Source organism: Nelumbo lutea, chromosome 2, assembly GCF_056320005.1.
Source record: "Nelumbo lutea isolate HS-2025 chromosome 2, American lotus-T2T, whole genome shotgun sequence".
NCBI classification, from domain to species: domain Eukaryota; kingdom Viridiplantae; phylum Streptophyta; class Magnoliopsida; order Proteales; family Nelumbonaceae; genus Nelumbo; species Nelumbo lutea.
In genome coordinates, this window is record NC_142685.1 from 38,186,608 (window position 1) to 38,258,696 (window position 72,089).

Genomic DNA, 72,089 nt, shown 5'->3' on the forward strand with positions numbered 1-72,089 from the left:
GGAGGTGCTTGATTTCATTGACTCCAAAAATTATGCCACGTCCAATCCATGTCAGAAATCATGCATTTTGCAATGTTTAGAGAACGCAAAAAGACGTAAAAAATAGCATTTCCTGAATTCGTCTGCTTTTTTTAATCGATGTGTTTTCTGTTTTTTGTTTTTCAATGTGTTTTTTGAACCAAACAGCAGATTTGACGATTGAAGGCAAAACGGCAAAACCAGTCTCGTTGATTTGGCTGCTCCTCTCGATAGATGATATATTGGTGTCGTTTCCGGCAATGAAACCAAACACTTCGTAAAAAGCTCATAACCTCTTATGTTTGCAAAAGCTCGGGATTTTTGCTTTCAAAGCAAAATTCACATTATAATCAACTTTTGCTTTTGAGCTTTGCGCCATGAAAATTAAAATTGAGCCCAAAAAATGTTTGGACCATTTGGCAACAGTCCCTTTTTAATGAATCATTATAATCTCTGAAACACTTCTTCTAAGCCCCAAAATTATTGAGGCTTTATGCTTTTTGACATTGAGAGTAGGAATCTTAAAATTGTCCATATGCACCTTTATCCATCAAAAGACATAAAAAAGTTTTAGTTCAGCACCTAGCGTTTGATGACGGCTGAAGTTGCTGAACCGAAAGACTTGTTGCTTTGTCTTTTAGTTATTTATTATTATTAGGGTAAATTCTAAAGACCCCTTGTATTATGGGATCTATGACAAAGGCCCCCTGTATTTGGTTTTGCGACAAAGACCCCCTTTCGTTAGTCTTTTGTTGAAGCATGCCGTTGTAATATTTTTTAATCTCCATATTACCCTTGTATTGGAAGGAAAACACTATTCATCTTCCCCGAATTCACAATATACGAACAACAGCGATAGTAGTTGTTGTAGCGGTGGTAAATTTCCATTGAAGTCCTCCCTCTCTCTCCACCCGATCTCTCTTCTTCCCCTTCCCCTTTCTCTCCTCCCCTTTCTTCTTCCTGATTTCCTCTGTTTTCCATTCCTTGTAGATAGAGAGAGAATTGGTTTCATTAAGCTGGGATGGGGACTAGAGGTTTGTTTTAAAATTGCAGCTCTAGCCGCTCCATGGTTGTGAGAAAAGTCTCGATATTGAGGGTGAAGTCCCCTGAAAATTCTACCATTCGATCTAAATGCGAGTAACTTTCCTTTTATCGTTGCAGAACGGATGGTTCCAGTAACGAGGATCCGATCCTTCAGAGTGTTCAGACTCTTCTATATATCCTCTTTTCCAAAAGCATCACCTGGATTCGTTTGAGACCGCAAACTAGAAGAAGACTGCAAGGAAAAGGATTAGAACCCTAGTATCTGAAAGTTTTTATCTTCATCTTGAAAACCTCTCAAAGAAGAAAAGAGAAGAGATTAAAACGTCAACACATTGTGGAAAATTATCTCTTGAACCATTCAAATCGGCATTGCTTGCAAGGTGTATGTGTTGTTGTCCCAGAACAAGAGAGACTCGCTTAATCTTCCGAGTTTCGGAGATGGATGCAAACAAGACTCAAACTTGGAGAATCATTGTTTGTGCCAAGGCCAAAAGTACAATTATATTGTAAAGATCTATGCTATCTTCAAAAGCTTATGTGATGCAAGAAACGATCAAAACTTTAATAAAGTGAAACCAGACCCTATTCAAATTCTACGAAAGATTGATAGTTATTACACCATTAAGAACATTGAGCTTCAAATTTTGAATTCATTACAACTACAAATAGATTGGAACTTGCATCAAGTTCTTCTCACAAATCCTCCGATCATCTTAATGGATGGTTCATGGAGCACCTCCACACAAATTGCATCCATTGGACTCTTTATGTTCTCTCACAGGTCTCCTCTTCTCATTGTAGAAGGACAACCATGCATGGCAAGATCACCAGCAGCAGTTGAGCTCTAGGCAATAGTAAGAGGCTTACGCAAGTTTTTTTGTATGGGTGTTAAAGCAGGTTTTTTTCTATCGAATGCCAAGGAAGTTCTTCTGAAGTTGAAAGGAACCGGGAAAAACATCACATGGGATCTATAGGCTCTATATGATCAAATATCCAAATTACTTTTATTTTTTGATAAAATCAAAGTTTTATGTAAACAGGGAAATAGTAAAACCAAATCATGATCTGGCAAAGCGAGCTAGACTCAAAAACTCTTTTGTAAATAGTACTCACCTCCCTACGAACTTAGCTCAAAGTTTTTGGAAAATTGTAGAAAGGGGACCCAAATGTTCCGGTGATGTTTCTAATGGATCCTTTTTACTTAGGGAAAAAAACTCAAAGCTAGCTAAGGAAGTGGGCATTCTCTCTTACACTTTTTATCACACACCCTAGGACTTGCTACTCACCTCAACACTTCAATTCTCTAAGTCACCTTGGCTAACTTGACCACCAAAGTCTCTACCCTTGAGACCTATAACATCATTTTGTACTTGTAGGTGGGATCCATTGCCAATCTTACCTCTGAAATCCCTATTATACCCTTATTACAAAATCTGGTAGCAACAATTAGAACCATTTATGGGAACGATGACTAAAAATAATATGGCTCGTTAACATAACTCTAGTGCCAATGACTCCAGGTCAAAAAAGAAAAATCCATTCTCCTTCAAGATTTAACTCTACATTAACCCCTCAAGATCATGTGACATAGGAGAGATTCCAACTTCTCATAGATCATGCCACACTCCTCGCCACAAAGGTGTGCAACATGAGGCAAACTATGGGGGGCCAACACCCTAGAGGCTTACCGCTAATATCGATGTAAACTATAACTAACGACCTAGCAATAAGCCATTTGTGAGTCATTGCCTCGAAAGTCAAACTAGGAATGACCTTAACTCTGAGATTGGGGGTAGTATCCATCTAACACTGGCCACCCTACCAACAACCACACTAATGATCCTAGGTATAGCCATGATGGTAGTCAAGATCGTTGAACCAAAAATCACCAAGAAGGGCTAGCTAGGCAATCTATCCCTTTGGCTCTAATGTAAGATCTCCATGACCACCCCAACAATCATTGCAGATGCAAGGCAGACCTCACAATATTGGGACACTCTTAGAACAACCCAAAACCACCATGGGCCTAGGAGACACTTGTGGGAAATGCCCCTGACGAGCAACCATGACAAGAGGCTAAACAAGCTAGTTGCATGCAAAACTAAGTGCTATTTGTGTGAAAATCAAGGAAGTGGAGGGAAAGATGAACACTTCTTTGAGCCATAACACCTTAGTTGAGATGACATTTACTAATGAGATCACCTTGAAGCCACTTGCTCTAAACTTCAAGGCCACAAACCTAGAGATTATGATGGCACTATTGATTTAGTGGACCACATAAAAAGCTTCAGGTAGGGGTACAATCAAGCCAAGCCAAGCCAAGTCAAACTTGTGTATGTCTTAGCTCAATTTGACTAAAATACTACTAAGTTCAAATTTGAGTCCAAGTTCGGTTCTAACCCTATTTCTTGATTCAAGTTCGATTTATTTAAATATATAATAAGCTCAAGTTCAATTCAAAAGCTTGAAAATGTATATATTCTATATTTTTATTAATATATATCATAATATAGTATATTTGTATATTATATAGAACAATATATATATATATATATATATATGTGTGTGTGTGTGTGTGTGTGTGTGTGTGTCTGTATACGTATATGTTAATCAACCCAATCTTACAAGCTTTTGAGCCAAACTTTTTATTAGTCAAGGTTGAGTTTGAATAACTAATCAAGCTTACCTTGAAATTCAAACTTAATTGTAATCGAACTTGAACCTTGAACTTGAACCAAACCTAACCAAACTTAAGTCCAAACTATTCAATTAAAGCATGATTTGATTGCAACCCTACCTTCAAGGCCATAATGCTATTGCACGGGTTATTTAATGCCCTCATGTACCAAGCCTTCTAGGCCACTACAAAGAAGGCAGCTCAACACTAGCTTTCAGGGTTGCCTCCTCAGTCAATTAGCTCCTAGGCCCAGTTTTGTGACTTCTTACTATTGCATTTTATCAGCACTAGGTGCTACCAGAAGATCTTAGCAAACTTGATGTCCATTAGATAAAGGTAGGATGAGCCCCTTTGAGACAACATCCAATGCTTTAATGCTGAGGCATTAGAGGTAAAGGACATTGACCAAGTCGTGGCAATAGTAGTAGTCACAAATGGCTTGAGGTCTTGTCCTTTTAGCATCTCTCTTGCCAAGAGACATCCTCAAACAATGGTTGATCTCCTTTCTAGAGCCAAGAAATATATAAATGCAGAAGAGGCCCAAGACAACTAAAGATTCGAGGAGCACCAAGGAATTAGAAAAATAAAAGAAACAAATGATCCGAAACCTAATGACTCACAATCAAAGAAAGACAAACCAAGAGACTCCTCCTATGCCTCAAAGTAGGCACCATCATCATATAGGACATATACACCTCTAAATTTCTCACGAAACCATATCTTGATGCAAATTAGGGAGCAGGACAACATGTAGTGTCCTATAACAATGAAGAAGAACCATGATAAGGAAAATTAAGACAAGTACTATAATTACCATCACATTGTTGGGCATGATATATTGAATGTTGTTAAACCAATTATTGCCTAATGGCCTAACTTAAGATAGAGGGTGAATTGGGTTCTTAAAAATTCCTATGGTTTTTCTTTCTATAATGAATGCAAGTATAATTGAACGAGTGTTATAGACAAGATATATATATAGTATGAATAATTGGAAGTGCAAAGCAATAAGAAGACACATAAGATTTAGAGGGTTGTCTATTCACAACCTACATCCTCTCCTTAGACACATCACTTGAGAGTTTCCAATCCACTATATATTGTTGAACTTCTTGGTGCCAAAAAAAAAAAACCTTTACAATTTCTCCTAGATAGACTTATAAGTGTTATCTAAACCTTTTTAATGTTCAATTCCTAAACACTCTACAACACCCAACTAGAAACCATTTAGCTACTCAACCACAACAAGACCAGAGTAACAAAGAAAATAAATAGCAATCAATGGAAAGCCTAAACAAGGATGATAAGCAAATAGAACACAATTTATTCAAATGAAATTTTGCACAATAATGTTAGGTCTCAAGAACTCAAGAGATTTAGATTTCTTAGTGAGAAACCAACTAAGTCTCAAATTTCCCTTTTCTTTTTTCACCAAGTTTTCACTCTTTTAGCTTAAAAACTCTCTCAAAAACTTTTTATTTTCTTTCTCATTTGTTTCTTTTTCTTCTTTTCTTCTTGTTAGGCTTTCATCTAAAAACCATGCTTATATACTCTTAGATTCAAAGATGTTTTAATTTTAATGTTTTAATCTACTAGAGACAAATCAAAATCCTATTGAAAAGTTTCAGAGATCATTTCCAAAAGGTTTCAAAACTTTCGTGAAAAGAAAAGAGTCATTACACTTCAAACAGATGAAAAATGTCTTGTGTTAGAGAACAATCTATGAAATGTAGTTGACTACTAAATTTATCAAAGTTAAAGAACTCACACAAGATTAACTACGAGTTGGTTCTCAGATGAAGATCAATTTTTCCAAACTTTAGTAGTTAACTAGTCAACTCTAATAGCTGATTACTTGGTTCTACCAAAATCTCACTGTCTCAAATATTTACTACTCACTCTAAGTACTTGACTACTTATTGCCTTCTGGAGCTATCTACCACAACTAGTCAACTATAAGAGATTGGTAGTCAACTAATTGCTATAGTTCTCTCTAAAATGCTCAAGTAGTTGACTCCTAAGGCTAGGGAGTTGATGCCTTAGGCTCCCAAAGGTTGAAACTTAATTGTTTAGACAATTTACTTAGTTTTTCACTTGAGTTGGTATTTGTAAAATTGCCTAAGATTACTCTTAGGCTTACCATTGATCTTTTAAGGGATGAGGAAAACCAAGGTAGGTCTATATTGATCCCTTTCATGCACGTTTATATTAATTACATCAAGTTCTATACATATGTAATTCTTAACAAGACTTGAGTTTCATCTTCCAAGAGAGGATTTTTGCGTTTCTTGTTCAATTTTTAGCTTAAGTATCAGAGAACTATTGAAATATTTGCATACTTTGATTCAAAATTCATTAGTACTCTCAATGAGTTTGTTATCATCACAACACATAGGGTCAACATCAAGGGTGCTTAAAGGACTTCACTTGTAAAGATTAAGAGGTCAAATCGTCCTTGGAACAAGATGATACCCCAGTCAATAGACCCAAAACACGGGTCATAAATGTTATATTTGATGGCTCAAAAGTGGAGGAGAAATCTCCTTTGCATTAAAGGTTTATCCTTAATAACTATAGATGAGACACAAGTGTCAAAATAAGTAATAGTCGAACAAAGTTATCGCCTTCTTCGATGAGTATTTCTAAGGGGTCATCACCCCCCCATGATGCCTTGGAAGTCTCTTTCATGATTTCCAATTATGAAGTGAAGAGAATAGTGATCAACAATGATTCCTTGATGGACATCTTCTTTTATGATGCCTTTGAGAAACTGAATCTAACCCTAAATTGATTCCAACATAATGATGTTCCTTTAGCCTAATTCTCTAGGGCAACAGTCAAGCCAAGTGAAAGATCACCTTCCCAGCCATAATAGGTGTCAAGCCTCAATAAAATACCCAAATGACCAAGTTCCTATTTGTAAAGTTTTCAATCATCTGGTCCACATTATACATGATGAGAGCAATAGTTTCTTCTTACCACCTCATCATAAACTTTTCAATCAACCATAGTATCAAAATAGTTAGAGATGATCAATATATCACCCGCCAGTGTCATGTGGGAACTATCAAGATAAAGACAAGAGAAACCTTATCGATTGAAGAGCTTGATCTTATAGATGTGGTGAAGACTAGCCAAGGTCAACTTGTTGAAGACCTTGTCATTGTGCCATTGAAAAATCTTGAGCTCAAGAAGACTATATAGAGTGGGTCCTTACTTTTATATGGCATTTACTCTATCTTGATAAGTTTCCTTAGTGCCAATGACAATTTCTTTGCTTAGTTTATCTTTGACATGTTAGGGATTGACCTTTTAGTCATCATTCACAAGATAATTGTGGACTTAAGCCATAAATTAGTTTGGTAAAAAAAGAGAAAATTTGCATTGAAGTGATGGGTGGTGATTAATAAAAAAGTGGAGAATCTACTCAAAGTAAACTTCATCCGAAAGGTACATTACCATGGCTATCCAACTAATGTGATAATCGTAAAAAAGGTTAATGGAAAATGATGGATCCTACTCTAGAGATAGCTTTCCTTTCCTAGGATTGGTTGCTTCATCGGTGCCACTATAGGATATGATATATTGAGTTTCATTGATGCCTTTTTCATCTATAATCAAATTCAAAGACACAATAATGACAAGGAGAAGAATGCTTTCATCACTAAGACCATCCTCTATTGCTACAAGGTGATATTATTCAGGTTGAAGAACGCTGGAGTTACATACATATCAAAGATTGGTTAATAAGGTCTTTAAGGATTATATCGATTGCAATGTCAAAGTGTACATGAATCAAATTGATTACAATGCCATTTAGGTTAATGAAGTGGGATAGTGAGCTCAAAAAATTGATATCAAGTATTGACTGAGGCCATTCAAAAAATCTCAAGCATTAACAAGTTTCATCGTCGAGTGTACCTTTGGCAACAATAGTGTAGCACAATTAAAAGAACTACGACCTACCCGTACCATACATGTATGTGGGTTTTCTAACTTGAAAGTGAGTGGGGCAAGTTTCATACTTCTAAAGTGAAACAACACAACATTGGAGTATACACTTAAGTTCAACTTCCCAGCCTTCAAAAATGATGCTAAATATGAGGCTAATTTGATCAGCCTCTCTTTGGCCAACGAGCTATGAGTGGATCGGAAAAAAGCCTTCAGTGATTCACAGTTGGTTGTAAATTAGGTAAATAAGAAATATAAGGATAGGGAACTAACCATGTCCAATTACCTTAGCAATATTCAAGAGTTAACTTCTTATTTCTAGCACTTCACTCTTTAATGGATTCTATGATTGGAGAATGTTGGAGTTAATGCCCTTTCCAAACTAACAGATAGAGTTAAACATTAGTAGGTCAGAATTTGTAGTAGAATTGGCCTATTCCAACATAGAAGTTTCATATCAAACTGTATATTTGGACTGAATTGACACGAGCTTGATGGATCATGTACTAGACTATCTACACCATGACCGCTTTCTTGAAAACAAGGTCATAGATTAGAATATCATACATAGACCGACTCAGTATGCGCTTATTGAAGACAAGATATATAGATCATTCACCTTACCATAAGGTGTATGAGACCTGAAAATGGGAATATTGTCCTTAAGGAAATATACGAAGGCCTCTACGATAACCACTTAGGGGGAAGGTCCTTAGCCGATGAAGCTCTAAGGTGGGGATTTTTTTGGCCTACTATGAAGGAAGATATAGTTTGATACACCCAAAAGTGCAATTAATGTGAAACACATGCCAACATACCACATTAGCATGCAACTTTCGTTGGCAGTGTAGAAGAACTCATAAGCGTACTTTAGGCCTATAAAGACAACAACTCAAAGTGCCATAAGTGAAACACCCTTCAACTTTGCCTCTTGTACTAAATCCATCATACAACTAAGACCGGTCAGTTGACCTTGAAGGCCAAGTTCTACAACAAAGAAGGGAATAATAAGGAACCTAGAGCCAATTTGGACCTACTGGAAGAAGCCTAAGAATAGGCCCAAATTAGAGTTGTATCATACCAATAAAAGGTTGCTTATTACTAAAACTCCTAGGTCCAAGGTCAATAATTTTAAGTTGACATCCTCATTCTAAGAAAAATAATTATAGCTGAGCTTGGGTTAGGAAAGCTTGCACCCAATTGGAAAATATTTATTGACTTGAACACCTCAATGGGAAACCTATACCTTGTACTAGGAACTCAAAAAAACTTTAGAAGTATTATCAGTGATGTAATCACCTTTTATTAATGAAAATTTCCTCTTTTTCTCCCATTTTTTGTTGTGTGTTGAAATTTCTCTAAGTGTAACACATTGGCTTTTGAAGAGATAATGTATTTTAAATAGTTCGACCACTCACTACTTGAGACCTCAGACTCTAAAGCCCTAGAAGGGGCAGGGTGTATCCAAAGTTTATGATGTACAACTTTGTCGAATTACACACCAAACATGTCAACTTGGATAGGCAAGGAAAATTGGCACAACACTAGTGACTCCCTTACGATCAAAGGCCCATACACTTATGCCTATGCAACCCCAGGCACCTTTGGATGGACACCCAAGCCTAACGAGAGGATCAACATTATAAATTGATAAATGCCTTGTCTAATTAAGGCTTAAAAATCCTTACGAATCACTAGGTCTAAATGCCTCGTACTCTAGGCTCACTATTGTCTAAGTAACAAACTAAAACAGATAATTGAATAAAAACTAAAATTGATTTTCATTACTTAAGTTTTTTTACATAAAAAATTGAGTACTTCAACCTTAGACACAAAAAAGAGAAGAAAAGTACAAGTATAAAAGGGCCCGCCCTTGGCAAGTCAATCATTAGAAAAAACTTCAAGCGTACATAGGCTTAGGGAAAAACCATTGTTGGTTTCCTTCACCACAATCATCACCTCCTATCTCCTAGTATCCAACTCTACCACCCCGACCTCATTTATGTCATTCTTGCCCTTAGTTGGGGCAGCCTCATTGCCCCTTAACTCAATGTTCCTAACAATTACAAAAGGGTCGAGGAAGCCAAAATTCATCTTAAGCATGTTTTGGGTTAGTTACCTCTTGCACTTGTTGAAGCCAACCATGTAAGGTTTACTCCTATATCTAGCTAGGTCTTCTTGGTACTAATCCACGACTTTGTAATCTTTCGCACACAAGACTTTGGCCTTGATTCACAACTTCTCTAGCTCATTACGTTCCCTACTAAGTTTATGATAATTTTTCTTTGGAGGTTAGCGAGATATCTCTCATCTTCATTGGCCCAGATCTTAACTAGGTTAGTCCACTCGATGATTGTAATCAAAGTATTCTTGTGGAAAGCCACTTCCTCATATGTCTTTTATTTTAGTTTTCCCTCGATCTCAGAGATCCTCTTTTCATGCTTAAAGGTGATAGTGACGATATTATTCTTCTCTTGCCAAAGTTGGTCTCATTTTACCCTCAACTCAGTGCAGTTGGTTGCTCCTTAATCCTCTGATCTAATGCTTCCACCCGATCACACACAATGGTCATCATGGTGAAACATTTCACAAAAGTTAAGTTAATACATAAACAATTCTCTAACCTAAGGAAAATTTGAGAGCTTTACACACCTTAGTGACCTTCCTTAGGAGAATACTTATCAGGACTGGAGCGGTCTTGGTGGTTAGGGACTCCCTGTTTATAGAAATGACACACCCTTGAGCCAATTAAACAAGCTATCTTGCTAGTCCTGATGGTATCATCAAAGCGGATGGACCAATAGGGCTGATAGATTGGAGCTAGAGCTGGAGTCTGCTTAGTATCTATTATTGGGATCACATATCAGTTATTGACTCCTCATTCCTAAAGACAATAGGTGAAGCCTTAGTTTATGAACCCTAAATGACCTTGGCTCCACATGCAACAACATGCTCATTTGTGTTGTCCTCCAGGTTGATGACTTTAGTGGTGAGCCTCTCTTCTCTCACTCTCTTTTAAGGCCTCTATACTGATGATTCCTGAAAAGCCTTTTTAGAAAATTGTCTCTTCATAATTGGCATATTCTTCTCAAACGTTGGTGGTGCGTTCTTCTTGGATTGTAGTAAGACCTTTTCACCCTACCTTGTATCGTTGTAGTTGCATCTTTCTTGGCATAGTTGACCAACAACCTCTATTATTTTAGGTCCATTCCTATATGTATCAAGTAGATTTGATGTTAGTAACACATTGGTTAAGCAAGTATAATGGAAAAATAAGGGTTCTACCTATCCAAGCCGAGCTCAACTTGAATAACTCCAATGCTTTCTCAGTTTGGAACAACCCAACATTCAACTTTTCTTGATGAAGCTTGCTTACCCCAATCTTCTCCTCATTGCTCAATGATGGACCAATGCACTTAAGCACAGGTCAGCCCCAATTTTGATAGACTAACCTCCAGGACATAAAATGAAGAAAAAATTTACTCTTAAACTCATATATGGACAAAGAAAACCTATCCAAAACCTTTATCCTTGAGCAACCATAAAATAGAGCTCGAATGCCCATGAGATTTATCTCAGCACTAACTTGATGAGTAGTTGAAATCGTGCTATCACTTGGATGACATTGAAGGCTAATTTAGAGTGAGGCCATGATTTTGACCCTAACTTGAATGAGCATGAGATTTATCTCAATAATGACTTGATGAGTAGACATAATCATGCCTACTATCACTCGGATGGCTTTGGAAACTAAGTTAGGGCGAGGCCATGGAAGTTGATGATCTTTACAATAAGATAATAGAGTGGGAACCTCAACTATCTTGGAGGTGGTGTTTATATATGTACAACCCTCCCTCCTACATGTTCTAAGGCTTTTCCTTGTCCTTAGGGATCGTAATCACACATGAATATGGGATGAAGTACTATTGATACAACCTCTCCACATTATTGGATCTAAGGGTCCCCGCTACATCAACCACCTCTATCTCTATATCATAGGCCTCCTCTAGTTCCTTGTCCTCAGCCTCTCTCTGTATACCTCGGAGACATTGGTGGCCAATGTCCTCCCATTGCCTCGTAAGAACCTGAAGGGTTCTTATGAGCACTTTAGATAATGAACCTAGAACTAACCTCAAGATTGAGGAGAAGTGTCAACCTTCTAATCCAACAAATTAAACTACTAATGGTTGGAAGAGTCAAATGACATCAAGTCATGAAAGACTTACCATAGTAAGTGGGAAGAAACTATGAGGCAAAAGATAAAACGAGAACCGAGGTGAGTAACATGAATACCAACCCAAGTGTAACGAATGAAGAAACAAATGGTGAAAGATTTGCTTTCCCGACTCTCCCCTTTAATAGGAAAATTAATTGTTCATATTAATTTGATATGGACAACCAATATTGCATTACTTCATATTATTGCTTCCAGCAAGCACCGTGTATAGTGTGTCTTTTAAACCAAAATGATGCCTTGTTTGACATGCTAACTCCAGACCTAGCACTTCAACCAATGGATACTTGAACAAAAATGGGGCCGCTGATCCATGTCATCATTTGAACCATAGGGAATCTTTTGGAACATCAGGGAACCCTACACCAAAGCATGAAAGGCCTAAGGAAACCTTTACACCATACTTCCTTCAATAGAGCTAACCAAAGGAAGGATGACCCAAGAATTGCTACCTTGGTTTGGAAGTAAGAGGCATGCAATACAACCAAATATTCCGATCCAATTAGGTATTGACATGTAGTGGCTATGAAGGGAAGCCTCATCTTTTGGGACTTAATGGTGATCTCACCTTTGACCGTTATGACTTCGACTGAGCATTCCACTCATTTATTGCTTAGGTAATGCTTATACACGTGGTACTAATTTAATGAAGTGCACACTCAACGTTGGTCAATGTGAAAGAGACATTACAGACCCCCTTCAATGCTTCATTTAATGAGTACTTCACATATAAATAGGCCAAGAGGCAACATGTATTCTCTTATATGTTTTGTCACTCACTTTAGCACTTGCTACTCACCTTGAAACTTATACACTCTAAGTCACCTTAGCTAATTTGACCATTGGAGTCTCTGTCCTTGGAGCCTCTAACGTCATACTGTGCTTGTAGGTGAGACATGCAACTAGTCCTAACTCCAAAATCCCTATTCTGATTCTTTTACAGCCTTGTGTAAAGTAGCCACTTTCTAGCTCCAACCAACATTCTTACCTTTATTAGGCCTCCCCAACAAGTTGTCTATTGTGCTAGATTGGGATCCTTAGGGCTTCCCGTGTTGAATAAATATTAGTTTAAGCTTTTACCTTAATATATGTTATGCAAGTGGATATTTGGTGAAGGTGAAAGTTTCTTTAACTTTTGAGAAATTTAAAAATGATATTAGGCCACTACCCAATGTAGTCATAGGCTCCCAACCAAAGGGGTAGATTGGACATGGCTCTATCTTTGGCATTTTTTGCACAACCACTCTCAAACTTAAACCCACATTCTCACACTAATCACTAACCCAAGATTTTCTCACTACACCAAACAACTTTAAAGATGATGCATAAATCAAATGATCTAATGGCATGTTATCATGGTGAGGTTTTCCGTAAGCCCTGTCTTAGGTTGGAACCTATCCAATTTATAAGTCTTAATCTTCTGAATTATTGCTGCTTGGAAAGTTACCAGATATGGAGATTGTGCCACCAAATGCTTGTCAATTCGATGACAAGGGAATACATAGGCCTTCTTTAGGTGCCAATCATTTTGTTGTGGATGAACTACTAAATAATACCCTTCTTCCTTGTTTGATTTCCAGAAAAACAAAATGCATGTATATATGTATATTTATTTACTTTACAAGGAAAATGGGTTACACAATAGGGGTAGGCCTTGCTGATTACCCAAGAGTTTAATTGGTCACATGGTGTCACTTTGTTTTATGAGGTTCATGTCAAAACCCATAGAAGAGTAGGCTCTACTTATAGGGGATTAAAGGTGGAGACAAAGTAGGGTGCATGTGAGGTCCATTTACCTTATTACGAAGAGACTACAGCTAGTGGGTTTGATTCTACCCTTCCCTCCTACCCTTCCATATTTGGAGAGATGGTGATACCATCTTGGCCATGAATTGGTCTCTAAGTATAAAGATCATGTTGGAATGTTTTCTTTTGTTTGGAGCAAATACATAATCTTCAGCTATTATTAGGTGATTGACATTAAAATGGTTCTAGTATATAACACCTCACTCCTAGCTATTATGGGGGCATCACATGTACCAAAAATTTAAAAACAAAAGTTAGTCCTTTGCAAAACCCAAACTCCCTCAACTTGCAAGGTTTCTAGTTGGCTAGTTAGTCACCTACATACACTAGGGTTAGGGGTTGGACTACCCCCGTTGCATAACCCCATGAGAAAACGGGTAAAAGACTTAAACCTCCCTTCATATTTCACCTAATTACTGAAAAATCCCCTCCTTTTTTAAATTGGATTTAGACATGCCTCTTAGATGACATCAACAAACAAAAACCTCCCATATGTTAATTCTTTGTCCATCTTTGTTAGGACGTGACACCATATGCTGTTTAAATTCTTTGAAAATTTCAAAATTTCCCTTTGCTTAGTTGGTTGTCTTGCATGGACAAAAACCTCCCCTTACCATAAAAAGGCAATCTTAAACAGATTCCATTCATCGGCATCCAACCCACCACTACAGTTGGTGTTTCATCATGTAATGAAAAAAAAAAAAACACCAACCAAATTAACCTACAACCTACAACAAGTGATACATTTGAATGTTTGATTCATCTGTTACAACTGTAATGCCTAAGCACATTAGGCTGCGCTTGGAAATAATGCAAATAAGCGTGAATGCAAATATGTAGAGTGTAAAACAGTCCATATAAATTGCAAAGTTAGGTTAGCTTTGCATTGACAATTTTATCTTCTTACCAAACAAACTATTAGCTGTAATGGATGCAAACACAAATTCCAATAAAGCATTTGTTTTTTTTTAGGGAGAATGACTTATCAGTTCAGGTCAGAATTTTTTTAGCCCCACCGTACAGGGGGATGAATCTTGACCATGAATTGATGCCAAATTCACGAACAGGATGTGGTTTATAGGGGGGCTGTCATTCAGAATTACGCATTGGGTTGTAGTGTACTTAACCCTTTTTCTTATCAAAACCCACTTGAATGCAAATTTACTCATTTTTTATTGATGTACTTTTACATCTTATTATATGTAAATATGCATTGGAAAATGTGTTTTCTGTCATTTGTCAATGCATAATGTAATGTTGCCAAAAACAAGCAAAAGTGAACCAGAGTGCAAATTTACCCTAAATCAGGATTTACACTCCATTTGCATCGTTTCCAAATGCAGCTTTGGGGAATTGATGAGAGTAGATGGAATTATAAACAACGGAGTCAAAAGCCATATACAAGTCTGTATCATACATATGCATGAATTCTGGATTAAACATGAAAGGTATCTTCTAATGGACATTTTTATTAGAAACAAATTGTGGAGAATCGAAAATATTTTGAAACTATAACTTCTAAGGGAAAGATCTGCATAGAATTTTTGCCAATTGGTGTTTGATAAAAATTTTATACTTGAGATTTATTTTATTAAATAGTAAGAAGGTTAGTTGATAACCATTCATGGTTTAGGTAAACCTTTAGGGGGCATTCTTTTTTTGGATTTTGAGAGGGAGGGAAAGTTGGTTAATGGGATTTTGATCCCCATTGACAAAAAATCACATTGTTTTTTCAGATTTATGTGGGGACCAGAGAAATTTTATTTTCTTTGGTATCATTTACCTGCGTAAGTGATACCCATCTCATAGGTGGGTAAATAACTTTCCCACCTTGGGGGAAAATTGCCAACACTTGAAAGGGACAAAAATGCCCCTTGTAATAATGGATTTTTATGGATAAAATGGCCATTGCCTTCTTTATATGGGAGATATAAGAACATGGGTAAATGCATTTACCTGGGTAAATCTTTTCTGGGAAACAATTACCTAGGTAAGTGCATTTACCCGGGTAAATAACTTATCGAAATGCAAACAAGGCCTTAGAGTGGAAGAGATTCCAAAGCTTGGGGTTAGGAGGGAATCAAATTGAATCATTGGGATTATCCAATTGGTGGATTTGGACCTAAGACTGTATTTGGTTGCAGTGCAAATGGATTATTCATTTGCACCAGTACAAATGCTTGAGAGTGCAAATGAAAATAATTCAAATTCCGGTTTAATTTTGTTTTCGATTTTACTTTATTCTGTTTAGAGGGAAAGTCTAACTCCAATTTGAAAATGAGGGGATGTTTCAGTATTTAGGTGATCATGACAGGTTTAAGTCTTTGTCCAAGGTTTAAACAAATGATCCATTTTAATAAAAAAGTAAAATAATTAAAATAAAAAAATTACCAAAACCATTGAACGGATCGACAACTTGACCGTTTGATTCAAACAAATGACCTATTTTAATAAAATAAAATAAAATAAAAATGGCCAAAAGTATTAAATAGGCCGAATGAATCAACGGTTCGACCACCCAAATCAACAAATCACTGACCAATTTAACCGCTTTTGACCAGAGACCAAATTTAGAGTAAAACAAATCCGATTGCCGAGCCGAACATTCCAACCGGCCGAATCAACGGCGGTTCGAAAACATAATTTTAGCGTGGTTGGGATTAAATCCAAGTCTCGCTAATCGCTAGAACAAGCTAGAAAATTGAAGAAGCCGGCTAACCATGTAAAGAAAGTCTCCATTATTATGATATTGGGGAGAGAGAGAGGTCTCCATCGTGCTTGTCCCCACATCAGTACATCACATTAATTTTCAAAAAATAGTAACCACTTTTTTGTGGTAGACACACACGCCAAGATACCTTTTATGATATTCTTTTGTAATGGACTATCATACCACTTTTGGTCTATGCTGAATCAGTGGCATCCAAAATAAATGCATTTGCCACTTTGATAAGACATGAGAACACCTATGAAATGTATTTTCATGAGTTTGGATATTAAATTAAATTTCAAAGGAAATAAATTTCATTAATTTACCATGCATATTGTTGTAAAACAACTCCTACAATAATAACAATTAAACAAACATTGATTTTCTCTGTATTTCTTGATGGGTTTTTTGTCTTTTAATTTCTAAATAGGGGTTGAAAAAGTTGTAGTTCTCAGTTACAAAGTGGTTTGTCCTTTTTGAAACTCTACGATTATACTTGAATCCATCGGGGCATCTTTGAAGCACAAATTCTAATTCTATCAAATATTCCCATAGATGCTTCATCAAGTTTACCATCTAAACTGCCAATAGCATCCAAGTGGTTTTCCTGCTTAAAAGCAAAGTAAAGCATTGATTTGGCAACTCAGAAAAGCACATTCTTATACATGCCAATTTGTTTTAAGCTGTTGGATTAGAATTTAAGGGAATCCAATTTCCAATAGTCAAAATTCTGGGACGCCAGTTGATACCATGTTCACACAAAAAAACAATTTTTTCTGGGTCGTTTTCATTATAATACTACTAGGTTGGCAACTGAGATATTAATCTGGGTTCATGACATCAATACATTAATAAAATAGATTTGTAGTTGAACAAAACTCTTCTGCCATGTTATTGTCTAGACTCTAGAGAAGTAGACATATTTTATATGCCATTAAACATGGAAAACTACCAAGTCTACATCATTTAACTGGTCCAATTTGGAACTCTCAATTATAAAGTTCCACTTAGAAATCTCTTACACCAGAAATGAAACTTTCATTTCTTATGAAGCCGTAGCTCAATTTTTTTTCTTCAATTTTTTATTTTTAATTTTTTGAAAAATTAAGCTTGCTTTATTAGATTGAATTCTATTAATTAAGAGTATTACATATTTTTATCCTCAGTGTTGCATATGCATGGGTTGCATCAGCTCGGCCGCTGGCACTAAAACTTTTGCCCAACTCTAATGCCATTGGATTCTGATTTGATGAGCTCATATAGTAGGAACAAGGCTTAAATGATGATGATAATATACCTGTCATCGACATGCATGATTTGTACAATATAGGTCCCGCTATCATTTTAGTAGCAATTGACTATTTAATGCAAAATAAAAACAGAGCAATAATCCTAAAAAAATGAGATTTAATGTGATTTCTTAGGGCTAATTTGGCTTACAGGAATAGAGGTCTAGAATTGGGATTCGTATCGGTCGTATTTGATTCCAACTGTTTGGTTGGGTCGAATTAGAATCCCATTCCAACATATTCTAATTTCCATTCCTATTCCTGTTTTGATTTTGATTCTGATTCCAATTCCAACTACAAATCAAATAGACTCTTAAATCAACCATAGTTTAAAAGCACTTTCTGTTCTCTTCCCAACCAAAATACTTGTATAGTTGTATTTAGTATATCCAAATTACCTCTAAGATTTTATATTCTAAGAGGAATCAAATCCCGTTATAGATCAAATGAAAATTTGCAACAATTAGTAGATTCCCACCACATATGCATTTCATATTATGATAAACTCTACAATCCAACTTGAATATGTAAACAAATAGATAGGATCCACTCCATGAGATCAATATTATGCTAATAACTCAACAACTTCTTCACACAATGATAAACAAAGGTGAGCCTCCCGAAGGTACAACTCAACAACTCTCTTTTTCTTTGCGTCTTTTCCAACAGATGCACTGTTATGAATAGACATTTGCCTGAATAGAAACTTCTGTATCCATTTGAGTGACTAAGAACACTCTATAAAAGAAGTGTTGGTCAACCCAGAATCACACACCAATGCATTCGATACAATATTCTCCTCTCTATAAATCTTTATTCTCTAGGCATCATTCTTTGTGGTTCGCGGAGGTCTAGTACGCAAATCCACGCCTACCAATAGCCTGTGGGCTGTTTTATCTTGGCGACCGATTTACAATCACCCGGCTACACCGTAGGGGACAAATGCGGTTTTAAGGACTTAAACCAGCTCACATGCATTCACCGCCACCACCACCAGCTCCCTAGTAGGCAACGACTTAAACCAACTCAACCACCTAATATAGGTGGTGGTCCAATAAGGCTTGGACACCCAGGTGCAAGGGCTAAGACAAGTGTAGGCATGTGAATTTTTAAGCCAAATAAATGGGCTTAATTTACATGACAACCTCTAATTAATATGGGCCTCCATGGGCCCAAGGCCCAAGACTACATAAAATATGTCTTGATGGCCTAAGGATCAAAGTGTATTAAGTCCAATCTGGCCCATCTCCTATTGTAATAGGGTGGTTCTATTGGTAAAACCACCAACTCCTACATAATGGTGCATGTATAGTAGTTAATACTAACCCAACACCCCACTCACATGGGATTGGTTAACTAAGTGGGCTGAGGTGGCAATCCTAATCCTTAGCTATAAATAGCCTTGCCTGGGAAGAAAGAGGGCCTTTTTTTCTTTTTTGAGAGAATCAAACAGCAAGAAGCTCTCAAACACCAACACTGAAGATTGCAAACAACTACAAGCTCCTGCAGCCTCCAAAACAAGATCTAGAGAGAAGAAAGAAGGGAAAAGTTTCTTCATTCTCTACGACGCACTCGGATTCAAGCTCTCCAAAGAAGATCAAGCCACCACAAAAGGGCCATTCTTAGAGAAGCATCCTTTACAGTCGATCAAGCGCGAGGCCCTGAAGAAATCTACACCAAATCTCTCAAAGCACCAAAACCAAGGAAACTTACATCAACACTTCAAGAAGTATGAGAAACACACCAACGACCCTCGTTTTCACCAAATTCGACTATTAATTAGAGGTTGCTCACGTCATCGAGTAGAAATCAAAGAGAATTCATTCTCTTGTTTATTTCTTTATTACAAATTCATTTTTTTGTAATTTGTCTCCATATTTTGTGTTAATCAAATACAAGAAATTTGTGTCAACAATAAGCAACCACTAACTAGCCCATTGTGGAACAATCTACCAAGAGTGAATCCTATGAACCCCTCAGTTCACGAGAAACATGTACCCTCCAATAAGAGGCGTGCACGTTGCCCTTTTTTAAAATGGTGCTCCCATTAATGTTTAAACTTCCGTTAATGAAATGAATCTGATTGAACTAGATAGAAAAGGACAAAAAATGAAAAGAATCCATCGGCCAAGGTTCAAAATTTCGTCACATATCGGCTCGTACCGGTCAATACGTACCATTCCAACAAGTTTTCGGCATGGTACATGGTACCAAATTGAATGTGTTGTATCGTGCCTGTATTGTATGCATTTTTTATTTTCTTAATATAAAAGCTTTTTATTAAAGATAGAGAAAAAAAATAAAATCCCCCTTTCCTCCTTCCTCCTCTTAAGGAAGCTTATGCCTCTTGCATTCTGAACTATGCTTCACGCCTCTAGGTAGTGGAATGCCTCTGTGTTTTAAAACATTGATATTTATTTTTTTAATTTTTAGAATAAAATATGCAAAATAGTTATTTCATTTATTATGTCCATAAACTCATTCAATTTTTTGTTACATATTTACTTTTCTTAATTTTAATTTAATTTTTAGAATAAAACATGCAAAATAATTATTTGAATAAAAATAAGTAATTATTTAGCTTTTAGAAAATTAGAATAAAATGTGCAAAATAATTACTTGACCTATTATGTCCATAATTAGATAGTATGTTTCTATTCCCAACTTCCCGTTTATTGATTATAATATGTTTTTTCATAAAACCCACTAAAGTGTGTTATTTTTATGCATAAATAGCTCATTTACATCTTATATTTAGTGATATTGATGTTTATTTATGATTTATTAGAGTATTTATAGCACTTCCATGTGTTTCCAAGGCATATCCCGATACGTCTCTTAAATTTGCCTTTCTGATATGCATAGTGTTTCCGATACTTTGAACCTTGCTCATTGCGTTACCAGTTACCACTGACAGAAGCTGTTTAAAGTTAGATAGAGTTTTTGTGTGCATTGAATTGTACTTGGACCAATGGTTAGATGGATTTGGGTAGGTTAGTAAAGAAGTTAGATAGAGTTTTTGTGTGCATTGAATTGTACTTGGACCAATGGTTAGATGGATTTGGGTAGGTTAGTAAAGAAGTTAGATGGAGTTTTTGTGTGCATTGAATTTTTTTAAGGTGTTTAAAGTTGTTCCTACTTTTCTTTTGTCCTAGGTGGGGCCTAGACTACAAACCTATTTTCCTTGTTTTGAACTCTGATGTGTATAATAAACCAAAGGCCTTTCATTTTTTTTTTAAGCTTGGCTACAAGAGAAAAAAAGTCAAAATATAATAAAAAAATAATTGGTATTTGGGAGCCAATGGCTATGCTAGTTATCATATCTTATGACTAAGTAGGATTACATTTAAGTCTATTGGATAATTTTGTTGAGTAAACTCTAATACCAATAATAATTCTTCTAGTAGAAAAAATCTAAGCAATTGTAGCTGGAAAAAGGTGATCAAAACACATAATTTTTTCATAGAGCCACTTTATTCAGATGAGAAAGGAATAATATTGTCTAGATTAAAAATGAGGGGGGAGTTTGGCTAAATGATCATGAGAGTATTTCTTAATTATCTGCTTATCTATGGATTACTTTTCGGATCTTTTTGTTTCTCCCAAAGAAGATTAAATAAAACTCCCCTATATTTTTAATAGAGTTGTGTTTGAGAAGGACAATGAATTATTATTACAGTGAGGAGAGTGGTATGTCTTTGGGTGACCAAATGGTATACTTTCTTTGATTTATAAAAAAATTTGGGATTTTATATGTAAGAGTTTGTATGATTTGTTTGTGAATCCTTTAAGAATAAATAGTTTGTTGGTAAAATAAACACACTTTCATAACAATGGTTCCTAATATTGCTGACCCTTATAGAGTGAAAGACTCCTGTTCCATTAGTCTCCTTATTAGTGTGCTGTTGTCCTAGGGAGATAGATTTAAGATAATGTGGTCTTAGCTCAGGAGGTCATTTACTTTTTTTTTTTAATAGAGGAAATCAGGAGAGGGTGGGTTTAATAATTTCTAAGTTGGACACCTCTAAAGGTTATGACACCATAGAATGGGATTACTTATTATGGTCTCTAAAGGAACTAGGTTTTGCTCAAGAATGGTGTGATTTAATGTGGTGATGTGCTCTCTCATACTAGTTTTTCTATGATGGTTGAGGTGAAGTTGAGGATCAATTTGGGGCATAAAGAGGGGTCTTAGACAAGGAGACCCTTTGTAACCTTATCTTTTTGTTATAGCAATGGAAGGCTTGTCTCGATTGACAAGTTAATGTTGTGAGTAAACTTGAGGGACTTAAAATGGCTAGGGAAGTGCCTAGGATTTCACATCTTCTATTTGCTCATGATGTTCATTTATTTGGAAAGGCAAATAGAGAAGAAGTAGTTGATTTTATTGAACTTAATGAGTTTCAATCAATTTCTGTGCAGATTAGTAGGTGCCTAGGATTTCATAAGAGAAATATGTTTTCTGAGAAAATGCCTGCTGTTTGGTTGGCCATTTTTCTAAAAAACGTTTTCTTAGACCATGCCTTGGAAATCGAGAAATGTGTGGTCTGAGAAAAAGTTCTTTTTGGTGTTTTCTTGTTTGTCTACTATTGCTAGAAATTGTGTGCTGATGTGGCATTAAAAAATGCCTATGTGGCAACAATAACAATGGTACCAAATATAAAATCTGAGGAAACAACATGCATATGCAACATTGTTTTTCTGAGAAAACACCTCTTAAGAAATGACATCGATTCCAAAGGTTAGAAGATGATTAGGCACCAAATAAAAATTTCCCTTCTTTTGTAAATATTTAGGAGTATTTCTATGAATGAAAAGGAATTCAAAATCTTTGGACTATGATGGATAAAATGAAGGAAAATCTAGCTTAGTGGGAAGTTTCTTGTTTATCTTATGTTGGTAGGAAAACCTTGATTTACTCAACTTTGCAATCTATTCAGGTTTTTTGTATAGTGTGATTCAATTCCCAAGAAAAACTTTATAGGAAATTAAAGAAACCCAAAGGAATTTTTTGTGAAAGGGATCAAATAAGTTTCATGAAGTGAGATGGGTTACTAGATTAATTTAGTTGTATTCTCCTTGGTCTAGGTTTCGAACAAACGGATTTGCTGAATAAGGCTTCGCTATGTAAATCGGCTTAGAGGTTTCTTGGGGAATCTAATGTCTTGTGGGTGAAACTGTTGAAGAGTAAATATTTAACCAAAAATGAGATCATCTCTACTAAAATTTCTACTTCAGCTTCTTAGGTGTGGAAGTTAATATGTAAATCTCTTTCAACTCTTCTCCCTGATTTGGAAGTTCATCTTAGTAGGGAATCCTAGATTAATGTTTGGATCTTTCTTTAGACTCATAATGGTAATGATTTTTTACACTCTTGTTGCTACACCGAATCTATCTAATAACTATTGGTTGTTGAAGTTTTGATTTACTCTTTGGGAGGTGTTTGGGATTGAGGAAAATTAAATCAACTATTTGGTCAGATGGAAGTCAATCATATTCTAAATACTAACATTTTCAAACACACGTAGGGGTATGATTGAGCCGAGTTGAGTCCAGTTTTGGGTGGTTTGAGCTCAAGCTTGATTCAAAAACTTAGAGCTTGAAACTCAACTTCATCTCGACCAAGTTTTAAGTTTTATACTTGAGCTTGACTTGAATCGATACTCACGAGCTACTCGAGCCAATTATAAATAAATTGCTATTAAAAATTATAAATAAATTAATATTTAAAATATTATAAATAAAATGATAAAATATAAAAACTTCCCCTGAAGTTTCACTTTCATAAAAACCTCCTCTATAGTATTAAAAAAGCCTGTAGTTATCTCCCTTTTCTTATTATCCTAGATGGAAAACATTGGCCTAATGCATTAGTTGAGTTATATTGAAAAGAATAAAGTAATTTTACTTTATAAAAATGTTAGGTCTAATGAAGTTTAGAATGATAAATTTGGTATTTTGAATTATATTGAACATTTTAAGGGTAATTTTGTGACTTGGAAGTCTTCATTACAGGAAATAAAGATGGACATAGGTTTCTGTAAAATTAGAGGTGAGGTTTTTGTGAAAGTGAAACTTTAGGGGAGTTTTTATATTTTACCTTAAATAAAAAATATATAGAAAACTTGATTTTATATTAAAAATTATAAACAAATCAATATTATGACTTAATTTCCTATAAAAACCCAAAAAATTATGACTTTATTATAAATTTCATTATTTATATTATAAATAAATTAATATAAAAAGTTAATATTTATTTACATTATAAATAAAAATGTATTGAAAAATAATATTTTATTAAAACCTCAATTAGGATCACAAGCTACTCGAGTTGGGTATAATGAAGTTCAACTACTTGACTCAAGTCAAGCATGACTCGACTCAATAATCTTCAAATTGAGTTCAAGTATTTAGCAAGCCATCCCAAGTAACTCACGAGTTGGCTCGAATTGCTTACACCCTAAACACATTAACTGTGATACATTTATTTGGAATGGTTCCTCTAAAATCCTTTTATAGTCGGGAATGGAAGATTCAAATGTGCAATTTGAGTATTCTTTATTAAAACTTCTAAAGAAAATTTGGAAACCAAAGATGCCTCCCATGTTTAGGTTATTTTTGTGATGATTGGTTAGGAATTTTGTTTACACTAAGTCATGCAGATTAGTGGAGTTGGGTCTTAATATGGATGCTATATGTTTCCTTTGTAGAGAACATGAGGAGCTTATTTCACACTTGTTTTGTTTTTACTTTTTGCCCTTTTGTTAAGGCTGTGTTGTTTGCTTCTCTATTGGGTACAAGAGTTAATTCCTTTCATCTTAATTTGTTTGTTGAGTTTTTGCTGGAAATGAGTAATTCTTCTCAAGGAGCTAGCGAGATAGATAACCTTTTGTGTTGGTCTATTGTTTTTAATTTTGTCTAGAAGGCAAGAAATGATTTTATTGTTAATAATACTATTAGGTTGGTTCAGATAGCTAAAGTGAAATTTTAGAAGAGTTGAAAAAGTAGAACTTAAATTTTGTTTATATGAAAAAAAAAATGCTATGAGCATCCATTCTTGAGATATTTCTAGAAACATTTTTAGAAGCAAGGTTTATAGATGATTATAAAAGATTTCCAAATCCTTAATCTACAAAATATAAAAATGGTTGTTGAGCATATATAACATATCTAGCTAGTGATTGCTTCATTTTTTCTTGAAAATATTGAAAATTACCAAATGAAGTAGATGTGTGTGCAATCTTATGTTAGAGTTGAATAATTTTGTTGTATGTGTTTCTCTGTGTTTTCTTGGATGTCTAGTGCCACCATTGCTTTGGTAGTTTGGTAACTAAAATCCATTTTACATTTTTTTACATACTACTCTTGTACCCTTCCTCTCAAATTGTATTGTAAAGTAAGGCCATAAATCACTAGTTTTCTCTTAATTCTCCTAGAACCACTAAGACTAATATCAATAGCACTAGCATAGTGGCACTAACACCAACATTGATACTATCACATTGGAATTGGGCTACATTGAAGCTGTGGCCATAGGAGAAGGATGTTTAGTAAGGACCTGCTATTTCAATAAATGTAAGATATTAAAACCTGAAAAATTAGAAAAAAAAAAGAAAAATTAATTAGTCCTTACCTGATAATTCAGTATAATATCCCAATTTGATTTCAATAGATGAAAATTTTTCCTAACTGCCAACTTGAGACACTTGAACGGCTTTGTTAAAACTTGAAAGAAAGTTAAGAAATATTGAGTTAGAAACTATGCAAGAGATTGATTGTTATTGTGATACAAATGAAAAAGGGTAAAGGTATATTCATAGGAATTGTAAAATATTAAATTGATCAAAATACCCTCCTAAACTAGTCTATAGTTATTAAAAGGGGTATTTTGATCTTTTATAAAGTTTATTTATCACTTACTAAATGCCCTTCAAACTGGTTGTTTATAACTGTTGAGGGGGCATTCAAGTCATTATCACCCTCCTAAGGCTAAATACAAAAATACCCCACAAACTTGTTTATAGTTATTGGAGGCATTTAAGTCATTTTCAGCCCCAAGGCTAAATACAGAAATGTCCTCACCAAACTAACTGTTTATAACTATTGGGGGCATTTGTCATTTTTGGAGCCCCAAAGAATAAAACTAGCCGTTATGTAATGATTGGTCCACGAACACATACTAGATTCGAGCTGTGTGCCTGCCTGTGTGATGCCAGGCATGTGGGCGTGAACCCCTAGGCCCAGCCCATCCCGGTACTATAGCATGTGGGTCATGCCAAGCATGGCCCACGTCAACGCCAGACAGTGCTGACGACCCACAGGTGGCTTGGTCCATTTTACACATTGGAACAAGCTATGCCTCCCAAAAAACCGAGGTGATATTGGTTTCAGGCAAAACTTTGCTAAGGATAATCAATGAGCAAATATTAAGATTATTGACTAATTCAGATAAATATTTGGGCCCAAAGAGTAAGTCCAAGTATTTTCTTAATACAAGTTTGCTCTAATCTAAAAGTTAAATCCTCAAATTCTATTTGGTGGAAACAAGCTCGTGGCATCCTAAATGAGCTCGAGCAAAATTTATTTTGGCTAATCAAAGGTGGTCGCAGTATTTCGGTTTTCCATGATCAATAGATGCCATCATTACCAAGTGGATTGCCTCCAACCCGCTCCATAACAGTGATGCATCTTCATCCAGATTTACCCTCAGACAAATTACTGTGTAAAGGGAATAATACTGGTGGTTTCTGCACAGTCAAATCAGCATATCGAGTTTATATCAATTCTGCAGTAATGCAGTTCGTTCAAGTGGTCATTCATCTGGAAAATGAAGGTGCCATAGAGATAAGTCTTCGTCTAGAAAGCCATTTGGGAAAGTAGTGCATTTAAAGACATGCATCAAATGCATCTATGGACAAGAAGCGAAAACCCTGCATCATCTAATTTTCTCTTGCCCATTTGCAAGAGCGATCTGGTGTTACCTTTAAATTGGTGTCGATCCAGATAGAATTGAAGGATGGCCCTTACACCAGATCAACACTTGGTTATCCTCTTTGGAACACAACACAAGCAAGGAAGAGAGAGTACTCTTTATATTTTCTAACATAGAATTTTATCTAATTTGCCTACAAGAAAGCAGCTTCACACTCAAATATCATCAAATTTTCAATGTTCCTCAACATCTTTTGAAACCTGTTTATCTAAACATACTAACCTATATGTAGATCGTTCCTATGATTCAAACACAGGTCATGCAGGATGTGCTTTCCTTCAACAGAGTTCTCAAAGCACGTGGTTCAAGATGCTGGGCTCAAAATAGCCATGATGCTCACATCCAAGCTCAAATAGCAGGTCAGAAATCAGCTTCTTTTTAGAATAGCAGGCAGCTTCAGGTCTATACATATTTAGCACAACTAATCAAGATAAATACAGATAATTTGAAGCCTAACTCATGGATTGAACAGCTCCATTGGAACTGTCTTTAGAATTTTATACATTGTTTTGGTAATAATATCCATTACAAAGTTACCAAATGGCCCATATGGTAAAACCATATGTTTGAAGTCCTTTTGCAAAAGCTATTGACTCAAATGGACCATCTAATCAGTTTGTAATGTTTTATCTACGGTAACAAAGACGCTTTACTTTTTGCCAAAGAACAAAAAGGGAAGATAAGAAAAGAAAAACACTAATCACTATCACCAGAGTCATAATTTTGACATAATGTTTGAAGTCCAGTGCTTGTATCACCGGTTTTGGGTTCTTCTACATGCTTGCTCTCTTCTTTTATTGGATTCCCACTGGAAGCAATGGTTTTGGGTTCCTCTTGCTTATTTTCTTGTTTTACTTGACTTGCATTTGAAGTGAGAAGAGGCTTTTTAACAACAGAAACTCTGACTGATGAAGATGTGAAGATAAAGTTACCTTCCTTACGAGTACCAGCACTACCAATTGTTTCTGCTATGAATCAAATAGACAAAACAAATTTGTTACAAAATGAAAGATATCTGGAACTTTGTTATTTGCCCGGTGGAAATGCAATTCAAAATGAGAACATATTAAATTGAGTCAGCATGTTAATGGGCACTGGGCATATAATTGATTTTTAGGTTGGGGAATTAAACATCCAAGCCAAGTTTCAGGACAATGATCTAAAACTACAGAAAACTGAAATATGACAATAATTGCAGCATATCAAGCAAGGAGCTGTGGTTTATAAACTACATTCTAACAGATTACATGGTTTCAAGCCATTAAGTATGGTCTCAGTAATCTTTGTTGCTGTAAAAGGTAAGAGAAAGGAAGAGAAAGAAAGATGAAAGAAAAGAAAAGAGTTGTTGATCTAAAGTGTCAAAAGATGGGGTCATGTCCCCCTTTCCATAATATTTATACCATAATACAAAAATTACAATCAAGCCCTTCATTAACATAAATATAAGAGAAGGACAAAAATTCCCCTGGCACACAACACTCCCCTCTCAAGCTAGGTACAATTGTTGGATATGCCTAGCTTCACAAGATTTTCTTCTATCTTTGGTTTGGGTAATCCATTAGCCAAATAATATCTACCAACTGATCACCAGATTTCACTGAAGGTAGACATATCTCCCCACTAATTACTCTTTCATAAAGAAAATGTCTATCAACTTCTATATGCTTTGTGCAGTCATGTTGAACTGGGTTATTTGTGATATAGATGGCTGCCTGGTTGCCATAGAATAATTTCATAGGATGATAAAAAAAAAAAAAAAAAACAACTCTTAATTCTAACAAGAGAGTCCTCAACCATAGCAATTTATAGACCCCATGACCCATAACTCTATACTCAACTTCTGCACTTGATCTTGCAACTGATTGCTTTTTGCTTCTCCAAGAAACAATATTTCCTCCAACAAATGTCCAGTAACTAGATGTAGATCTTTTGTCATCAATGCATCCAGTCCAATTTGCATCTATGTAAGCTTCAACCTTGAGGTGTCCATGAGAACTATACAATATCCCCTTACCAGGAATGCCTTTCAAATAACACAATATCCTATCAACAATTACATGATGAGGAAGAAGATGTTCATGCATATACTGATTGATATTATGTTCAAGTTTATATTCCTTATTAATATTATGTTGAATTTTTTTTCTTTTTTTTGCATTTTTTTATTTTCGGACTTTTTTTTATTTTTTAGCAATTTTTTTTGTTTTTTTTTTTTTGTGCCTTGCTTCAAAAAGGTGCACAGCTGCATGCCTCACCTTGCGCCTTGCGCTTTTAAAACACTGGCAAGCCCTTCATTAACATAAATATAAGAGGACAAAAATGCCCCTCACCAAACAACACTCAATACCCAAAAGACATATTTAAAAAAAAAAAAAGAAAAAGAAAAATTACAAAACCTACCTCTACCATTTGAGCTGTCATAAATACTGCCTTTTGTTAATGAATCCGTTGGTTTTCCCGAAGGTTCTTCTGAAACTTTCCTTCTCTGCACCAGACATTCATGAGTTAGTGAGATGGTGAATGCATAGATCAATACCACTAAGTGGAACTTTACATTATGAATGGATGGACTAAATATTACAAAAACTATATTTAAAGAGCATAAAAAAAAAAGAAACTTAAGATCAGAAAACACTCAGAAAAGCTGAATGGCTGCAAAGTAAATAGAAAATATGATATTATAATAGATAACTTCTAAAATGATCAAAGGAGATTTAATTAGTTATAGATGAAGAGTAATTCTTTCCATAAAATTTCACATAAACATTTTCTTTTTGGTCAGAAAAGAATTTTATTAACCCAAAAATGAGATTAAAACATTATGATGGAAAAACCACCAACCCAAGAACAAGAAGTTTACAAATGATACCCAAAATAGTTGCTGTCTCATGACCCCCTGTTTATCTAGGGTATCACAGCCATCCCATTTGCAGTTCTTTTCACCCACTTCAATTCAACATGTAAAGTCCTTCGAGATACTTTCCACTTCCCTAAAAGCATGCCTAAATGTACAGGGAACATGACTGCTGCACTTTGCCCATGAGACAATTAACTTTTGAGTCCCCTCCCATCTCCAACTATCAGAAACTTGTTTTGCTAATCATAGGCATTGCAACAATGCCATCAATACAGATTTCAAAGAATTTCCTACTCCAATAGGCCCTGAATAAAAAGCCACCACCTGCTTTTAAAGTTCCTGAAGACCCCACCTATTCCTGCCAATCCTGAATTCCCATAGAAATCCCATCAAAGTTCAGTTTTAACTTATTAACTTCTGCCAGTTCCCATTCCATAATTATCCTGCCTTTTCCTTTAGAGGAGTGTGCCACCTTCATCCAAGCTCTTATTAATTCATTCACAGAGAAAACCTAAAAGATTTCCACTGTCTTTACCCAATGCGCAACTTTTATCTTTATGCATGGATTTATGCATATACACATGCAGATGTTTCACCATAATTACAACTATGCCATTAAAACTAGCAAGAGAATCAACTATCACAAATACTCTCTCCAACACCGGGGAGTTGGATGATTGCACCTTGAATGAGCCAATCCAAGGACAAAGAATGCAATGAATATGGCACTTGAACTATCTTGGAATACTCCTCTAGTGCTATTTCACACAAGGCCAGAGAATAATCTTTAAATACTCTTATAATTTTCCATCTTCACTACACAAAATATGCAGAATGCTCATCTTTTTTCTTCTTAAACTCTTGCCATTTTCTTGATATACCTGCTCTTCTTCTTCTTCTTCTCAAACTGAAGATTGATTCCAACTTATATTGCAATACTGATATAAATACTCATCTTTTGTCCCACTGCAATAGTTGAGAGTTAGAATAATACCAGAGATAATGAGGGGAGTGACAGTGCAATGAATCAAAGAATCAATACAATTTGCTATCATGACCCAATTGACAAAACCAGCAGAAATTGATTTTCCAATTACACTTACCTTGTAGTGAGGCTTCAACTATGGGCCAGAAAACTTCAAGAGTTTTTTTTTTTTTTAATCAGTAAAATGGATTCATTAATTAAAACTGAAGCTAAAATTTAGTACAGCTGTTGGAGAACTCCAACCAAACCCCAAATGTGAAGTCACAAATTTGCCCAAAACAAATGATGTCTATCAACCCCCTGTTTTTCCAGTACATCTTCCATCCCATTTGTGTTTCTTCCAATCCAGCTGAAGATGGTATTGAGTTCCCTTGCTAGGTAGCCCTAAATGCATGTCTCTGAGTCCAAGGTGCTAAATTAAATTGCCTCTATGTGTGCCCTCCTCCCTGGATTCCTGAATACACCCTCTATGTGTGCCCTCCTCCCTGGATTCCCAAATAGACCACATCAGCGCTGTGCTTGCTAAGTTACTATCCTCCACATAATTCTCCCTCCTTTTTGGCTACCTCAAAAAGTTGGAATTGAATAGACATAGACTTACCACATCTTGCAGGGAGACACATTTGCAATCAAAGAGAGAAGAAAAATATTCCTAAATACAAGACATAAAAGGGCAAGAGATTAGTAAATGAGGAATGGTCTCACCACAAGCTTTGCATAGTAAACACACATAAGGAGAGAAGCACAAATTAGCCCCCCTTTTCTACAACATGTCATAGGTATTAATTTTTCCAAGGAACACTTCCCAGCACAAAGCTTTAAACTTAGGAGGAATAGGCTCCAAATCTCTTTAACCGGGATGTTCACCCTCAAGAAGTCAGAAAGGAGTGAAAGGACATCAAATTCTATTGCCATTCAAACTTTCATCTAGGAAGACCGTTTCCAACTTGGTTGGTAAGAGAACAAGGGAGTCATACCCATTATCCCTCCAGCTCCTTCTAAAGCCAAAACCCCACTTTATTCCAAAAAGGGAGGTTGCACAAAATTTTGAATGTGTTCAAATTTGTATTTGGACAGAGTGTAAAGCAAAGGGAATTGTAATTTGAGGAGAAAATCACCAATCCACAAATCCTCCCAAAAAAAAACCTTATTTTCCACACCCCCACACCAAAGCGAGTGAAATTATGAAAAGTTGGAAGTGCCTCTTGCATTGATTTCCAGGGAGAGATTTAGGAGGAATGAAGAGTCCCGCCTTTGCATCCCAGCCATTTTCTGAGAAACCATGAATGCTTCAATGACCCTAAGCCATAGCTTATCACCTTCTAGGGGAAATCTCCACAACCACTTATCTAACAAAGCTATGTCTGCTAGGATCAAGTTCCCAATACCTAGCCCACCTTGTTCCTTGGATTTACACACCTATTCCCACTTCACTAATGTTCCTTGGATTTACACACCTATTCCCACCTTGTTCATTTGATCACTAGGATCCAATGATAAGTCACTTGTGCACTTAATTGCCCTAACGATCAATCTACTTAGAATCTCAATAACCAAAGTGAATAGGAAAGGGGAAATAGGGTAATCAAATCTTATTCCAATTAAGTTAATTTCTGTTTGGAGAAAAAGGGATGCAAGATCTTTGTGATTCATCACTATTTTTGCAACCAACTTAGGTCTAGATGTGTAGCACAAAGCAAAGAACTAGCAAAAGAAAGAAGAGGAGAATAGAATAGATGGAAACAAGATCAAAACCCTAGGAAATCACCCCCAACCTGGCATTCACACCAAATTCTGCAGAGAAATTTTCTTTGTTCATTAGCCAAAAAAAAATTGTTCTTCAAATGAGCCTTACAAGCTTAATAAGAAAGAAAATTCCAAAGGAAGAAACTTGCCCCCCAAGTTAGCTTGCCCAACAAGCCATGTACAAAAAGAAGCTAGATTACATTAAACTTTCCCCAAACAATTACGAACATAAAGCCAAACAAAGGGAAATAACTAGGCTACGACCTGTCCCCAAACATAACCCCCTAAACATGCAAAATTACAAAAGAAACATCCTTGCTGTCCAAAAATGTAAGAAAGTTAAATACATCCTTTCCAGCAACAAACTCAACCACACAAAGGACATCTTAAGGTGGATTGAAAACTCTAGGATCCTCCCGAGTTGATAAACTGCTAACCCATCTCCCATGTGGGCCTCATCTCATTGTAATGATGCCAAATAAGCATAGAAGAAGCTTTGGTTAGCTTTAATATGCCTTAAGTTAATTCCCATCAAAAAGACCCAATTTATAATACAAATTTAAAGAAATCCTACCATGGAAGTGCAGGAAAAAAAGGCATTGATTTGTCATAAGTTTTCATAAACATGTGCCATGTTTGTACCAATCTCTGTTAAAATAAAAGGAATACAATACAATCAGAGGAAAATCATACTTTGGAATCATTTTGTGCACCAGTATCAGTTGAAAGCAGATTTAAATTGTTGTCATCATCCACATCTTCATCCTCATCATGAATTCTTTGAACAAAATTTCTTGAACCCTGTGTCAAAATTTAAATTAGAAACTATAGGATTCCTGGTTATTGAAAGTAAATAAATAAAGACTCCTAGCAGTAAAATGATATAAATCTAGAATCTGTAGGGATGTCGTATACCAACTTGAAAAACAATTGACCTTATAAGTGCTTCATCCTCTTCTTCCAGTTTCTTCTCCTGCCAGGCAAATAGATATTTCAACAAAATCAGAACTTGAAAAATATAATTAATGGTTGAAGGACCACAATTTTTATCAATAACCAGATCAAAGAAATTTACCAATATGTAATCAAAGCTGTCAGAAGGCACAAACATCTAGTTTATACAACAATGGAGAAACCAGAATGCAAGCCTCAAGGCTGTGTTTGATTTGATAGAAAATAAGAGAGAAACAGAAAGTTGAGGGAAAGTCTTCAAGGAATTTCACAAATTTCTTAAGAACTTCCCCTCAACTTTCTCTTTCTCTCATATATGCTATCAAACCAAACTTAGCCCAAAGAAGAAATCCAAGAAATATCAGATATATGAAAATAAAATAGCTATCATCCTGTCGCTACACTAATCCATTCAAATGAAATGTTCACTGTAGATTCCAGATGTCTAGCCTCTCTAAGATAATATCAAGACATCCATGGCCTTCCAAGAGAATAAACTCATTTCTGAGAAATAAACAACTACTCTCCTCCAAGATGGTACATTAATAAGAACTCTTGAAGCATGTTTTTTTATTAATATCTGCAAAATTTTTTTATCAGTAATGGTAATTTCATTAAGAAAATTAAAATGAGAAACAGTACAGAAGCTGAGTAGCCTCGACTACCCCACTAGTATTTAAACTTTGCCACTTATTAACTTTTGATTTCCAGCCTAACAACTGAGCCCAAAAACAATGTTCCTGTTAACTCCTTGCTTCGCTAGCTGTTCTGCAGAACCATTTGCTGATCTTGGAGTCCACTGAATTAACAACTGCATGTCCTTGGCTAGGTGATTAAGCTTCTTGATTTCATTTCTGAACAATCAGGGAGTCTTTTCATTCTGCTTTAGCCAACTTATAATTACTCTGGAGTCGCCTTCTACAACCCGCTTTCTCACTCCTAATTCTATAGCTTTTTGTACCCCAAAAACCACTGCCTTTAGTTCAGCTGTAATGGAGTCTCCCCATCCAATAGGGCCTGAATACAGCCCCACCACACAGTGAGTCTTATCACCCCTCCAATTCCAGATACCCAGGTTACCAAAGCTGCTCCCATCAAAGTTTAATTTGAGGAAACCAGACTCAGGGGTCCCAGTTTCTTAAGACCTTTGCTGATGACGAGGATGCTACTGTCTTCCAATTTTTGAGTATATCACCTGCAGTAAAATCTGAGATTGAGAATAATCCCAAAGATTTTACCCACGAGATCACTTTTATCATGATCCCTTCTATCAGCATTTCCTGGCACCTTTTCTTTTCTTCAAAAATTCTCAGATTTCTCTCCTCCCATAACACCCAAAGCACTGCTGCCAGGTAGACTGAGAGTTGGTGGCAGAAAATAGTTTCCTGAATGAAGGAGATCTACAATTCAAGATTTTAATGGCATTGCAATTTCTCTCCTCCCATCAAAGTTCAGATTTAGCTGATTTGGTCTGGTGGTTTCAATCCATTCTTTCATTTTTCCCGAGTATTGTGCCACTTCCCTCCAATTCCTTAATATTAATATTTCTGAAGAGGTTTAAAGTTCTAATCCAATGTACAGATCTGATCTTTATGACTTCAATCGTTTCCTCCCTAGACATAAAATTCATTGAAAATCTTTTGATTTATTTCTTCCCAGATAGACCATACCAAGGCTGCTCTTACCACCTTCCACATACATCTTCCCTTTTTTTTCTATTGCCTCAGGAAATTTGAGATGAACAAACTCACTACATCCTCTGGGGGAGGCCCATTTGCAACCAAAGAGAGAGCAGAAGTATTCCCAAATATAAGAATCAAAGGATCAAGAGAATAGTAAGGGAGGGTTTCACCACAAGCCTTACACAGGATGACCAATTTAACAATCTCTCTAAAATTGAAGTCTAGAAGAAAACCTAAATGGGTTCTAGTGAACGTATATGGGATGAAGATGAAAACATATAGAGAAAGGAATGAGTTATGTGAGGAATTAGGATACATAAGAGATTTATGAGAAGGATCTTAGTCTAGAAGAAAACTTCACACCCACCTCAGAGCACTTGCAGTCGTTGAGTCCCATTGCTCTCTCCCTCACCCTCTCTCTCCCTATCCCATTGCTCACTATCCCTAATTAACCAAGTCTACAAGAAAAGACTAATATGTTTGAGGAAAAGGGACCTCATGTCTTTATATAACGATGTTTTCACTTGGTATTCCTAGAAATATGAAGTTATGGCCTCATCTTCATATGGGGCAAGGAAAAGAGTGTATATGAAGTGGATAGAGGATATTTGTTCATCTTCATTCGGAGTGACATGATTTAGACAATATTCAACCGATGCATAGATACTTTCATTACATTTTAGTAGTGGTACAATCACATGATACGAACATAGATGTGTTTGGAGAAAAGGGGGTTGTAATCATAAACATGAGAAAAGAGATTAATTGATCTATTCCGTTTATACATTCATAGCATTGGCTTTACTAGGCTGAGTAGTGGATGGTCATTCTCCAACCTCATCAGAGGTGGTTGCACTAGAAGAAAGCTTACAACTCAAAAAATGCTCTTATAACTTGGATACCTGTTGCAAATGAAGGAGGGGACCCCTATTTATACACTAACCCCCTCAAGGAATCCTCTAGAACTGTGTACACTTGGCATCATCTAGAAGCACCTCTAGAACATACTACCTTCTACACTCTTCTAGGGGATGCCCATTCCAATAAGATACAAGAACACTCTAGAGTAAGTCTAGATTACTCCCAACCCCTCTATGGTGTTCCACACAAACCGGATGGTTCCACAAGGTTTTAGAGAGTTCCACCAACATCTAGCCCCTTCTAGGCACATGGAGAACACTCCAGAACACCCCAGAAACATGCAAAATTGGCTAGGACCCTCAAGAAACACCTAGAAAACCTCTAGCCAAGCAACCCATTATATCACCCCGTGACATTCTCCCCCACCTAATTGTGCAACGCCCTCGTTGCACTCAATTGGCTTGTGCATCCCATTGCCTGATCAAGTGCTCATGGCTGGATGCAATCAACTTGTCCACTCATACATACGATGCTTCTGATGCAGGCAATCCCTTCCACTTGACTGCGTACTCCACCCATGGAGTTACCCCAAGAAAAGTGGTCATGGTTTCAGCAATAATCTCCTCAGGTTCCCGACCCCTTGGATATGTGGCCTGCATTGTTGCTATAGCCACCCATTTGCTCCAACCTTGATCAGTTGCCTGGCCCCTACCAATGTCCTTGCCTCGGCCTTTGCCTCGACTTGTGCCTGCATACACGACTTTGTCCTTACCTTGGACCTGCTTGTCGTGTTGTGCTGCCCTAGGTTGCTTGTCCACCCCTAGATTAGATTGGCCCCCATGGCCTTGCCCCATGCCCAGTTGTAGGGCTGATAACTTCTTCATTGTTGCACATGTCCCATCCACCAAAGGGACCATGCATGAGGTCCTTGCCTCCATGATGCACAACATCCACGCATACGGTATGGGCATAGCCCACACATTGTTGAAGAAGTCCATAGCTAATATCATCTGGTAGTCATCCATTGGCACCACGGTCACATCTATGACACCCTGCCAGCTCCCTACTTGGATGCTCACCCCCTAAGCAATGCCCTCGATCTCACGTGCTTGGGAATTAACTGTCTTGATCATGCTCTTGCTCTTTGTGATCTTTAAGCACAAGCGCTTTGCCTCCCCAGTTGAGACAAAGTTGTGAGTCACCCCCTATGTCAATCATGGCCTGGGTCTTCTCACCATTGATCAACGCCTCCACATACATCAACCTTGACCAAGCTGTGGTCTTGGTTGCCCCCTTAGCCGGCCCCTCCAGCTTCTTAACACTGCAAAGTAACTATAGTGACCCAATCTTGGCCTCCTCATGGCCGTCTTCCTGCTGCCCCATTTGTGCCACTAGTGCACTAAGCACCATACGTTGCGGACAGTCACGAGCATGGTGGTCCCCTTCACAAGTGAAGCAACTCAGCTTTGCCTTGCCCTTATCCCTTGACTTAGGTGGATTGGTCTTGTCGTTCCGAACTTTGGTCTAGGCCCCCTTGCCCTAGTAATCACTCTGCATGCCCTGGTTGTTCCTCTAGCCGTGGTGATCTCCCCCACTTATGCCGTGGCCACCCCTTGCAGACTTGGGCTCCATTGATCTACCCATGTTGCTCTCCCCCAACTTCTCTGCCTCGGCCATGGCAGTAGCTAGATCCTACACACCCCTACGTTATAGCTCAATTTCCGCCCACGGCTGGAGTCCATCCATAAAGTTGAACAACAACTCCTTGTCATCCATGTCGGGTATCTCAAGCATGAGTGTGGAGAACTCTCGTACATAGTCCCTAATCGACCCACTATGCTTCAACTTCCTCAAGTTGCATTACGCCAAGTACTCTACGTTCCCTGAATAGAATTGGCTCTTGATGTCCCACTTGAACTCATCCCATGTGTCAATGTGACACTGCCCTTTCTCCATGTCTGCATAGCACTGCCTCCACCACAAGACAATTGTATCGGTTAAGTACCTAGTGGCAACACGTATCTTGGCCTACTCATCCCTTATATGCATGCTTCAAAGCAAGGTTCTAAATATCAATACGCCCAATACACCAGCAAGAGCGTATCGGGCAACATCGATAGTGTTTTTTTTACTTTTTTTATTTTTTATTTCAAAATCGGTTCAGGGGGGTGGTTTAAGGCTCCTCCACCCCCTGAACCGGTCATAACACCAATACACCCTTTGTAGGGGCGTAATGGGGAGCTCCCAAAACGATACGTATCGGCCGATACTTTGAACCTTGCTTCAAAGTACTGCTCCATGTGCCATAAGAAGTTGTCCAACGCCTGTGCATCCCTAGCACCATTGAAGTGAGGTGGCTCAAGTGCCCTTACCTTTGGCATGTCCTTAGAGTCCCCACCTCATCCCATGCTAACAACTTCTTGCAAAGCACCACATCTACCTTCAACTCGTCTACATTAGCTTGGACCTTGGCCAAGCTTCCCATCAGCTTGGCTTCCAACCCTTCCCGTTCTTTGTCTTCCCCATGCTAGGCAAGATCCACAACCTCTTCCTCAGTTGCCTTGAGCTCCACCAGCCTGCACTCCAAGCCATCAACTCGACTACCCATGTATGTGAACTTGTCTTGCATGTCTCCCATGGCAAGCTCCAACCTCGCCATCTTGGCCTCCAACGCAGCAAGGACGTCTCTTGACGCTTCCCTTGTCTTTTTTGAGTGGCCCTTCTCCTTCTTTTGTCTTGCTATTGTCAAATCCATCCTACATCCTATCCACGCACAAACTCCCACGCGCCCCTAGCAAAGTTGCTTTGATACCACTTGTCACAACCCGACTGCTCCCGTTGGCTAAGTCGTGTGGCATTCACTTGGCCCTCCAAGTAAGTCAGCCAAACTGCACACCCGAAACCCTTCTTCCTAGGTTGCTTAAGTTCTAAAGGCACACACCAAAGCACAAAAGAGAACACCAAGTACTGTAGGAGGAAGAGATTGTATTGCACTAGAAGAAAGCTTACAACTCAAAGAATGCTCTTACAACTTGGATGCATGTTGCAAACAAAGGAGGGGACCCCTATTTATACACTAACCCCCTCAAGGAATCCTCTAGAACTTTGTACACTTGGCATCTCTAGAAGCACCTCTAGAACATTCTACCTTCTACACTCTTCTAGGGGATGTCCATTCCATAAGATACAAGATCTTATGGTATTGTTAATAGATCAGCAAATGGAGTAGTTGAGGAATCCGTGACATCTAGGTCCAGAAAGATTTTCAATGTGACCCAATCAATCTTGTTAGGAAAAAAGAAGAAATGGCATAATGAAGGTCTTTGAGGAATCCTACTTAGAGGATTATTTAGTAAAGGAGCAAGTGCAGCCTTTTTTGGCTTTTATTCCTAGAATGAGGAGAATTATCACTTAAGGATTATTGCCCCAATTGGTATTGTTAATAGATCAGCAAATGGAGTAGTTGATTCCCCTAGCTAGGCAATGGATTAAGAGGGAACAATTGTATTAAGGGGTTTACAACTTTGCCATCCTAATAGCTAGAACTTTAATCACCTTAAGTAGTATTCTCTATCCACAATCAATAAAACTTCCAAATTGTTACCAATCATAAATAGATAAATAAATAAAAACAAAAGAAAAGCAGAATACCTTTTCCTGAGCTGTACGTTGCAGGGCCTCGAGCATTGCATCCACACTCACAGTTGCATGTCTTGACTGAAAAAGCAATGGAGTACTTTATTTCAGTATCTAAAGCACCAAATGGATTAGTGAGAATAAGTATATTGCCTAACCAGCCAGCTACCTTCATTGACTTCATTTCATCCAGTGCAGCAAGAATGTCCATTTCTCTTTTTGAATCCAGTGTTCTATTTTCCAAAGATTTCATTGCATCCCCCATCTCCTCTGCATCCCTTTTTTTCTTCTCCTTCTCCACTTCCTGATGAAAAAAAAAATAGAATTAAAAATGAAATCTTGAAACAAGTTGCTAGATTTCAAGAAGCCAATGAAGAATATATGCACAAATTATTAAAAAATAAAAATGATCATATATTATAAGCTAGTTGTTCACCTCATCCTCTCCACGCCAAGGCTCAAAATTTCGAGTTGCACCTGATTCGACAACATAGTCCGAATTTTGTGGATCAGTCTTTATTGTCAGTTCAGCTGAACATTTGGTGCATTTGAAGTAGAACCTGAATATTTGGATTCCCAAGTATGTCTGAAAATGATTGAACACAAATCAAACTAGGTCAGTGAATGGAGATTCACAGAGAGAAACAAGGCAACAAATTAATATTTTCCTTAATGAGATAATGTAATGTGAATCCAGCAGTTTGTCTTTCTAATACTGGATGTCAGATCTTTTTTTGCACAAAATGCACAATCACCTTTTGGTACTGTCAAGAATTTATTCAACTTTACCAACCAAAAAAACTTGATTCAATTCCCAAGAAGATGAGTACAAATTATGAGATGAGTGTAAGAGTTATAGCAAAACATAGAGAAAGAGAGAGAACAAACCTCTGATAGAAATTAGCATCATCTTCACCATTATTACAATTAGTCAGGTGATTTAGTGAAGGAGATCAAAGGCCTACAAAAATTCCATTTGGCATGTAAATTTGGGGCTCAAAAGGAGTTCCTCTATTCCTCCCCCCATCATACATTCATGGAAAAAAAATGGTCAAAGAGACCTTGGCAAATGCTCCAGATGATCCCTCTTTTAGGAGAACTTTTAATTTAAATTTGGAAAATTAAAGTAGTATTACTAATCTAACAGACCTATGACCTACAACCCAAGGTTAGAATAGGGCTGATATCTACTGCAGGATTCAATACATAACCAAACCAGAAAATCCCTAGTCTGATGAATAGTTTGGTTGGCCACAGGATTCCTCTATGTGGCTAAAATGGAGTAGGTCATATAGGAAACTCCCCACAAGATAAGGAAACTTTTTTTGCTATTACTATTACTACAATTGTTGTTGTTCTTAAGAAAATCTATTCATATTAAGAAAACTCCCCAAGAGGGACCAACATTGGGTAAAGGCTTTTTTGTCCTTACAAGATATCACCAGATAGAGGCAGTAGGAGGTGACTACAAGTAGGAATTAGGGAATTAATCTCAATATGGTTGTAAGAAACTCTAGCTATATGAATGAATGAATATACAATCATTACTGTGAAGCTGGATAGAAATAATTACTTTGAATGGGCCCACTTTACACGTCTATAGGAGGGTGTGCAGAACTCAGCTCTTTATCAAAGCTGAGCCAAATATTAAAAATCCATGACAAGGAAAGTGGGCATAAAGGAACTTGATTTTTGGTTGATTAATTCTCAACCACACCTGAGTAGCAATTACCTATGGATGAGTACTAAAGAAATCTAGGATAACCCGTCTGCAACTAACCCCAGGCCCTTAATGTTGCCAGGGTGTACAAGCTTAGTTTGAGGTTAATAATCTCAAGTAGGGAGATTAGCCTCTAATTGTGACAGGAGATAGATTACTTGGAGACAGTTAAATGGGGACGTTCTAAAGATGCAGCAATCTACAAGAAGCTTGTAGAAAGGAACCGGATGTTCAAATTCCTAGTTAGGGTGGGTTCCTAAGTATGCTTTACATGGGAAAATATCCTCAATATTATGTCTATGCCTAAGCAACAAGTTGCCCATAGAGGGCCACCTAGCTTTTTTCTACATGGTGCTAGAAGGCTAGGGATAGACCAAAAAGGACATGAGTAGAAGTAGTAAGAAATGAATAAAATGTCAATAACTTAACAATGAGTGGCTTTAAACAGAACAGAATGCAACGTAGCCAAGCCCATATAGTTGGGATAAGGCTTGGATGACGATGATGATGACAACGATGATGATGATGATGATGATAACAATGATATCTTGAACCCTTGAAGACTTCAAAACCTAAACTGGTAAGCAAGAACTTAAATTTTGCCCAATCAACACATTCTTCATGATGATGATAATATCCAATCGACATCCTTTCTTTTTTCCTCTTCCTAGGACAAAAACAAAGGCTCAGCCCCTATATTTTTGGAATTTTCTATTCTTTCTTTTTCTTCTCATGAATATGTAAATTTTCTATGATATATCTAAATAGTAACATGATTTCAAACACTTTGGGGTGATTGGTCCATTAGGGTAATCGGAACTCTTATCATTTTTTTTAAGTAAATAAAAAAACAAAATTTATTAAGAAGAAAAGAGGTTACATCAAAGAACAACGGGTGATGAGATTTCAACCTAGAAACAGAAAGACAAACAAGAAAATAACTATTTCAAGCTTTTATATTCAATATCATAACCAACCACAAGACCCATTCAATTCATGTGTTTCCCAAAACTTTTCTTCAAGAGAATGATACATCTCAACTCTGGTGAGATAAGTATCCAGCCCATGATTTTTTATCAAATCCTAAGCACATCTTCATTTTGTTGCATGCCTTTCCTTCAAAGACCCATCTATTCCTTTCCTTCCAAACTTCCCAACATACAGCGAATGGAATGCAGCTCCAAAAGATTTTAGCTTCTTTGCTTCCATTTAGAATTAGGCCAACATGCAAAAGTTTCTCCTGGAAATTTCGAACACCAAACAGATTTGTAATGATTCTTTTTTTCTCCTTTAGTCCTTCGAGGGCTCCTTTTAAATACATATAATTAATATACATTTAAACTCTTTGGGGTGTGGATCGACTCACTCAGTTAGACACCCCAGAATTCTGCTATCTACTCTGGTGTTTTCTCTTGTACGAACTGGGTTGGTGACAGCTTTATTGTGACATTTTTTTTATCAATAACAGAAATCAATTTATTAATGGATAATAAAATTACAACAATCCAGGAAGAGGTAAAGAGGCTTAACTCTCCCGAAAAAAGAAAAAAGGAAAGAAGATTACAATACAGCCCAAAACATTTGTTCCCTTCCCGCCCCTTGTTTCGCCAATATGTATCTGCAAAAGCATTTGCAGTCCTCTTCACCCATTGAAACTAAACCTCCAGCCCCCCTAAGTAGCCATTTAGCCTCGCTTCTCTCATTTGCATATTTCCACAATCCATTGTCCCTCTGTAACCAGCTTTGAGTCTCCTTCAACAATCAGTCTATGAATACTCAGCTCGTTTGTCTTTCTTAAACCTTCCATTAAGGCACATATCTCAGCTCTCAGAGAGCCACCATTCCCAATGGGGCCTGAAAACAAAGCAATCACCTTTCTATTCTCATCTCTGAACACCTCCCAACACCCGAGGGCCCAGGATTACTTTCACTACTGCCATCAAAATTTAATTTTACACATTTTGGGCCTGGTGGATACCATATGGGAGAGGTAATTGATGAAAAAGGAGCAGAATTCGCCACTTCCATCCAGCTATTCAGTAGCATAACTGTAGAGACATCAGCAAGCATACCCAGAGACTTCAGCTAATGCACGACCCTAACCATTATTACCTCAATGATGCCTTCTTTGTTCCTTTCCTTATCAGACAAGGTCATAGAGCTCCTTTCTTCCCATATAGTCCAGCAAATGGTAGCCCTCACACACCTCCATATAGCCTTACCCCTTTTCTTAGGCCATCTAAGGAAAAAAGTGGCAAACAAGCTTCGTATATCTGGTGGAAGGGTCCACCTGCAATCAAATAAAGAAATAAACCATTCCCATATATCAAAAACAAAAGGACAAGAAATTAGTAAGTGGTAAGAGCTTTCACCATTAGCCTTGCAGAGGGTGCACCAATTTGGGGACAAGCACCAATTTGGCCTTTTCTTCTGGAGTAAATTGCATGTGTTACATCTTTCCAAGAATGCCTCCCAACAAAAAGCTCCAATCCTTGGAGGGATTGGCTCACCCCATATTTCCTTGACTGGGAAAGATTGAATAGAATTATTGGTTTGTCATTGTATTTGTCATTGTATTCAGATTTTTTATGAGCACATAAAATGATGAAAGGGGCAGCCAAATCTGATTTTGGCTTTCTCCCATTCTTTTCAATTTCTCTCTTCTTCTCTTCTCTGCAAAAGCTTCTTTTCTCTTTCTTTTCTATCACAGGTTTCAAATCAGATTGCAGTTTTGCACTTTCTACTCACATCAAAGCACAATTCTCATAAAATTGCAAGTAGAGGAAAACATAAATCCAAAAATCAAAAGAGGAAGCTTACCTCCCCAATTACATCTTCTTTCCGCGAATTGAACTTGGTCCCTTTGTAAATGTAGTTCCCACAAGTATTGCACCGAATACTCATGGGAAGCATCATACGGACTTTTATCTGCTGATTCTTAGGTTGTCTCCTCCTGGGCAGCTTGGAAGGATCAAAATCTGGAGGGTAATACTTGTTAAGTACTTTCCTTTCTCCCATCCTTCTTCAAAAACAAAAACTACCAAAACCTGTCATCCAGGCAAGTGATTAAAACCCTAAATTCAGTATGGACAATCAAACAGTTTCTTTGTTCAAAGAATCAAATTATATTAACTGAAAATCCAAAAGATGGTATAAAATGGTTGTACACTCATGCAAAACAACCAAATAAATAAGAAGAAAAATCAAACATAAAGTCAGGCAATAAACTGAATTCTGGTTGTTAACTTCAATACAGGTAAATTCAAGAGCTAAATATTTTAAACTGGGACAATCTATCGAAAAAAAAAAAAACATTTTAAACTGGGACAAGAATTTATAGCCTGATACCATCACAAAAATTTAAAGCATGAACTGCGTTCTCAGCAGCATCCTGTCTCCCAATTACGGAACTCCAATAATAGTCCGAACGCATGACAAATCTATTCTATTCTATCTTTAAAAGTGCTGATCATGATATGGAACTTTCTGTGGAAGAAAACTATCCTCTCTTGCTCTCCACAGGGGTAAAAACGAGATTCCATTACATATTGATACTATCTTTAATGGGTATTGTGTGATGACAGAAATACCCTTGTTTTCTTTCATTCTTGAAGTTGAAAGATAGACATGAGATTTTGATATACTAGGGGCTCTTCATTTTCTACTCATGTCTCACATGTATGTGCTGTTGCTGGTCTGGACTTCAGCAAATGTCTCTCCTCCTTCACATTCACAGCTGTATTCATTAACAAATGTGTTTTTTCCAATCGTGGAGTTTCCATTTAAGTGTCTCTCCTTCTTCACATTCACAAGCTTATTTTTAAAACCAATGGTTTCTGTATGTACAGTATTAGTTATGGAATCAGTAGCATTGCTGCTGCCCTTCGATGGCTTACCCAAGAAATCCTAACTTCATTGTGTGGAAATCATGGTTGTTTAATGTTCAGCAGATTGTGGAGTGTGTGCACATGCATGATGAAGAGGTCATGGTTTCCCTACTAAATCTTCTGCCTGTTCATATTTTCTGGAAGTTCATAAATACATTGGGGAGGACATCTCTCTCACTATGCTGTAGCAGCCCCTCTAAAGACGAGAGACAAAAAGGTGAGCTCTGTTGCCAATGTCTCCTAGCTTTTTCTCCATTTTGTAATTTCTAACTGCAATGTAACCTCATGTTTCTGTTGCTTTCAATAAAGCAGACATTTCTTGTCTATAAATATGTTGGGGAGGACAACCCTCACTATGCAGTAGCAATCCCTCTGGAGATGAGAGATAAGGTAACTTTGGTTGCCGATGTCTCATTTCCTGTACTTGTATTTTTTTTTTTTCGTTGTTTTGTCTGTGCTATTGTAAAGCAGTCATTTCCTGCCATTACGTTATTTGTTGTTTTGTTTGTGTTATTTGTTGTAATCTTTGTTAAGATTATATTTAGGTTGTGTTTGGTACTATTGTTGTTTCTTCATGAAACATTTAGAGTTGATCAATAAAAATTGTTGAGATATACGAGTTGTCAGATCACGTAAAGGAGTCACTTCAACCGAAAAATTGCATGTTGGGGACTGATCATTGCCATTTAGAGTTGAAACATGAAATTTGACATTTTAGATAACAATAGCAATTTATATAGATCAACCCAAAACGTTTCTGATTATGTCACATGACAACCCATATTTCACACCAATTCCTATTGATCAATCCCAAATGTTTCATGAAGAAATGACAATGGTACCAAAGACAACCTTAGTAATAACTGCCATCTGAAATGTAAAGTGAAATTAATGAATTATGATTTTGAACCCAATTTCTAATTGAAGTTCCTGCTTTGAGTCATGCACGGTGCAGCTTGAGATTTGAAATGCATAACTGATATCTTAATTTTTTTTATAACTAATATTTTAATTCAAAATGTGGAGCCAATATCAAATTTCAGATTGAAGTTTAGAGCCAGCTTTTGGGTTAAAGTCAGTCTTAAACCCCATTTTCAGCTTTTGGGTTAGAGCCAGCTCTTACTTTCACACACAGGATGAACAATGGTATCAATGATACTTTCCTACAAAGAAAATCTCTAGTGCTTACAAAACCCCTACAAACACTTCACAAGTTCACATGAAAAGTTTAATCCTAGGTGGCATTTTCAACTTCCATGGATTATTAATACAAAATTGAATATGAGCAGGGAAACTAATAACTGATTCAGATCATATCTTCCCACAGAAAATCTACCAGATCTGGTAGCAGTCCAAATCAACTTGTCTTCCCTTTTTATTTAAATGTGAGTGCTCATAATTTTATTAACCACTCCTTTAAGGAAATGTTCTGCTACTTTCCTATGGTCCCCTTCACCCAAGTTGCTACAAGTTAAATCATTCACTTTCATATACCCGATACATGGTTTTTGGCACTGTTCTCTTCCTTGTTTGGGTACAGGTGGACTCCCCCAGCTAATATGCAAGCAGTGTTTTAAAAGCACAAGGCGCAAAAAAAGCGCAAGGGCCAATTTGCACCTGATGCACAAGGCGAGGCTTGCGCCTTTTTAAGAAAGGCACAAAATTACAAAAAAAAAAAAGCTAAAAAATCAAAAAAAAAAGTCAGAAAATTCAAGAAATGCCAATTTTTTTTTAAATGCAAAAAAATCAAAAAATATTAAACATAGTGTTAATAAAAAATATAAACTTAAATTTTAAAATAAATTATTTAAAAAACCTATTATCTAAAATTAAAATACATAAACATAACATGTAAATTGTATTCAAATGAAAATTTAAAAATAAAAGCAAACATATAAATCATTTTCAAGCATGCAAAACCCACAATCTCTTTTTTTCCTTAATTACATTGCTTCAAGTAGTAAATGTGAAGTAAAACATATTGCATTCTTGATTCTATGAGTCGCCTTTGTACCACGCCCCTCGAGGCAAGCCCGAGCAAGTCTATGTTAGGGTCTGAAATTCTTATTTCTCGCATAAAAAATAATGATTTTATAACTTTCATTGCCTTTTAAGAAAATATTTTATTGCAATGAATGAATGAACAACAATAGCAAATAGGGGGTGCGCAAAATGCGCCTCGCCTGTGCGCCCAAGTTCACCTTTTAAATCACTGTATGCAAAGCCTATTTGCTTCTACCTTTAAAGAAAGAAACACAACTGAACACCCCATTTAGGATGACTAGACCAAATGTGGCTATCCCCCTTACTATCAAAGAAAACCCCATCAAGAATTTGTAAGAGACCTGAAACAAAGTCCAACTTTGTTTGCCTTTGAAAGATGAGAGAGTAAACAACGAAGGGAACAACTCCTTTAAAGGAGCCTCACCCACTCATAGATCTCCCCAAAATTTAATTTTATTACCAGAGTTGTGATCAAACCTGATATAATTAAGAAAGTACAAGAGAACCTTATAAATAGCTTTCCATGGAGACATATTGGCACCCTGTTGGATACTCCAACATCCCAACCATTCTCAGAGAACCCATAAATGATGACCATCACCTTATGCCACAATTTATTTGTTTCTTGCAAAAATCTCCACAACCACTTGCCCAATAGAGCCATATTCTTTTCTTTCAATCTACCTAAACCAAACCCGCCACATTCCTTCCTTTGATCACCACTTCCCACCTAATTAGGTGATCTTTCTTCTTAACCAACTTTTTCTCCTACAATTCTTTAAATATAATTCTTTCTTCTTAACCGATTCTTTAATTTGAGATTTGATTTGATCAAACTCCTCTTTTTCCTCAAGCTCAACCAGCATTTGTTTATCAATATCCATGCTTTTATTTTACATCCCCAAACTTGTTTACATTCCACCATTTTAAGTTTTTAACTTCCCCTTGATAGTGTCTAATTTAACACCTTTTTTGAAAGCTAAGTGAAATCCCTTTATATTTAATTTCCACCCTTCTTGAACAATCTTTTTTATAGTTCTGATCCCCAAACCACATTTCAAAGAACTGGATAGTTTAGGTCTAGAGTTAGTTTTAAGGTAAATAGGCTTGTGGTCAAAACCCCATTCAGACAGGCATTAGCCTGACGTTGGGGAACATATCCAAACTTCTCAACAAAGACTATCTAGGTTTTTCCTAATACAAACTACCCCGGTTCTTCCATTGGCCCATGTAAATGTCCCTCCAGTAACATTAATTTCCATATCATTAAATTGATTAACTAAATTTATTAGAACACTATTCACACTAGAATTACAATAATTTGAATAACCAGCAATATGATCCACATCAACATCACTAATATTCAAATCCCCATTAAGCATACAAGGCAAATTGAACTGCATGAAATTCATGATCAAATTACTCCAGAAAACTTTCCTTTGTTGTTTTTTGGTTCACCATAAATAAAACATAATAACCAATGAAGGGGATAATGATTTCACAACCAAAGTAACATACCTGCTGAATGCATCAAACAGTTCGTTACTTATGACATTTTTTTCTAAAACAGGGCAAGCCTACCAGCTAGCCCTTCAGGGGACACCAAATAATAGTTAGAAATTTTCAAGGACACACCCAGTTTACTTGCCTTTATTGTCAGAGATTTTTGTTTCCCAAATACATAGGGAACCTACCGGTTTAGCAGAAATAAAATTCCTAGGGTTGCGACTTGCAGTCGGTCACAGCCAACACCGCGACATTTCCCACATCCACAAGTTCAGATTTACGGGTTCAGGTCATTCCAAAAACACCATATAGGCCAAGTGCACTTTGTATATCAAATTAAAGGGCAAGTGCAACTTCTGAAATAGTGTGTATTTTACGCTTGACCGCCGCGCCGATCAATGTATCTGCAACAATGGTGGAGACGGAATTAGAAAAGAGGGCTGGGGTTAGGGGGTGGGGAATTTAACAAAGCAGCGCATTGGTGGGATTTTAAAAATTTTAAAAGGTTAAAATGGGCAATAAAATTTCGTCCACTACCTTCTAAGTTCGAACCGGCATGGAGATGGAGGTAGCTAGCCCGCTGCCGACGAGAGGGTCGGAGACATTTCTTGCATTTGGAGGAATCGTTCGAAGGTGCAAGCGAACGACCCCGACCGCTGGAAAGCAAAAATTTCCGCGTTCGCGCCTTTGCGGGGTCGTTTCGGTGCTACCAATTCTGTGTAGAAATATATCCTTAAGCCTAATTCCATATTTACCTTGAAAGTTCAGGTTTAAGTGCTGATGTGGGTTAGCTTGGCCCAGCCCACATGGGGCTAGAAGGCCCGGCCCACTAACGTCTGTTAACGTCAGCCAGAGTAGGCGATAGTCCTAATACCTTCATAGGGAGCCAATCACATAACTATTTGGCATACTGTCAGGGCCTACATCCTGACCTCGTATAGCTCTCATCTGAGACATTCATCTTCACCTATCACCAATACATTCAAGTATAAATAAGAGATAACTGCCCCTTGAAAAGGGGTTGGAACGGAGTAAATCCAACATTTACTCACTCATTTACTTTCAGCACCTACATTGTCTACCTAGCATTAATTATGTGAGATCTGGTGCATCTGAGGACTCTCTCCAAGAGCACTCTCACACTCTCCCCAACTTCACACCTTGTACTGACTTAAGTGTTGGAGCCTCCACCTCTGGTATCCACCCCAAGGTCTCTAACACTTCCTATCTTGTAGTATCTCAGGCCACCAAGGACCTTGCCTCGGCTAGCAATACTTGGCTACCATAGTCCTCGAAAGGAGTACTTCACCTCGGTTTGCTATCCTCGGCTTCGGTCAACCTCTTCCGAAGCCTCAGAGTCCTCAGATAACGCTTAAAACTTGAAGGGTGAATTTACATTGTTGCCTTCGGCCAACCTGTGCGGCAACAGTTGGCGCCGTCTGTGGGATTTCGTGGTTGCTAAGACGATTCCCACTCCAGGATAAATAATAATAACACTCTACATCCAAATCCCCTTTAAGCTCGAAAATCATGGTGAGGAGAGCTAGGAACAATCCAAACCTAATTACCTACAAACAGTTTCAGGTCGTTCTTGATCGCTTGGACCGCCTCACCCAACGAATGGAAGAAGTCTACCCCCGAGCAGGAGATCCCTCTCAAGGCAACCACCCCGCTAAGGTGTTAGAGGATCAGGCCCAATGCGAAAAACATTGAGGTACTGGCCCTCGGCCATGGCAATCTATTGGCCGAACCATCAGAATCAGGCAATAACCGCCTCTTGGACTCACCTCGAAGGAATGTCTGTCCGCTAAGCCGAAGGGAGAGTGCACCCACTCAATCCGAAGATAGTCATCAATCTTCAAAGCACCACCATCGTCGTCGTAGGGAGGCCCCACAGGACGATGGTAGGCAGTTCGGCCGCCCTGGAGTTTTCTCCCAAGGCGAGAGCCAATACCATCCCACTCCACCTCCCGTGTCATACCTCAAGGACATTCTGAATGACTATCGTGCCCGTAGAAGAGCATGCGACCCTCTCTCGAAGTATTTGGGAGTCCGAGCTAACACCCATCGTGTCCGCGAAGACAGGAGCAGGGCCCATGCTCATGCTAACCCAGGGATTGTCGAGTTGTGAGCCGAGATTGGGGCCATTAAGGACGAGCTCCACCAAGTTAAGGAGAGTTGAGCCAACACCTCAACCAACCACAACAACTCCATCGGTCGCATGGACGCATTCACCCAGGAAATCATCTCAGAGCCTCTCCCCCCACACTTCAAGGCTCCCACACTAGAGACGTACGATGAAAGCACCGACCCCGATGACCACCTGGAGGGTTTCAAAGTGCTCATGATACTATACGGCTATTCTGATGCCTTGACGTGCCAGACCTTCCAGGCTACCTTTAGGGGGGCCGCTCACCGATGGTTCACCAACCTCCCTCCTCGATCAATCAGTTCATAAGAGCAATTTACAACCATATTCCTCATCCGCTTCATCAGCAGCAGACAATGCCATAAGAGCGTAGCCTCTCTGATGTCGCTCAAATAGGAGCCGCGAGAAAGTTTGCGGTCTTGCATCGACTGCTTCAAGAAAGAATATCTTGAAGTTTGAGACCTCGATCCTATGGTCTCCATGCACGCAGCCATCAATGGACTCCGCCCTGGCTCAGCTCTCAAGTGCTTGGTTGTCAAGACCCTGCCAAAGACTAAACTCGAATTCCTCAAGAAGACCTAGAAATACATTGCAGCCGAAGATGCTTCGGCCGGGGACAACCAAGAAAGGGCAACTGAGCGCCACGACGGCCCCCAAAGAAGAAGAGGAAAAGTGGAGACTAGCACCACCCCGCAACAATGGCGGCAAAGATAGCAAGAAGCCACTAGCTTTGGCGTTGGCCTATAAGGACTACACACCACTCAACTCCACCCGCACCCAGATATTGATGCAGATAGGGGAAGAGAAGTTCATGAAGTAGCCAACAAAGTTGAAGCGAAACCCCAAGAGGGGGAACCCTATGAAGTACTGCAAGTACTACCATGACACCAAACATGACACCGATGACTACTACGATCTAAAGAATGAAATAGAGTCCCTCATTCATCGAGGATACCTCAAGCAGTTCGTCGGAGGAGAGGTCGGCACCTCGTCATCCCAGCAACAACAGCAACACTAGCACCAGCAAGTGGCAGGCATCATCGGCCGGGGGCATGGCCTCGGGTGAAGCCTCGGCTTCAGCTTGAAAAGCCTACACCAGGTAGCTCAACATCTAGGAGCTTGCCATGAGGAAGCAGAAATACCCGAACACTCCGCAAAGGCCGAGATATTCACATGCCCTCATCTTCACCGACGAAGACTTAGAGGGGGTTACTGTCCCCCACGACGATGCCCTCATGGTCGCAGCCATCATCTCCAATTTTATGGTGAAGATGATCTTGGTGGATAGCGGCTCATCAGCCAACATCATTTTCTACAACACCTATGAGAGAATGAAGCTTGCGCTAGAGAGACTCCAGCCAGTTGATGCTCCCCTCGTCAGCTTCTCTAGCAGCGTTACCAAGCCAGAAGGAAAAATCACCTTGCCCATTACGGTAGGGACAATGCCACACCAGGTGACTTGGATGCATGAGTTCCTAGTGGTGAGGGTCGCCTCTCCCTACGTGATAATGGGAAGACCAACCCTTCGTGCACCAGAGGCAGCCATGTCCTCTTATCACCTGTTCCTTAAGTTTCCCACCAGGGGCAGTCATTTGTGGGAACCAACAGATCACCCTCTAGTTCTACGTGGCGGTGCTAAAAGGAAATAATAAGGAGGCCTTATCACTAGAAGGCCTTGAGCCCTGAGAAGAACTAGCAAGCCAAGGCCAACCAGCCACAAACCTCATCTCGGTTCTCCTGGATGAGTTAGCCCCTGAAAGGACAGTCCGCATCGGGTCCAACCTCCCCCTTGAATGCCTATATGAATTGGTAAGTTTACTTAGAACTAACGTTGACGTCTTTGCTTGGTCCATCGTTGACATGCCCAGAATTGACCTTTCGGTCATTACTCACAGGCTCAGCATGGACCTGATCTCTAAGCCAGTTCGACAAAAGAAGAAGAACTTTGCACCAGAGCGATAAAAGGCTATAGGAGAGGAAGTTGATAAGCTACTCGACGCCGACTTTATCCGTGAGGTACATTACCCTAACTGGCTGTCTAATGTAGTTTTGGTAAGGAAAGTTAATGGGAAATGGCGAATCTGTATTGACTTCACTGCAGGGTATGAACTACTTAGCTTCATGGATGCCTTCTCCGGGTACAACCAGATCCAGATGCATCCCGACAACGAGGAGAAGACATCTTTCATCACTGAGCATGGCACGTATTGCTACAAGGTAATGCCTTTTGGCTTAAGAATGCAGGGGCCACTTACTAGTGCCTCGTCAACAAGATTTTCAAGAATCAGATGGGGAGGAACGTCGAAGCCTACGTAGACAATATGGTGTTGAAGAGCCTGAAGGCCGAAGCGCACACCTCGAGCTTGGCCAATACCTTTGATACTCTGCATAAATTGAACATGAAGCTCAATCCGAGAAAGTGTTCCTTCGGCGTTACCTTGGGGAAATTCTTAGGCTTTGTCGTCACTCAAAGGGGCATTGAAGCTAACCTAAGTAAGGTATAGGCCATACTAGACATGGCACCCCCTCGATCAGTGAAGGAGACTCAGGGGCTCACCAACAGAATAGCCGCCCTCAATCGCTTCATGCCGAAATTGGCAGACCGCTGCCTTCCCTTCTTCCACGCCATCAAGAAGCCAAAAGATTTCCAGTGGATGGAGGAGTGTCAGTGTGCCTTCGACGAGCTTAAGTTGTACCTCACCTCACCCCCGCTCCTTGATTGGCCGGTGTCAGGGGAAACCCTGTATTTGTACATATTAGTCGGAGATGAGGCCGTCAGCTCTATCCTGGTGAAAGATGATGGAGTTCAAAGACTTGTGTACTACGTCAGTAAGGTCCTCAGCGATGCTGAGACCGGGTACCCCGAAGTGGAAAATCTAGCTTATGCCCACATCACCTCGGCTAGAAAGCTCAGGCCATATTTCCAAGCCCACTCCATAGTGGTCCTAAAAAATCAGCCCCTTAGAGCCGTCCTTGCCATGCTAGAGACTTCGGAACGCTTGATTAAATGGGCAATAGAACTGTTGGACTTTGATATACAGTACTAGCTAAGGACTGCGGTCAAAGCGCAAGCCTTGGCTGACTTCGTAGCATAAAGCACCTTCAACAGGCCCCTTAGCTAGCCTCACGAAGATGAACCAGAAGAAGCATGACCAGTCGAGGAGATCCCCCCCACGTGGAAACTCTTTGTCGATGGTTCATCCAATGCTAAGGGGAGTGGAGCAGGCCTCATTCTCCTCACCCTCGACGATGTCGTGATAGAGTATGCGATGAGATTCGAGTTCCCTGCATCCAACAATGAAGTCGAGTACGGGGCCCTCTTGGCAGGGTTGCAGCTCATCCGAGACCTTGGCTCCAAGCACGTCAAAGTCCTTAGCGACTCGCAGCCAATGTTGAATCAAGTCAACGGTGAGTACGAGCCCAAAGAACAAAGCATGGTTAAATACCTCGCTAAGGTTCAAGAGTTAGCCCGCCACTTCCAATGCTTCTCTCTGCAACAAATCCCACAAGCCGAGAACTCTCGGGCTGACACCCTCTCCAAATTGGCGAGCACCTCAGATGCGGTCCTCGACCGCACTGTGTGTGTGGAAAGACTAGCTTGGTCCTCCATAAAGGACATCCAAGTCCTACTCGTAGAAGTCGAACCATCCTGGATGGATCCTATCATTGACTTCCTACTGACAGAGAGGCTACCCGATGACAGGAATGAAGCCTAGAAACTCCGACGACAAGCAACGCACTACACCTTGCTAGAAGGAAAGTTGTACAGGAGGTCCTTCACCTTGCCTTACCTCCGGTTTCTCCGTAGAGAGGAGGGCGAGTACGTGCTTTGGAAAATTCACGAAGGTATCTATGACAATCACCTCGACAGCCAGACCCTAGCCTAGAAAACATTAAGGCAAGGGTACTTCTGGCCGACACTTCACAAGGATGCGGCTGAGCTAGTGCAGAAATGCGATCAGTGTCAAAGACATGCCAACCTTTGCCATCAACCAACCACCACCCTCTCGGCCCTCAGCAGCCCCTGGCCCTTTGCCAAGTGGGGTATGGACCTCCTCAACCCCTTCCCTCATGCAATGAGAGGCAGGAAGTACCTCGTTGTTGCCGTGGATTACTTCACTAAATGGGTGGAGGCTGAACCCCTAGCCACTATTAATGTGCGGGCAATTCATAACTTCTTTTGGAAGAACATCATTTGCCGCTTCGGCCTCCCCCACATGCTGGTCACGGACAACAAAAAGCAGTTTGATGATGCTAAATTCCAAAAATGGTGCACCTCCCTCGGAATCAGGCAACAATACACCTCAATGGGGTACCCCTAGATGAACGGCCTAGCCAAGGTCACAAACAGAACCATCCTGGACGAGCTAAAAACCAGGCTGGATAGAGCTAAGGGCCTATGGGCCAACGAGCTACTCAACATCCTCTGGGCATACCGAACCACACCTCGGACAGTGACGAGAGAAACCCCCTTCGACCTGACCTACGACACGGAAGCAGTAATCCCAGCTGAGATTGGCCAACCAACGCATCGGATCCAAGGGTATGCCGAGGACGAGAATGACGAGGCATTCAAAGCAAACTTAGACCTACTAGAAGAAACCCGAGAACAAGCACATATCAAGATGATCGCCTATCAGCAGCGAGTGGCCCGCTACTATAACTCTAGAGTGAAAGAAAATCACTACAGATAGGGAGACCTTGTCCTCAGAAAAGTCATGGTTTCCGAACTTGGAGTAGGGAAACTTGGCCCCAATTGGGAAGGCCCCTACTAGATCAAGCAAGCTCTTGGCCCCAACACATTTCGGCTGGAAAACTTAGATGGAAGACCCGTCTTGGGATAGCACGGGATTTGGAGGCTAGGCGAGCTCCGCCTCGAGCGTATGACTCCGCATCAGCTCCTAATATCCAGACAAGCCGAGATGAGTGTGCAAATAAATGAATGCTACGGCTGAATCGTATGTTCCTTGTGTATCGTGGTTTCAACCTTTCAGAGGGGCAAGGACCTCTCACACACAAAAAAAAGGAAAGAAACAACATACACAAAACACAATGTACACAAAAAATGGCTTCATTCACTATTCAATTCTGATCTTGTATACCCTTTACAAAATTTTGTATTGTGTTAAAAAAAAAACAACAAAACTATTACAACAACAGAACAAAATAAGAAGGGAGGAGCCCCGCCTGAGTACCAACCATCGTTTAGGGGTCCTGGTACAAGGCCTAGTCCACGAGGACCTCCTGGTGAGTTTGGTGACAAGGGGGGAAGTCAATGCCTGCGCCTCATCATGGGCCGGAGGGGGAATAGTGTCTTCAGCTGGGGGAGCCTCGGCAGGAGCGTCGGGGATCACTTGCAATCCCTTGACATCAAAATCCGGCAGCACAAGTAGGAGTGCCTTCTTAGTATCTTCTGTGTCGTCGAGGTAAGATCACTAAGCATGCTCCACCAACACATCCAAGTAGTCAGAAGACATCTTGTACGTCTCCACTGCCTCGGCTGCTGCCTTCTTTGACTTCTCTACCAAAGCCCTAGCTTTGGTAGCTTTCGCCTTCGCCTCGGCAGCTCTCTTTAGGCTTTGGTAGCCCTATTCTCAACCTCGGCAGCTCATCTCTCCGCCTCCGTAACGATGCTCTCTAGCCACACTTGCTTTACTTTCTCCTTGGAGAGCCCTTGCCATGCTTCCTTTAGCTGAACTTCGAGGTGGTCCCGAAGTGACTATTCATCCAGAAGCGCAAAGTGGAACTTCTGGTGCTTCTCCTCGATGGTAGCGGTTACCTTCTAGAGGTTCTCCTCTGCGGCCTTCTTCTCCTTCTCGGCCTTGTTGACGTGACCCATGGCCATCCTTGTGTAGTCCCCCAAACCGGCGAAATGCAGACAGGCCTGCCACAAAAGCGACCATCGAAGATAAAAAATAAAAAGAAACATATACATGATGAAATATTGAAGAAAGTCTTACCTCGACTAAGTGGTACAGGCCCTCATCATAAATAAACTTGGGGTCGCTTTGTAGAAGCCGGTAGCGATCCCTTGGCAGGATGGATCCACTGGCCAGCTCCTGGCTGACCCCCTCGTCACGAATGGAGTCTCCCTATTGAAGCTGCCATTGGGGGTAGAAAGTCTTGCCAACCCCTTTGGTCCTCTCGAAGGCGCCTTCTACTAATGGGGGGGAATGGGGGGGGGGGTTGACGAAGGCCCAGATGGGCGCTCCCCAGGCGCGGACCTCCACACCACCTCCTTAGCCTGCCTGTCAGTGTTGGCAAGCTTCCGCGGTGGCTCCTCCCTCGGTGTGTTTGTAGTGGGCATCTTCTTTCCCACCTTGGGCCCCTCCGTGGGCCTCTTCGGCGTCTCTTCCCGAGTGGAGGACTTCTTAGGCGCTTCTCCCCCGGTGGTGGGCTTCTTCGACGCCTCCACCGTCCTCTTCGGTGCCACCACCGTCTGCTTCCCCTTGGAAGGTACTTGCGAATCTCCTCCTTAGTCAGACCTGAAGCACCAGCCCTCGGGGCAGGAGACGTAGAAGAACTTATCCTTCCACCTATGAACGGAAGAGGGGTTGTACACTGGTTTCCCTCTCCTTGGGTGGAAGTAGTACTTGTCGGCCTCGGAAGCATGCTTTCTTGGCACAAACAGGGCGCGAAATAGTCTCAACGTCAACTCCATGCCCCTGAGCCGAGCCCACACCATCATCGCCATGATGGTCCTGCGGGCGTTGGGTATGAGCTGGCTGATAGTTATGCCGTACCACTCCAGCAGCTCGAAGATCAAGGTTGGGAGGGGAAGCCTAAGGTCAGACTCTAAAAATTGTTGGTAGATGCAGATTTCCCCCTCTTGGGGGGTCCACGACCTATCGCCCACGTCAGGGATCCTCAGGCCATAGGATTGAGGTATATGGAACCTCTTTGCCAGGGATTTAACCTGGCACATGTCCAAGGAGTTGTCAAACTCTGAATGTAGGCCTAGAGAAGATAAGGGAGTGGGGGTTGTAGGAGTGCTCCCTCCTGAGATGTTTTGGAGTTCATGACACTTGGGACCAGAGTCTGAAAACAACATTTTGAAATTAACTAAAAAGGATAGAGTGTCCCGAATAAAGAAAGAAGCAAAGGAGTTCTAGAGACTTGGGAGTTAGGGAGCTGTGTTCACTCGAGAGCATGGACATCTAAGTCCAAATGGAGAAGAAAAGCACTGCTAGGGCCCCTATTTAAAGGAAAATAAATGACTGGATTTCTCTAAATCCGACGATTGAAATTAATCCACTCCCACCATCCAACTGCGATGTGCCACCTAGCGCAGGCCCTCGGAAGATGAAATGATGCCTAGAGCAATGGTTCAGATCAGTGTAGATCCAACGAACGTGGGAGCCCCCTAGCGCAGACCCTCAAAAGAAGAAACGACGCACAAAGCAACGGTTAAGGTTGACACAAATCCAACAAATGCGGGAGCCCCTCGCTCCTGCGAACCAGTCTCATCGCACCTCCTAGCACATGCCCTCAGAAGTCGAAATGATGTCGGGTGAACCGCAAAGACCAGCCATGGGAACCTGTCGAGCGAACCGAAAGGTCCGCTCATCATGGACCACCGGACTAACCGTTCAACCCGGAAAAAGTAGGACTTCAAGGATGGTCGTCCCCTATACGGTAGCCCCGTTAACGTGACCTGCAAGTGCAAAATACGGGACACCCCCGCCAAGCTGAGGCATCCATATCACTTGCGCTTCCGAGCCAAAGAGTGACCACACGAACAACGAAGACGACGCCACTGTAGGGCATCCCTCAGCTGACGATTCTGAAGGCTTTATGAACACTACTCCCAATGACTGAAGCTGAAGCCTCACTCCGATGACCACCCTCATTACGGACAAAAGCCGAGGCCTCAACTCGACCTCGGGAGTGGGGGGCAAGTGATGTGGGTCAGCTTGGCCTAGCCCACATGGGGCTAGAAGGCCCGACTCACTAACGCCTGCTAACATCAGCCACAATAGGTGAGAGCCCTGCCGCCTTCGTACAAAGCCAATCACATAACTATCTTGTGTACTGCCAAGGCCTGCAGCCTGACCTCGTACGGCTCTCATCCGAGGCATTCATCTTTACCTACCACCAGCACGCTCAAGTATAAATAAGAGGTAACTGCCCCTTGAAAAGGAGCTGGAATGGAGTAACTCCAACATTACTCACTCATTTACTTCCTGCACCTACATTGTCTACCTAACATTAATTCTGGGAGTTTTGGTGCATCTAAGGACTCTCTCTAGGAGCACTCTCACACTCTCCCCAGCTTCACACCTCGTATTGACTTGAGCGTTGGAGCCTCCTTCTCGGGTATCCACCCCGAGGCCTCTGACACTCCCTGTCTTGTAGTATCTCAGGCCACCAGGGACCTCACCTCGACTAGCAATCCTCAGCTACCATAGTCTTCGGAAGGAGTACTTCGCCTTAGTTTGCTGTCCTTGGCTTCAGTCAACCTCTTTCGAAGCCTCGGGGTCCTCGGATAACGCTCAAAACTTGAAGGGTGAATTTACCTCGTTGCCCTCAGCCAACTCGCACGACAACAAGTGCCACTACCCCAAATTACAAAGTACCTATCTATAATAAGCTTTTGGTTCGAAGTGTACCATGGAGACCACATGCCCGATGTGTTTTTCCAAGGAAGAAACGACGATGGATTACACCTTGATGCAATGAAATGAAGCTCAACCCGTCTTACCTTGACCTTCTCCTAGAAATTTGGAAAGGGATTTTGAATTGAGTTTTTCAATTCATAACAACTAATTTTCTCCTAAAAATCTTCCTAGAAAATTCTTAACAAGATTAAAGACTTACCCGAAAAGGAAATAATCATTATGCCTTTAAATGGTCAAATTTATTGCCAAATAGTCGACTATGATGATAATAGTTAGACCTGTTCATGGGCCGGGTAGCCCGATGGCCCGACCCGCACCCCGGTCGGGCTTGGTCATGTAATTAGGCCCGCGGGCCTGACCTCGGGCCTAACACAGTAAGCCCGACTGTGTTTTGGGCCGGACTCGGATTTGTCAAAAAAGCCCGGCCCGAGCTTGGCTCGGCCCGACTCAGCATTACATATTTTATAAAATATATAATATGTATTTTATATATTATATAAAATATATAAATAATATAATATTTATTAAAATATATATTTATAATTTAATATATACATTATTTATTCTTTTCTTTATAATCTCTCTCTCTCTCTCTCTCTCTCTCTCTCTCTCTCTTTTTCTCTATTAAGCCGCTAATAGTATGGGCTAAATTTTGGGCTCGGACCTAGGCCTGGGCTTCGGGCTTTTTATGAGGGCCGGGCTCGGGTCCAAGTTGTAGGCCCAATGGTTGGGCCGGGCTCAGGCTCGAGCCTTAGAAAATTCTGTTAATCCAGAGTGAAAGCCCGGCCCGAGCCCGAGCCCGGGCCAGCTCGGCCCAGGAATAGGTCTAACAGTAGTGGACTATTATGCATAGAGAGGAATCTCTTTTCTCTAGTAGTTGACTACTTCCTTCTCATAGTTGATTGTTTGTCAATAGTTGCTCTTAGCTGTGAGATATAATCAATTATAGGTTACTGATATTCGACTATCAAGTAGTGTCAAGTGACACTAGCCTCAATTGCTGCAAGTAGTTAACTATACATGTTGTCGTGTAGTTTGGCTGAGGACAACAAGGTAAATTTACTCTTCAAGTTTTGAGCGTTATCTGAGGACATCGAGGCTTCAAAAGAGGTTGACTGAAGCCGAGGATAGCAAACCGAGGTGAAGTACTTCTTTCGAGGACTATGGTAGTCGAGGACTGCTAGTCGAGGCAAGGTCCCTGGTGGCCTGAGATACTACAAGACAGGGAGTGTCAGAGGCCTCGGGGTGGATACCCGAGAAGGAGGCTCCGACGCTCAAGTCAGTACGAGGTGTGAAGCAGGGGAGAGTGTGAGAGTGCTCTTGGAGAGAGTCCTTAGATGCAACAAATCTCCCAGAATTAATGCTAGGTAGACAATGTAGGTGTAGGAAGTAAATGAGTGAGTAAATGTTGGAGTTACTCCATTCCAATCCCTTTTCAAGGGGAAGTTACCTCTTATTTATACTTGAGCGTGCTGGTGGTAGGTGAAGATGAACACCTCGGATGAGAGCCGTACGAGATCAGACTGTAGGCCCTGGCGGTATGCCAGATAGTTATGTGATTGGCTCCATATGAAGGCAGCAGGGCTCTTGCCTATCGTGGCTGATGTTAGCAGGGCCAAGTTAACCCACATCAATACCTTTATGGGTAGTCAACTATTACGTTATACCAATCTCTACTAGGGGTGAGCACTATTCGGTTAAAACTGAATCAAAATTTTCAGTTTTGGTTTTTTCGATTTGGTCTTTTTGATTTTTGGTTAAATCGGTTCAATTAATTTGGTTTTTGATTAATTCGGTTTTCGGTTTTGGTTTTTAGAACTAGAAATTTGGTTAACCGAATTAATCAAACTTTCTATTATTATATGTAATATATAAGATATAATATGTAACATCTAATATATTATATATTATATATTTATATAAGATATAATATAATATATTTTGATTTTATAATATATAATATATATTATATGTTATAATATACATAACAAAGTATGTATTATTAGAATTTAATTTTAACAGAAATAAACAGAAATTTTGGTTTTTCTATAATTCGGTTTCGGTTCAGTTTTAATTTTTTAGTTCGGTTTTTAAAATTTCAGTTTATTTAGTTCGGTGTTTAACTAAATAAACCGAATGCTCATTCCTAGTCTCTACTATCATGGATAGATGATTACTATTTCTTGATGGTTGACTACTAATAAATGTTTAGAAATCAACTCCTTAGTTTCCAAACTTAGATTTTTCACTTTTAAGTTTATTAAAAATTTCGAGAACAGACAAGTGTCAAACCTAATTCTATCCAAGATTATATCAATTGAGTTAGGTCATTATTAGCCCATAATTTACATCTTTTGCAAATGATTACATCAAGTCTTAAGAAATGAAACACAACATAAAGCATTATAGCTTGACACTTCTTTCTTCTAGTTCTTAGTAACATCCATCTTCATAGAGAATTGTTAATCATTTTATCTATTTTTTTGTTTTTTTTTGTTTTTTGATGGTATTTGGTGCCACGCACCACTAATAACCCCCCTTTTCCCCAAATCGGTGGTTGCAAAAAACGAATTTGCACCAATAGGAGTTTCTTGGCACAATTGTATACTTAACATCATTTCTTTAGTATTCTCAATGAAGTTCTCATCTTCAAAACACATAGGGTCAACAAGTTTTATTGCATTAAAAGAGTAAAGAGAACGACTAATGGGAGCAAGAAATGAAAATTTATTCCATATTTATACCAAGTGAGATGCAAATCATACGAGCTTAGATGTCGGGCAATGCAAAAATAAATGCTCCAATGTCCCAATCTCTTCATCACATCTACGGCAATAAGGGTCAACAAAATTAGAATACTTGGCAAGATTTTCTCTACAAGTAAGAGCACAATTAATTTAAACGCCATAAGAACATGAATACCTAGGTGGGATTACTTTCAATGGCCAATTTTTTCAAGGCTTGTAAATTGCGAAGTTCTCTTATGTTGATTTAGTAGAAAATTTGTTGTGTGTGGTGAAGGTCTAACAAAATCTATTTAGCTCGAGGGAGGGTAAACGTGACCCATTGGTATTGAAGTTATTTGCCCGGCCAAGATAGGTCTAAACATTGCATGAACCCTCTCCATGTCCCAACCTAGGCATTCTAAACTGAAAGTTGGGTGACAACCATTGTGGAACAGGGTTGGTCCATGCTGGGGAGTTGGGGTTGAAAAGTAGAAGAGCTAGGCATACATGGATCCAACTAGATATCCATTGTATTACCATCACCAATGATTCAAAGGCAACCTTTTGTTTCCTAGATAGCTTAACCCAAGAAGGGGCCGGTGAATTGGATACTAAAATGATTTTCCCCAATTAAAAGCCTTCTAAAATGATGAATGCAAGATTAATGGAAGTCAAACCTCCAGGTGCTAGTCAGTTAGACTAGGGCTTTTGCATGCTTACAACCAATAGGGCTTTTGCATGCTTATAAGACTTGACCCAATTAGACTTTTGAGTGTCAACCAAACTTGAATAGTTGGCTTACAAGTGCCAACTGCACCTATAATGGTGTTTTTCTCTTGAACACCCCAAATACAATAAATATCTATACTACATATAAAAGTGTGAATAACGTTGGTTTCTAGAATTTTTCCGTACTAAAATATTCATCCTCTTGGATTTAGTTCATGTCCATTAAAAGGGTAGAAAATGTAATTAAAATAATACCATTAAGTACATTCAATTACTACTCATTGAGTCTCACATGTAAGTCATTAAATAAATCACATCATCTCTCTCGTTGAATCCAACATTTATACTTTTGTTTATCATCATTAAATTTCACTAATAAATTCATACACAATAATTATTAATAAAATAAAATTTTATATTTTTTCTCTTGAATTTAGTTCATCTTCATCGAGGACATAAAATGTAATTAAAATAAAACCATTTAGTACATTCAATTACCTCTCATTTAGTCTTACTTTTAACTCATTAAATAAATCACATCGTCTTTCTCTCATTGAATCCAACATTTATATTTCTGTTTATCATCATTAAATTCCACTAATAAATCAATACAAAATAAATATTAACATAATAAATTTTATATTTTTACAATGAACTTAGAAATGAAATAATATTTCCCATCTACGTGGTTAGTTCAACCATTGGGGTCAGATGGATAATTCCATGATGTCATACATAAATAATACAAACTTAGAAATATAAAAATTATAAAAATATAAAAAATAAATAAATTTGAAAAAATTGGGCACACTTTCATTATTATATATTTGTCATATTAAAAAATAAGTTTGATAAAATAAACATAAATTTATTAATGGTGGACATGGAATATACAACTTAAAACCGATGGGAAATAAAACCAATTTCCTATCTAGGGAGTGGATTAGTGGTTCAACCTTTCAGATCAAATGGGTTAACCCATGATGTATAATTAAAAATAAAACTTTTAAAATAAAATAATATAAAAAATATAAAACAATTTTAGGCACATCTATAATATTATATATTAATTATATAAATAAAAATAAGTATGATAAACAATAATTATTTGATCAATGATATAAATGAAATGCAAAATTAAAACCCGCTTGAAAATAAAACCATTTTCATATCTAGGTGGTAGGTTAACGATCTAACATTCTAGGTCAAATGGGTCAATCTATGATGTTCTAACTAAGTAATAAATATTAAAAATATATATAGAAACTTAAAGAAAAATATAAGCTTTGTATATAGCACTTTGATATAGTTCTAATGTTATATTCATCATATTAAACAAAAATAAATGTGAAAATAAGAATTACTTTTATTAATGATGAAAATGGAATGCGACATTTAAAATCAAATGAAAAAGCAAAATGATTTTTCCATTCAAGTGGTGGGATAGTGATTTTAGAAAATGTAAAAATTTGTAGATAAATTTGGGTACATTCTATAATATTATATATTTATCATATAAAAAAGTGTGACAAATGAGAATTATTTTCATTAACGATGGAAATGGGATAAAAATTAGGAGAAAAAAATAATGAGCATTAAAGTCTAACAATAAATATCTAGGTCACCATAGGCAAGTGGTTAATTTGTTCGTAAATGAACTTACAATCTTGAATTACGTGGTGGATTGATCAATCTAATTAATTGACTTGACCATAATATTAAAACCCAACATTCAAATAATATATTGGAATTGCATTTCCTCCTGGTAAATAAGTAATTTTTATTATGTCATAAATCAAATAATAAAATATAAAATATTTTATAAATATGTTAGAAAAATTAAACATGCATTAATATTATATATTCTTCATTATACAAAAATGTGTTTAAAAAATGAGAATTATTGTTAGTAAAGATAAAACTGCCTATAAATGGAAAAAAAAGAATTCTTAATCATAGCCCATTTTCCTGGTTAAATAAGTTAGTGGTTCAACCAGTATGGTCATTTGGTTGTTGACCAAGTCTTATTATTTTTTTATTTTGCAATAAATTGGTTTAGGTTAAAACATAATGAAAAAATGTATCCAATTGACAAACTAATAAATCCAACTCTATGGTTCAACCACATGTTGAAAACATTGATAGAAACTATAAGAACATTTAAAGTTAGAAAAGTTTTAAAAGGTTAAATGTGGAGGCGAGGGGGCTGGGTGTGAAAGGGGCAAGGCCTAAGCCTCAAGGCATTTTGAGATGTAAGCCTCAAACAAAAAAGAAATTATAAACTATGTATTTATATTTATTGGAAAAAACAAATGAAGCAAAGATAAGTTTTTTTAGATTTACACTACTTGACCCAACCTTAATTTGACTTGATATAGGGACTAAGGTAACAATTTTTTTTTTTATAAAATAAAATAATCATATACCCAAAGTGCCAAACTTATTATTATTTTTTCATGTTATATTTTCTCTAATACTTTTTTCCTTGGTTTTCTTCTCATTGTGGTCTAAAAGCATCAAGGTTGGTTTATTCTTTGTAGCTCCATTATTGATAAAAAATTGCTTTGTAAAGTTCTGCTGGTTTGTTTTAGACTTTTAATTTTAAGTGCATAGTCCATAAAGAAGTTATTTGGATGAGATAATTTGGGGGTCATTTGATAATAGTTGAATGTATTGAATTAAAAAAGCTTATTGCTTTGTCCTTTAGTAAATACATTAAGGAGGTTGTGGACTCCTCAACGACACAAAGCTAAAGTTGAGTAGATTACTATACCCTTGAAATTTTTATCATTTAATTATTTAATAGTAACCCCCATTAACAATATTCCCAAAAAATGTCCTTATTTAAGCCTTAGGCCTATAACTCAAGGCCTAAGCCTTGGAAATGGAGAGAAAGGCTATTGAGGCCAAGCTGTTTTGGTCGGCCTTGCCTCAATAGCCTTTTAAAACCATGGAAGTCAGGTCTTTGAGTTGAAAGACAATATATCCACCAGTACATCATGCTTTTGATCACTTTTCTTTGTTCCATGAATTCTAATAAAAACATTGAAATATTATTATTGTCATCATCATTTGATATTGCTACATGCAAATACGAGTGCACAAAACTAGTAATAATGTATGTAGAAATACAATAGAAATGCCTCTAAAACTGCTAATGATAACAAATACAAAGCAATAAGTTATGTCAATGCAAGAGTATGCATAATGCAATGGGCTTAAACTCTTGAAGAAATTCAAAAAATCATTCTGAGAAACATTTAAGCTAATAAGGCTACTTAGTTTTTCTCATTATAAACTAATTTAGTATAGAAAACTCTTCTCTCTTTAAGGACTCTTGCTCACAGTATGCTCTCTTTTCTTAGCAAATAAACATTGATTAAGTTCTTGTTGTTTTTTAAGCCAAAACCATTAATTTATAGTGAAAGAGAATATATGCCCATTATAGACCCGTTAGAAAGGGATTATCTTATAATTGGAAATGTTTAGAGCAAGTTTCCAATAAGATAAAAGTAGACCATAAGAGGTATTAGTCGTTATGCCTTCAGATAGTCAATTTTTTCTATAAGTAGTTGACTAGCACAAGCTAGTAGTCAACTACCAATCGTAGGGAAGAATCTTTTTTCTTTAACAATTAACTAGTAACTTAATCCCTATCTCAACTGTGAGACATAGTCGATTTATGATTTACTGTAGTCGAATACTGAACATTGCCCATTTAAATACTGGCATTGGCTGCTAAGGATAGTCGACTACTGAATAGTATCTCTACAACACTAGCCTTAGCTGTCATGGATAGTCAACTATAAGTTTATGGGTAATTGACTCCTCACTATTCACAACCTTAGAAACATATATATATTTCCAATCTAAATGTCCAAAAAAATATTCCTTAGGCTACTAAGCTTATGTTAATTACTTTCTGAGTCTAGCAACACCTAAGAACCAAGCCTGCTACTTGCATCTTTGAATAGATTAGCATCTTCTGCCTTCATGGAATAAGGATAGAAGGATTGGGCAATGGTCACTAACTATAGAAAGAATGAGGTTATTATGTGCCTCTAGGAAAAGAGAAGTCCAATATATCAACAATAATGAAAGCTTAACCTAATGTTCCTTAACAAGGGTGCAAAACTCCCTTTTATTTGTCCATGTATAGAATGGGTCCATGAAGCTAAGGTCCACCAAAGGATTGAGTTGTATCTGCTAAGTCACTCAACTTTTCATTGAGGTGTGATATTGTGATCTGGAATTAAAATCATTGATGGTTGCCGAAGGGAGATCTGTGGAGCCTCAAAAAATTAGTTATGACCAAGACATGGTAAGGAGAGCCATGAACACAAGCTAAATGCTAAATAGAATGAAATTGAGATATAGTAATAGTAGTGATATGCTATGAAAGGCATTACAAATGGTTAAAAGCATTAAACAATGGAAATTTTATTTTATTTAGTGGGCTGCACAATGAGGTAGCCCATCCACCATCCCCTTAAACTTCCCAACCATAGTTGTAATAGGAATAGATCCTTGGTCTCCGTTTTAATATGAAGTAATGAACATATCAATTGGGCCACCAACCAATTGGTACAATAATTTTAATTAGTTAAGTGGGTTAAAAAACACTTTATTAGATGAGTGCTCTAATTTAAGTATCATGAAGAATATTCTCTCCTTTAAGGCCTATTTGTTTGCATCGAAGTCCGACATCTAAATCTACAATAATTACGTTTAGTGGTACATTAGAGTTATTGACTTTTTTGGTTGTTAATATTTGAATGTTGGGAATATTATTCTGAAATTTGGATGTTGAGTTCTAATAAATAACAATTAATCATTTTACCCATAGGAAGGAGAATGGTTAAGTATTTAATAAACTAATTAATAATAAATGAAATTGAAAAGGCCCATTTGCATGACCCAGTACCAAGTTGCCATGTATCCTTGGACAAAATACTTAAAAGAACTCTCAAATGGCATGAACCAGCCCAACTGTCAACCATAGCAACCGGCCTCACTTGGAATCCTTTAACACGGCTAGATCCTGATAAGGGCTTGGGTTGGGCCTAGTGTCCATCTCCTAGTAGGACTAGAACTTCAAAACAAGCATGGCACCTCCTCTATAATTAGAGGTAAGACACCCCTAAGAAAGGTATGTAGACTATAGGCCTCTTTTAGCCCCCACCTCATCTTTTGGCTTTTCTTGCTTACCTAACCACCTTGATTTGGTTTGTTGTCTTTTTCATACATTTATTGACTTAAGCATTAGAGAGATCCCTCATGAAGACACATCTCTTGATTCTCTACTTTTCTTGTAGGTGCCTTTAGAAACAATTCTGCTCACACAATCTCCTTGGATTGTTCGTTCTCGACTTCATTTCTCCTTCATAGAATCTCCTTTAGAAACAACTTTGTTCATACAATCTCCTTGGGTCTAATACTTCAAGCCCAACTTGGGCCTGCTTGGCCCACAATATAATATAATATATAAATATTTTTATATTTATAATATGTATATTATATTTCATATGTTATATATACAAAATTATATATATTATTTTATATCAAATGTTTATTATTTTATATAAAATATAATATAAAAGTTTTAAGTTTTATTTTAACATACGAATTTATATTTATGAATTAAAACGTGGCAACACATATGTCAACACTTTAGTCAATTCAATTATGAGAATTGACCTCCTAAGGCTTTATATAGATGAAGGAAAAGCCTTCACTCTCATTCCTTAAGCAATGTGGGACTCAGGAAAATACTCAATGGTTGCACTAATTATTTGGTGTTGATCCAAGTCCTACATCTCTCAAGAATGGGAATGAAGAACTTGCCTTCATATATAAAATGATTGGTAACCCAAGCCAAATTAAGCCTCACAATTAAATGAGGCCCATGCCTTATTTTCTGTGCCATAGGCCCAAAAGACTAACTATGCCTAATTTAATTTTAGCTTGTGTAATTTTTTTGTATGTATTGCACTTACATGTTATTTAATTTAAAATATTAAAATAATTAAATTTTTAATATTTGATGTCATAGACACAAAGTCAATACTCATTAGGCTTGGAAAGTTCGCATGCCTGGCTCGGGCCCATGTAGGGTTGGGCTTAGCATGCAATCTCGGGCCTGGGGTGCAGATGGGCTGAGATCAGGCCTAGCTTAAAGCCCTTATCATTAGTGCTAAGCCTGGCTCGGCCCATGATCACCCCTACTTGATTAGCCAATCTAACCACCTTGGTAGTTGATGAGATTGACCACCCTTAAACAATCAACATCCTCGGTCCCCTGGTCATTGAGTCCATCATCTAGATGTCTACAATAAGCAACAACCTATGTAATAACACTAGCTGCTACAAGATGATGCTTGGGACCCATCGAGGGGGTGTCCAATCAGAATCTCACATTGGTAGTCTTGAGGATTAGGACTAACTTGGTTAGGATTTGAAAACCAAACTTCGACAAAGAGTTCAAAGACATGCGATCTCGCATTTCAGTGATCAAGGAAGGATGGTCGTAGCTCAACTTCAGACAGAAATTATCAAAGGACCTCCGTTTACCACAAACATCCAAGATGAGCCACTCTCGACCAATTTTAAGATGCCAAACATAGAGGCTTATAACAACATAGGAGACCCCATAAACCACCTTGAGAGCTTCAGGGTTCTTATGTTCCTCCACGGTTGTAATGAGACTATTACCTATAGAGTCTTCCAAAACATGTTCATAGGGGTGAACATGGACTAGTTCTGTTCGGTTCCATGGCAGAACCTAGAACCGACCCTTGTTCCAAGTTTTTGGAAGCGAAACCTATCCTATAAAGGTTGGTTCTGGCCTTGGTGGTTTCAGGGTCAGTTCCAGGGTCTACCCATGGAACCTGTACTTTCTTTACTCTCCCCCTTCACAGAAAATGCATGTTCTTCAAAAACTTGATATTTAATAAATATAATATATAGTTTAAAACTTATATTACCTTTATTAAATAAATTGGATAACTTAATATGTAGATTATCATTATATGGTTAAAAACTTATAAATTAAATTTAAAATTTATAAATATTACCTTTTACATTACTTATTGTACCCATTCAAATATTAAAATGAAAACAAATGATCAAATCACTTAAGTAACTCAATGGTCAAATGAGACCATGGCCTTTGTAACCATGAATACTTGGGTTCAAATCTTAACATCCCCAAAAGTATCCTAGGGTTTATTTCAAGGCAAGTTTGGTTCTGAGTTAGGTTACAACAAGGTTGGTTCTACCAAGGACAACCAAGATCGATTTATCAAGTTGGTTTGGGTAGGGTAAACCCCTAGACCTTGGAACCAGCCTGGGTGGGGGTTGGTTCCAAGAATTTGAAACCAGACCTTACCCTGTAATAGATTGGATAAGGTTGGTTCAAGGCCAGTTCGAGGACAGTTCCATTTGGTTTTGGGTAGAACCTACCCATTTGCTCACCCCTACATGTTCATGGACACAGCTATCAATGTTTCTTCAAACTACCACATGAGTCAATTAGATTGTAGGACTAGGTTGCCAACATGTTCATGAACCATTTCATTAATAGTAGAAAGCATCGAAGGACCTTAACATTGCCAATGGTGGTTTAGAAGAAGAGAGATAAGCTATAGTGGGAATACATTAAGAGGTTCAATGCCAAGGTCTTAGAGGTGATGGACCTTGACCCCTCCCTAGGAATGGTCACACTCACTAACGACATTCAGAATAGAGACTTCAACTTCTCCATGGTGAAGAAACCACTGCAAGGGATATCTTTGCCTTCATTTACCCACACATATCTAGTACATTTCACGAGATGTTCATCTTGATGAAGTTAATTATTTTTCATTTCAAGTACCATCTCCCCCTTTCTTGTCTCAATCCTCTTCTCAGCTATTGCTTCAACTTGGCCCACCACCTATTCTGCAATCCACCTACGACAACCTAGCTACTACCTCTCCTCCCTCCCCAATTATTTTCAATGACCAACCTACTTTATCACCCTCCTTGTCTTCTCCTAGTCCCTCGCCTTGCACCTCCTCTCCTTTAGAATTGAACTCCCCACCATCACCTCCCCCCCCCCCACCCCAACCCCAACCCCAACCCCACCCTAATTTCCACCCTATGACCACCCGCTCCATGGCTGGCATCGTCAAACACAGACTAAGCCTTTTGACCTTCACAGAAGCCACACGGTACCCCCCGTTGGTAGTTTGCAATGGCTGAAGAGATTTCAGTTCTTCATCCTTGGATGCAAATGGGTATATCGTGTCCAGCATCGTGCTAATGACTCTATTGACTGCTATAAGGTACACCTTGTATCCAAAGGCTTCAATCAGCAAAATGGGTTTGATTATGATGAAACATTTAGTCCCATTGTGAAACCAACTATAGTCTAGGTTGTTCTCAACATTGTTGTCTCTCGCAGTTGACTCATCAAGCAACTTGATGTCCAAAATTCCTTCCTTCATGGTGACCTCTCTGAGAATGTTTTCATGTCTCAACCCCTAGACTTCATCAATCCTACATTCCATATTCATGTTTGCAATTTGGAGAAATCATTGTATGGGTTAAAGCATGCCCTTCGTGTTTGGTGCCAAAAGTTGAGTTCATTCCTTCTCTTCATTGGCTTCAATGGGGTTATTTCAAATTCCTCTTTCTTTGTGGTGCATTCCTTTAATGCCTTTGTTTTGTCCTTGTCTATGTTGATGATATTATTTTCACTAGGCCCTTTTCTACGGTTATTAGTCATGTTATTTTTACCTTGCACTCTCAATTAGTATTAAGGACCACCGAGACTTACATTACTTTCTTGTAGATCTATTCATGGGTCGGGCTGGGCCAGACTTTTACTTGGTATCAACACAATATATTGAAGCCCGAGCCGACCATCAGGCCTAAATCGTAAGCCCAAGCCTGACCCTAATAAAAGCCCAAGGCCAGAGCTTGAGCTCAAAGCCCGAGAGATGATTCGAGATAGTTACATTGTCGATCCAAAAGATTGCCGATTTGCTATAGGAAGGGTCGGGCATTGGGGAACCAGAGAGAGAGAGTTTGGAGATGGAGTTCAGTGGCTGTTACATGTTGGTTTGCTGCTGTAGATGTCATCAGCCATTGTTGGGGAGTGTTGGGGATGCCTCTACTCTGGAGTTTGGACCCAGAGCTCGAAGAAATTGGGACACCGTTTAGTACTCGTAGTCGGAGCTTAAGTTGATTGTCGACTTGCTGCTATAGATGTCGTTGACCACTAGGGATGTTGCTACTTTGGACTCTGGAGTCTGGACTCAAGCTCA

General features: G+C 38.5%; 1 protein-coding gene and 1 long non-coding RNA gene across 5 annotated transcripts; one reads left to right on the forward strand and one right to left on the reverse strand.

Moving 5' to 3' along the window:
• Positions 1–26,644: 26,644 nt before the first annotated feature.
• Positions 26,645–45,379, forward strand: LOC148869954 (uncharacterized). The gene is made up of 2 exons (XR_016107456.1): positions 26,645–27,083; positions 45,113–45,379. It is a non-coding gene; the product is annotated as an uncharacterized LOC148869954 (long non-coding RNA).
• Positions 27,166–49,306, reverse strand: LOC148869955 (uncharacterized). Of its 4 annotated transcripts, none has more exons than XM_088970931.1 (11): positions 49,097–49,306; positions 48,748–48,963; positions 43,983–44,209; positions 43,535–43,687; positions 39,879–40,028; positions 39,612–39,746; positions 39,458–39,523; positions 33,232–33,285; positions 33,006–33,113; positions 29,125–29,209; positions 27,166–27,689 (listed from the first exon to the last, which is right to left on the reverse strand). In XM_088970931.1, the coding sequence occupies exons 3-11, from the start codon at positions 44,178–44,180 to the stop codon at positions 27,421–27,423; spliced, it is 1,218 nt and encodes a 405-aa protein (XP_088827057.1). In that variant the 5' UTR covers positions 44,181–44,209; positions 48,748–48,963; positions 49,097–49,306; the 3' UTR covers positions 27,166–27,420. The 4 variants fall into 4 exon arrangements, with proteins under 4 accessions (XP_088827057.1, XP_088827058.1, XP_088827055.1 ...); XM_088970929.1 differs by lacking the exon at positions 27,166–27,689 and adding an exon at positions 28,067–28,747; XM_088970932.1 differs by lacking the exon at positions 43,535–43,687.
• Between the last annotated feature and the right edge of the window lie 22,783 nt (positions 49,307–72,089).

What these genes read in the sequence shown, in the direction of transcription:
- LOC148869955 (XM_088970929.1), bottom strand. Translation starts at nt 44,180, where the DNA reads ATGGGAGAAAGGAAAGTACTTAACAAGTATTACCCTCCAGATTTTGAT. An exon ending in CTTGGCGTGGAGAGGATGAG is followed by an intron (nt 39,747 to 39,878) that starts GTGAACAACTAG and finishes TTTTTTCATCAG; the next exon opens with GAAGTGGAGAAGGAGAAGAA. An exon ending in ATGAAATGAAGTCAATGAAG is followed by an intron (nt 39,524 to 39,611) that starts GTAGCTGGCTGG and finishes TTGCTTTTTCAG; the next exon opens with TCAAGACATGCAACTGTGAG.